General features: G+C 36.1%; 3 protein-coding genes across 3 annotated transcripts; 2 read left to right on the plus strand and 1 right to left on the minus strand.

The window, feature by feature from the left end:
* Positions 1-27,510: 27,510 nt before the first annotated feature.
* Positions 27,511-28,446, minus strand: LOC100031224 (olfactory receptor 6C2-like). The gene has a single exon (XM_001380502.3). The coding sequence runs from the start codon at positions 28,444-28,446 to the stop codon at positions 27,511-27,513; it is 936 nt and encodes a 311-aa protein (XP_001380539.2).
* Positions 28,447-36,851: 8,405 nt separating this feature from the next.
* LOC100015530 (olfactory receptor 6C2-like) lies at positions 36,852-40,363 on the plus strand. The gene has a single exon (XM_056800979.1). The coding sequence runs from the start codon at positions 37,575-37,577 to the stop codon at positions 38,511-38,513; it is 939 nt and encodes a 312-aa protein (XP_056656957.1). The 5' UTR covers positions 36,852-37,574; the 3' UTR covers positions 38,514-40,363.
* Positions 40,364-60,820: 20,457 nt separating this feature from the next.
* On the plus strand, positions 60,821-62,527 carry LOC100024667 (olfactory receptor 6C2-like). The gene has a single exon (XM_001375830.3). It carries the CDS (start codon positions 61,480-61,482, stop codon positions 62,416-62,418), a length of 939 nt encoding a protein of 312 aa, XP_001375867.3. The 5' UTR covers positions 60,821-61,479; the 3' UTR covers positions 62,419-62,527.
* Positions 62,528-72,089: the final 9,562 nt, after the last annotated feature.

Genomic DNA, 72,089 nt, shown 5'->3' on the forward strand with positions numbered 1-72,089 from the left:
TCCTCTTCATTGGAGCTGAGGTCCCCCTTTTCATCTTTGATGTTGTTAATTTGCTTTTCTTCTTTCCTTTTTTAAATTAGATTGACCAGTACTTTGTCTATTTTGTTTGTTTTTTCAAAGTACCAGCTTCTAGTCTTATTTATTCGTTCAATAGTTCTATTACTTTCAATTTTATTAATTTCTCCCTTAATTTTTAGGATCTCTAGTTTGGTTTTCTTCTGGAGGTTTTTAATTTGTTTGCTTTCAAGTTTTTTTTATTTGCATTTCCAATTCATTGACGTCTGCCCTCACTAATTTGTTAATGTATGCACTCAGGGATATGAATTTTCCTCTGAGTACTGCTTTGGCTGCATCCCATAAGGTTTGAAAAGATGCCACACTATTGTCATTTTCCTCAATGAAATTTTTAATTGTTTCTATGACTTCTTCTCTAACTAACCGATTTTGGAGTATCATATTATTTAATTTCCAATTAATTTTTGATTTGGTTCTCCATGTACCCTTACTGATTATTATTTTTATGGCCTTATGATCTGAAAGGTTGCATTTATTATTTATGGTTTTCTGCATTTGTATGCCATGTTTCTGTGACCTAATGTATGGTCAATCTTTGTGAATGTGCCATGTGGTGCTGAGAAGAAGATGTATTCCTTTCTGTTCCTATTTATTTTTCTCCATATGTGTATTAACTCTAATTTTTTAAAGATTTCATTCACATCTTTTACCTCTTTATTATTCATTTTTTGATTTGATTTATCTAAATTTGATAGTAGTTGGTTCAGGTCTCCCACTAATATGGTTTTACTGTCTATTTCCTCCTTCAATTCTCCTAGTTTCTCCATTAGAAATTTGGATGCTATACCGTTTGGGGCATACATGTTGATTAATGATATTTCCTCATTGTCTATACTCCCTTTTAACTGAATATATTTACCTTCCCTATCCCTTTTAATACGGTCTATTTTTGCTTTGGCTTTGTCAGATATCATGATTCCAACTCCTGCCTTCTTTCTATCAGTTAAGGCCTAAAGGTCTTACTCCATCCTTTAAGTCTGATCTTGTGAGTATCTACCTGCCTCATATGTGTTTCTTGAAGGCAACATATGGTAGGGTTTTGGATTCTAATCCATTCTGCTATTTGTCTATGTTTTATGGGTGAGTTCATCCCATTTACTTTCAAAGTTATGATTGTCACTTGTGGATTCCCTGGCATTTTGATATTCTCCCCTAATTCTGACCTTTCTTCTTTAGCTATAACCTTTTAAACCAGTGAATTACTTTAGATCAGTCCCCCTAGTCCCCTCCCTTGATATGATTCCCTTTCTAGCCCCTCCCTTTTTATTCCCTTTTTGTTTGTTTGTTTGTTTTGGGTTTCTTTTGTTTTGTTTTTTTTTTTTAGGGTCTGTTAACTTCCCTCTCCCCTTTCCTTCCCTCTCTTTTTATAGTCCCTCCCCCTTCCCCTCCTTAATTTCTCCCTCTCTCTTACCCTGTTGGATAAGCTAGAATTCAAGATCCCAATGGATCTAGATGTTCTTCCCTCTCAGAGTTGATGTCACTGGGAGTAAAGTTTAAGTAATGCCAATTTGCACTCTCTTCCTCTCCTTCTTATAGGTGAATTCTTCCCTTCCCCTTCCCATGTGTATCTTTGTGTGAGAAAGATTATTCTATTTAGTTTTTTTATTTCTTGAAATATATCTTAGTACCATCAATGATTCCCCCCTCCCTTTTTCTTTCCTTCCCCCAGTTCTCCATATCGTCCTGATGCCCCAATTTTCCCCTATGCGTGATCTTCTAACTACTCTGATGGATACAATTTTTGAGAGTTACACATTACATTTCCCCCACATATAAATATATATAATTTGATATAAATGCAGTCCTTATAGAAGAGAATTTGAATAAAAGAAATGGATAAAGATAAAAGAAAAAGATTTTTCTTCTTTTCCCTTTCCTTCATATTTACCGTTTCATGTTTCTTTTGCTCTTTGTGTTTGGATGTCAAACTTTCCACAGAGCTCTGGTCTTTTCTTTACAAATACTTGGAAATCTTCTATTTTGTTGAATGCCCATACTTTCTCCTGGAAGTATATAGTCAGTTTTGATGGATAGTTGATTCTTGGTTGAAGACCCAGTTCTCTTGCCTTTCTGAATATCATGTTCCAGGCCTTATGGTCATTCAGTGAGGAAATTGCTAGGTCTTGTGTGACCCTGATTGGCATTCCTTTATATATAAATTGTCTTTTTCTGCCTTCTTGTAAGATTTTTTCTTTTGCTTGGAAGCTTTGGAATTTGGCAATTACATTCCTGAGAATTGTCTTTTGGGGATTTAGTGTAGAGAGTGTTCTGTGAACTCTTTCAATGCCTATTTTTCCCCCTTGTTCTAGAATCTCCTGGCAGTTTTCTTGGATGATATCTTGTATTATGATGTCAAGATTACTGTTTATTTCTGGCTTTTCTGGTAGACCAATGATTCTCAGATTGTCTCTCCTTCCTCTGTTTTCCCGGACTGTCACCTTATCAGTGAGATATTTTATGTTATCTTCTAATTCCTTAGTCTTTTGACTTTGCTTTATTAATTCTTGCTCTTTTGCAAGATCATTTTCTTCCAGTTGTCTGATTCTGACCTTTAAAGACTGGTTTTCCTTTTCAGTTTGGTCTGTCTTGCTTTATGGGGCTTCAAGCTGTTTCTGCAATTGCATGTTTTTGTCCCTAAGATTGCTGAGTTCCTTTTGTATTATTTCCCATTTTTCCTGCCAGAAGGCTTCCATCTTTTTGATAACTTCCAATTTAAATTCTTCAAGAGAGTTTGGACAATTTCCATTTCTTTTGGAAGGTTTTGGAGCATTTGTTTGTATTTCCTCTTCTATTTCCTCTGTATTCTGTATTTTCCCTCCATAAAATGTATCCAAAGTCATCCCTTTCTTCTTGCTTTTCTAGTTGTTGGGAGGCTATTTCTGAGCACTATTTGCCATCTCTATGTTTTTTTCTCCCCTTTCCAGTCAGAAATCTGAATGAGGAGGGCTTGCTCTTGGTGTAAGTGTCTAATGATCAAAGCTTTAGCCTCGGGCAAATTCTCAGTTCTCTGTAGCTTTGCTGTCTTCCTGGGGGAGCCCAGGTTCTGTCCTCTGCTGCCTGCTGGTGTTTCAGGTGTTACTACTCTCAGGTGTAGTTCTTTGGTGTTCTTAGTTAACTCCCAAGATCTGTGGGTGCCCCTTGCTCACTTCAAGGGATCCTTTTGTGCACTCGTTGATTATAGTTCGCTAGTTCTGGTTGCCCAAGATCTGAGTTCCTGCTGGGTTTTTGGTATTACTACTCACAGGAGTAAGTCCTTGGTGGTCTTAGTCAGGTCCCCAGACCTGGGGTTGCCCATTGTTTAGTCCTGGTGTGCCCCTCCCTCTCTTGTTGATTCTGGCCAGTGCTGACTTTAACTCTGTCTCTGTTGGTGTGGTGGGTTGGGGAGGGTAGGTCAGCTTTTCGTTCCCTTAAATTGTGGAAATGCAGGAATCTCACCTACTTTCAGTGCTGCGCCTTAGTGTGGGGTCCTTCCATTCTTATGAGGATGGTTGTTTTTTTTTGGGGGGGGTGACTTTTGAGGTCATCTGTGTCATTGGGTCTGAGTCGAGGAAGCGAGCTACATCTCTACTCTGCAGCCACGCTTACCCGGAAGTCCATCATGTGAGATTCTAATTAAATAAGTCAATGGAAAAACTTCATTATATCAATTTTGACATATTCTCTGTAGGTGCAGTCAGAAAAGAATATGATGATAAATGGAAGCTTTGAAGATGCAAATAAAGGAAATGACAGAATCAACTTTTATCATTTATTCAAAGCAAATGAGAAATATAGTTTCATGCACCACTTGTTTATCTTTTATTATAATGCTTATTATAAGTATTTTTAAAAAGACTTCCAGGAAAATATTTGAAAACTTACCTGCCAGTACCTGATACAGAGATTAAAGAGATAGATAAACCACAAAAAGATAATAAGTAAAAACATATGTACAAAAATTTTTATAGCCGCACTCTTTGTAGTGGCAAAAAATTGGAAAATGAGGGAGTGTCCATTGATTGGGGAATGGCTATACAATTTGTGGTATCTGATGGTGATGGAATACTATTGTGCTCAACGGAATAATGAAATAATAATGAGGAATTCCATGTGAACTGGAAAGACCTCCAGGAATTGATGCAGAGTGAAAGGAGCAGAACCAGGAGAACATTGTATGCAGTAACTGATACATTATGGCACAATCAATTGTAATATGAGTATGCACAAAGATACTTGTGCATGAAGGAGATTTAATTCGAAAAGTTGTTGCACAGAGACAGTCCCATTCTCTCGGTGTTGGAAGCCTGGGTCCATTGGCACGAAAAATTGTTACATCTGGAGACTTCCTCAACTGCATTGGATGGCTGTGTTGTCTTTTGTGCTCCAACACGCCCTAAGCACTCCATGGTGCTTTGCTGTATCGCCATCTCAGCCGTTGAACCTTCTTATTGGTTTCTTCCACCTGTTCCGCCGAAGCAGTCTTCACATGCTGGGTGAGCAAAGCCCTGGTTCACCAGGGGTCGATGACCCAATGGCTACCCTCACAAGGTTTAGCTGGCCTGTCGAAGCCATTGCCCGGGGTGTGGCCACTGCCATATGCTAGCACCTACTGGGAGCCACAAGTGAGAGTTGGGTGTCAGGTGGGTGTCAGAGGCTGGAGAGCTGCCCTAGGAGGGCCTGACAAGCCCTCCATACCAGAGATCTAGGACAATCCTGAGGCACTTATGAGAAAGAATGCTATTCACATCCAGAGACAGAACTGTGGCAGTAGAAATGCAGAAGAAATACATATGATTGAGCATGTTTTGATGGGGATATGATTGGGATTTTGGCGTTAAAGATCACTCTATTAAGGGTTCTTTTAATAATTTCTTTGTTTATGATACTGGAAATTTTATTCTGTTGTTTACTTAATTCCTTGTCATTCTTATTTTCTGTTTGAGTAGTTAATCCTTTTGAGGCTCTATGTTTCCTCCTCTTCTTTTTTCTCCTTCCTCCTCTAAGTCTCTAATTCATTTTTTATACTTATTTCTAAATTTAAATATAAATCTTTACTCAAAGGGGACTGTGGAGCTAAGTTAACTCCTTATAACTCAGTCATCTTTATTTTTAATTCTGGGAATGCTTTATTTAATAGATAATTTTGGAATATTTGAAAGGGCAGTGGTGATGCCCAAGTACCGGTATGGCTTCATTAAAAACAGGCCATGCTTCATAAATAACATTGTCATTTCTAAGAAATTCTAAGAAAATATACAGAAAGTAATGATAGAATGAAAAAATCCTTTCCAAAATGAATAAAACTTTCTTAAACCCTTACCTTCCATCTTAAAATCAATAATGTGTATTAGTTCTAAGGCAGAAGGGTGGTAAGGGCTAGGCAATGAGGGGTCAAGTGACTTTCCCAGGGTCACACAGCTAAAAAGTGTCTCGATCCAGATTTGAACCCAGGACCCCCCTTCTCTGGGCCTGGCTCTCAGTCCAGTGAGCTACCCAGCTGCCCCCTGATTAAAGCTTTTAAGAGTAAACTTGCCAAAATATTATTCTTCCTGGTTGTTTGCAGAATTTTTTCTTTGAGTTGGATTTTGGCTACATTTCTTGTGAAATAAATAAGTATTTTAGTCAATTCACTATACCCAGGGATCCATTGCCTGCAGAAACCTGTTGTACTCCATATGTATGTAATTGTTTCTTAGTCTCTGGGGCACTTAACTTCTGTTTTGGGAAATGCTTCTAGAACATCCAGATAAAACAAATCCCAAATACTCAACTCTCAGTAAGCACCATTGAAGTTTAGCCTTAGATACCTTATGTCTCCTTTTACACAACTCATACAAAAGAAATTTGCTATCCCTTAAACATACTTTTGCACTAGAAGAAGCTAAAAGTATGTCATCTACAAAATGAACAGGTTTACTGTCTTTGAATCTAATTATCTTTAGATCTTTATTAAGGATTTGTGAAAATAGAGATGGGCTTTTGCAAAACACCTGAGGGAAATGACTTGAACAGAAGCTTCTTCCCTGCCAGGTGAAAGCAGGGATCTTTTGTGAGTCTTTGTGTATTGGTATAGAAAAGAAAGCAGAACATGTCTACCACCATGAAATATCTAGCACTGCTTGGTTTTGATGAGATAATTGTAACTGGACTTGAAACAATTGGGTGGTGATTTACCACATAGACATTAATAGCCCTTAAATCTTAAGTGGGTGTATTGAATTTCAAAATACATGGTACTATAATTCCTTGTTCCAATACTGATTCTATGATAGGGTTATACCAGCTACTGCCTCTTTGCTTAGAGGATATTGTGCTATGCAAGGCAGAGAACCTCCTTTGGTCTTAACTTTAACTGGAGTTGCAAATTTTAATAGACCAATATCTGTAGAATGAGTTGCCCATATCTGTTCTAGTATATCATCAGGTATAGTATAAACTCTCCCTCTTTCTGCTTCTGCCTTAGTTTCATCTATGAATAACATTGGGAAAAGATCCAGAGCTCTTTCAGGAAGTTCTAAATTTATGTGCCCTGTTGGTGTACATCTTAATTTACATAAAAGATCTCTTCCAAGTAAATTAATAGGTGAATTGGGCATTAGCAAGAAAGGGTGTTCTACAGATACAATACAGGCCCAATGACACCATTTTGGGTTGCAACTTCTTAATCCTTTGTGGTCTTCCAAGTACTCCTACCACCTCCATAGTTCCCATAGCCTTACGATATCCTGGGAATGTTTGCAGAACAGATTTAGAAGCCCCTGTGTCCACAAGACAATCATAAATCTGTTCCCCCACTTTCAGAGTAACATGAGGCTCTGTGCTACTCATTGCAGAATGAGTTTAAATAATAGTAGCCAGCACATCTGGATCAGGAAAATACAGTCCTAGTTCCTGTCCATCAACTTCCACCTCCTCATTTATTCTTGCATCCTTGTTTTCCTTTGGTACTCCAGTATTATAATTTTACCAGGATTTTTGTGACTCACTCTACTTTCCATTGGTTTCTACATTTCCATTGCTCACATTTGCAATTAAATCATTATGGTCTTCATTACTTTCTACATTATTTACATTAATTATTTCATCTACTTCACTATTTACATAATTTATTTGCTCATTAATTTCATTATTTACATCCATAATTTCATTAATTATCACATCACTTTTACATTTTAAATTCATCATCATCAATAACTTCTTTTCCACAATCAGTGTCTAAACTTAATTTAATCATACCATCCTTTCAACACCTTAATGCTGAGCAGCCTCCCTTTAGTAAATCAACCTTCTGGGTATTCCCTCCAGCCACCTGGGAATATTTAGGTCTCACTCCTGTCCAGATAAACTCTTGCATACTTTGTAAATCTGAAGCTTACTGGGAAATATTACTGTACACATGATTATAGCAACTATTATTATTACCATTACATAAATTGTTATTAAAGCCATTATTAAATCTATTCATACCATTAAAAATTTGCCTAAACCTATTATTATATCTAATATTATATCCATTTCCTCAGTTTCCTCTATTTTGAGCAGCAAATTGCCCTCTATATCTACACTCTCTGACCACATGCCCAACTTGATTACACAAAAAGAATCTAGGAGGACTTTGCCTGGTTTGCCTATAATTATATTCCTGCCTTGGAGTTCTGTAAGACTATAGGGCTGCAAGAGTCTTAACTTGCTGTATCTCACTTTCCTGGATCTTCTTATTGGATTCTTTCAATTGCTTTCTTATTTTTCTACAACCTCTGTCTTATCCTCTTGTTTGTCTATCTCATCCTGATAGATATAAGTTACTGTTCTCTTGAGCTCATTCAGTCCCATGGTAAACCAATTCAGGAATTTACTCCTGAAATAGGTGTTTATTACTGGGCAGGCATTTTTCACAACATGTCGGGATTGGTGAAGTTAGCCCTCATGGTCTCCAGTATAGACTCCCTTGCCATGCCTAGTTGCTGATAATTCTCTAAGGAATCTCCAGATTGTTATACTCTGGCAACCATGGAGTGTGATCAGTATTTGCATTAGTCTGCTCCACTATCTGTTGTTTCTCCCTTCTCGTTAAAATTTCATCCAGAAACAAGTCAAAATCCTGATAATTGGGATTTTTGATTCTAATTACTCATGCTAATTCTTTGACCACTTTTATAGGTGCATCCTCATACTTTGGAATCCTCTTTTTCAATGATTCCAATTCACTCTGGGTAAAATTTTTATGTTGTCTCAGATGTACCATCCGCTGGTCTGCTGTAACATGGGACACATTGCATAGAGGACAAAGGGTAACTGGCTTCTCCTCTAAAGCTGCAGCTTCTACCTCTAGCTTAGTAGGAGCTTGCTATTCTTCAGGTCCTTTAAGCTTCACCAGGCCCTGCACCTTTAAATCATCAGTCATACCATTTAATTTTCTCAGATGTTCATCCATATTCTCAATTTTATCCAACTTCTCTTGCAAAGCAATAACAACATTCTTTAAATCAGCAATCCCAAATTTTAAATAACCAAAAACATTATATCTCTTAATCAGATGCATCAAGATATTAGGAATAGTTAGGCAATTAGACAATTATCTGGAAACATGTAAAACCAGGATATGAATCCATTGTTTAATAAGGTTACTTCCGAAATAGTAGTCATTCTATATTAATAAGAGCTTTGTACCTATCTTACCTTAAAAGATGTTTTATTGTCTATTTTTGTTATCTCTGAGTGACATCTAATTCTACTTAAGACTTGTGGTTTGTTGTAAGACCAACACTTGTGTATAAGATATATTCTGTAATGCAATTGGACTATCCAAGGTTATAGAGAAGATCTGAAAGGATTACTCTATGTGAGCATACTTAATTTATTTGAGCATGGTTACTATAACTTATTTGATGCAATGTAGAATAATTTGCCTAGCCTTTTACAAATCTCATTCCAAGTCTATTGGTATAATGAACGGTTGGACAATCTTTTTATCAAATTCATTTATGTATTTGTCAATCTTAGACATAGAAGCCACATATTTGCAAAAAAAAAAAAAGAATTGCCATCTATGACTCTTATAAAGGATAAGATCCTTAGCAGAATCACATCCTCCTGAAGGGACATTGAGAAAATTAATGTTTGAGAAGATTAAAGTGAATAAATAACAATTACAAATAATGAACAATAACACATAATAGGAGAAAGATAATTAAAAGTGAAAAAATAATGGAAGTAACATAATAAATTTAAGTGAAAATTTTTTGAAAGAAGTAGATCAAATGATTTTATATGTCAAATATATACTTCTTATGGAATACCAAGATTTCAAGCATGTTCTAATACAAAGTTTTATATATCAAACTTTTTAACTATAGGCTAGGTCCTCATAGATTCTTTAGAATTTTCTTTCTGTCTATTATTGGCAGTTTCCCAAGCAACTATCTGGTTTAGATAGAAGTAAAGAACAGCAATATGCCAGAGAAGTTGTTCTAAGGACCAACGTGACTCCAGAAAACTGAAGAGGAGGATGACCACAATAGAAGATATCCCCAGAAATCAGACATCTGCAGCATAAGACTTTGAATCCTTAGACAGTTGGGGTTGTGTCATCTATCCTTTTTATATCTCCCCCTTGATTCATTATTTTATTTATAAGAAACTTGTGCCAGAAGGGAAGCATTATCTAATGACTTTCTGTTAATGCGTCTATCAGTCACATTATTCTAAGAGATGCCCAAGCATCATGGGTAGACCCTCCATGTAATATATAGTACCTTCAGGTAATTATGTATCTTGGTGAGTTGGTCCTGAAATTTATAAGTATCATATTTGAGATGATTCATTGGGGAAATTAATCAGAGGGGAGGGGTTGAGAGAATTTTAAAAAATATACTATGTTATTAGAATTTCTGTGCCAGGAAGTCAACAAGTCTTTTTGCTTTTGCATTTCCTTTGTTTTACTACTGTGCCATAAGAAGCAAAGAACAGATAATAATAAAAAACTTGGAAAGACCTATATGAAACAATGAAAGGCAAAATGAGTAGAACCAATAGAACATTATGTAAAGCTACAGACTTAATATTTGAAGAATATCTTGCAAATATTCACCTCCAGAAAAAGAACTGATAAATAGAAACATGAAAAACATAAACTGTACACATACATATCTTTTTGTTGGGTGGTACCTTCTATGGTGTGGTGAGGGGAGAGAGGGATGAGATAACAGACAATAAATTCTATTTAAAAACAATTTTTAAAAAAGTTTGGTAGGATCCCTTCTTTTCCTATTTTTGTAAATACTTTATGTTATATTAGAAGGATTTGTTCTTTAAGTGTATGATAAATCCATTTGTAAATATCCTGGGTTTTTGTGTGTTGGGAGTTCATTTACTGCTAATTTAAACATTTTCTGAATTTGGGTAACTTAGATTCTTTATTTCTTGTCCAATGAATCCAAAACTTTTATATTTTTGAAAAAAAATAATCTATTAATTTCATGGAAATTTGTTTTCCTCTCTTTCATTTAATCAGATCCAGTAGCTTTTTTTTTATTTTGTTCATTATGTCAGGTCCTAGTTCTTCTGTTTAAGCTATTATCATAATTCTTATTTTAAATTTCTTAGTGTCTTAATTGATTTTTCAGCATATTGAATTTGGTGTTTCCTTGGAGCTTTTTGACTTCTTGATTTTCTCATTATTTTACAGGCATGCATAAATTGTTATTCCATTTTTCAGTCCTTTTATTAAAAAAGATCTTAAAGATGTACATTCTCAATTGGGGTACAGTGATATTTTCCACTATTATAGTTTTACCATTTTTCTTATTAAAATAATAATTAATAATTAGTTTTTCTATAACTTTTTAACTTTGAAAAAGCTCTTTACAAATATTACTTCATTTTATCATCACAATAAAATTATCTCTTATTCAATTACTTGTTTCTTGACTTTAAAATTATTAGATTTAATTTAGTTTGCAATTGATTTTTAATCCTTTCTTCAAATTTTCTTTGTTGAATATGCATTTATTGCATTCTCTTCAGTATAGGGTGTGTTTAATATTTCAGATTTTTTGAACGTTAGTGAGGTTTGAAATACCCTAATATCTGGCCAACTTTTGTAAAGGTATTATGCCCAGCTAAGAAACATGAAATAATACTTATTTCATTTATCTAAGACTAAAAGTTGCAGAGAAAGTATTGGTCTAAATAGAGGAACAGAGTTCTTCAATGGATCTCCCAATACCAACAAAATGGCAGGTTTGGTCAATAAAATGAATAAAATAACAAATACATATACATTTACATGTTGTCTTCCTACCAAATTGTAAGCTCCTTGAGGGTAGGTAGGGACGCTTTCTGTACCCTCAGTGCTTAATATAGTGCATAGCATTGAAGAAATATTGATTGATTGATTATTGGCTTTTGAAGGCTTATTTTGTAGCTTTCATTTTTGCTGAAGGATATGAATGGTCCCAATTAGTATCTTTACTAATTCTATAGGATATGCCAAGTATACCATTAAAACATCATTAAATAGAAATAACATTATTTCCTCTTGACTTATTTTTACACTTTTCTTGTCTTTCTCTTGAAACATTACTATCATGAGCATTCCAAAACAATATGAAAGACTAGTGGGGAGAGTAAGCATCTCTGGTTTATTACTGTATTCGTTAACAAACATTTTAATTTATCCTAACAGCATTTTGTGAAGGGTTAAATTTTTTGGAGCAGGAGTTTGAACAAAAGCCAGTGGGCAATTTATTAAACTCAAAACACTCATTTTATTATTAGAAAATATGGATAGAAAATAGGAAGGAGGAAAGTAAAAGTAATCTTATGATAGATTATAATTACACCCCAAATCCCAATCCTAACTAAATTTTTCTAGAAAAACCTAAATCTACTTGATTCAGAGGGCAGTATCTTTTGCTAGGCCAAAGTCCTTGCCTACTCTTCCTACACTATCTCTCTAATAATATAACCACTATCTATCTACTTTATCTACCCAAGCTATTAATAATCAATAAGCTTATTACAGCCTTAAATCTGTTTCTCTGACTCCAGCAGTTCTAAAGTGAGCAAGCCACACACACTCCTCTCTCTAGGGGACCCAGAGACAAAATCCCTTTAAGTCTCCAACTTACCAAACCACACATAACCACACCGTTTTAACTATCATCAACTGCCAAGCTACACAGGTCCTACTGAAAATACTTATTACTCCTTTTCTTCTTAAATATAAAAAGAAGAAATTAATAAAAACTATCTTAATAATTATTTTAATTTTAGATAGTTTTATATTTTAAAAAGTCCCTGTGTGGCTAAATTTTACAGTTTTTTTTTTTTTTTAGTATAAAGGAGTATTGTACTTTGTCAAAGTATTTTTCTGCATTATCTGAGATAATCATGTGGTCTTGGATAGTTTTGATTTTAATATGATTACCTTTGTTAATTGTTTTCCTAATGTTGCACTGTCCTTCATTTCTGGTACCCATCCAAATTAGTCATGATTAATGATTCCTTGGATTGTGTAACTAGAAATCTTGTGCCTTTGAACTACATTAACCAGGAACCCACTGACTTCCTGTTTCTATGTGCTGACATAGACAGGAGGTAAATTAGGTGGTCTTCCATGGCTAGCTCTCTTTCCTTCTTAGTTTGGGATATTGGTGGAGTGGTCTTTTTGAGAAGGTAGAGTAGCCATGGGCACATGATTTTATTTTGTTACTTCTAATAAAATATAACACTTGAAGTTATTGTATATTAATTTTAATTTTTACATTTATGGTAACCACTGAAGTTGGAGAAAGAATTCTCAATGTTTTAAGATAGCCTAGATAAATTTTTCAAAGCCACTATTTCTCCTGCCATTGCTTTTCACCACCCTACTTCTCCCTTGTGAACTCTGAGAGAAGTCTGAACTCTCTTCAGAGCTGCTGCCCTGCTCCTGCTGTTTTCCCCCCCATTTTTTCCTGCTGCCCCTCCTGCCTGGCTGCTTTAGTTTGAGTGACTTAGCCCCCGGCTCTTGGTGGAGAAGGGATAAGCTGCTTCTCTCTCTCCCATCTGCTTGAGCCAGCATTCCTCCCTGCTGCCTCTGGTGTTGCTGCTGCTTATCCAGCCTCCTACTGTTAACTCCCTGGGTTGTTCCAGCTATCTGCTCCTCCTCCTCCTGCTGCTGCTGTTGTTACTGATTGCTGCCACCACATCTTTAGGACACACAATCTGGGATTCCTTGGAGCTATTCTCCAGGCAGCTGGTAAAGTACATTGTCAACAGTTGAGTGCTTGCTCACTGCTTGCCTTGGAAACCCAGGTGTGTTTCCCTTAGTCAATAATTAGCCTCCTAACTCTGTGCCATTTCTTCGGTCTGTGAGCTACTGCAGTCCATGCCTGATTGCCCAAGGGTTTGAGAGCCATGTAGAAGCACCTTTGGTTTTTTTTTTCCCTTTGGAGGGTGAAGTATAAATCTTCCCCCCCTTTCCCCCCCCAGCCCCACTACATGGGTTATCAAACCTGTACTAGCTGCTATTCAGCAGGGGAACACTCCTATCCATACCCCAGTTTCACTAATCCAGATAGGCTTTCATTCTCTGCCTGTGGGGAGAAGACTGAGGTGATCACTGTAGTCCATTGGCAAGACTTCATTAAAAGTTTTTGAATCAGTATTCACTGATAACTTGGTAAACATGATTATCTTGCTTTGTTATTAGTAGGTTTAAGTTTTAGGACTCTATCCAACAAGAGCTACCTGCCAATATGTTTCCTTTCTCAGTTGGTAAGAAGAATTTTTGTAGTATGGTTACCAATTTGTTTACAATTTTTTGATAAAATTCTTCTGTGAATCCATTAGGACCAACTCTTTATTTTTATTTTCTTTACTGTGAATTCTATTTCAATTTATTTTTGGATCATTTGATGCCATCATTTGGTTTTCTGTTAGGTTGAAAATTTTGTACATTTGAATATACTTCTATATTTCTTTAGTTTCCTAATTTTTGTTAGCATATAGATTAGGGTCTAATAATTATTTTCATATTTCTTGGGATTGTTGTGCTTTCACCTTGATCATTTGCTGGTATGTTGATTTAATTTTTTACCCTCCTTCAAATCAGATTTGCCAAAGTTTTATAAAAAAGTCATTCTTTTAAAAGAAGTAGCTTTTAGTTTTACTTTTCATTTTCTATATTTTCCAGTTGATTTTTTCTTCTCATTTTAATTTCCTTTACTTCTTGTCTTTTGAATAAAAAAGCATATTTACTTCATCAATATTCTTTTTCCAATTTGTTAAATATATTTTTAGTTCCATAATTTTTTCTTTTATAACTACTTTAGTTACAACCTAGAATTTTGGCATTTTTGTGTCATTTTCATAATTTTTTCTCAAAAATATCAATTATTTATATTGATATTAAAATTTCCAATTTTTCACATATAAATTTATTTCTAACAAATTATATTGACATTAATAGAACATCTTCCTCTGAAAAACTTAAAGTACTTTATATGTTATTTTGTCTTTCCATCATAAAGCAATTTATTGTAAGGTATAGATGACATCACTGTTTTACATGTGGAAAAACTAAGGTTAACACCCAAGGTAAACACAAATGGTGAGTGGTGGAATTGAGAGAAAAATCTATATACATTAAATACTAGTCAGTATGGACTGCCTCCTCCCGAATCACATGGTCTTTTTGTTTCATAATTTCTTTCTATTCATTCATAACCCTCACACCTGTTTTTCTTTCTGTTCATTCATTACCCTTATACCTGTTTTTCTTCTTATCCAACAGTTCCAATAAGTTGGTTGATGCCTTACCATTAGATGGGAATTGCCAAAGTAATAGCTCTAAAAGTTCTTTTTTTTTAATATAAAGTTCCATCATTTCTTTGCTGGGAACATTCTTTGCCAGCATTGATTCTCTGTTTCTTATTTTCTGTTGTGATTAATAGCTTTATCTCATTGTTCTGTACTAAGGAAATGTGTTCAGAATCAAACTAGTTTTAGATCTGCAATATTTTTCTAATAGGTACTTGTCCAGGTTATCAATATGAAGCTGAAATTATTTATGAACTGTAGGCCAAAGCTTTCCGAGGTACCATTGAAGATGTAAGTAGTTAACACATTTTCTGAATTCAACAAACACTTCTTAAATAATTACATGTTCAAGGCACTATTGTGAATACTAGGTGCTGGATACTGGCAGAATATATAAAACATGATTTTCTCTGTATAAAGATGTCTATTCCTCAAAACTTGATCTAGGAATGTTCAGGACTATGCCAATATTTGCCAGCAATAATAAAAAAGTAATATAGATAAGACATCCAGGGCCATAATTAAATTGATGCTTAAGAAGAACAATAACCAGTGGGGTTTGGAAGCATAAAGCCTAATAAATTTGAAATAATATATTTTGGGGAGGAGATTTTATTTTTAAATACAAATTGCTATTTTCAGTGCATTGTGACCTAAAATAACTTTAGGGCATATAAACCATTAAACAAAGTTAATTCTTCCTATTTTTAATGAAATATGAGAGAGATTTTTCACAAATTCATATTAGAAGGAGGTATAAAATAGCAGCAGCTGGCTGCTAATTCAATAGAGTTATTAAGCACCTAATGTGTGTGTAAGGCACTATTCTAGGCCTTAGAGATACAAGGACATAGACAGGATGGTCCCTGCCATCTATGGGTTAATATCCAATATAATAATGATACTCCTTGTAGCAAATTCCTAATATTTTTGCTCCTTATAGGTAAAATAGGAGTAATACTACTAGAGTCAATTTGTCTATCTTAATTTAGTGAGCTTTTTCAACATGATGTCCCTTTTTCATTATACTTTTTAAAAATTAATTTATTTAGTCAATTTAGAACATAATTCCTTGGTTACAATAATCACATTATTTCCCTCCTTCCCCTCCCCCACCTTTCCTGCAGCCGATACACAATTTAATTGGACATTACATGTGTCCTTGATCAGAACCTGTTTCCATGTTGTTGGTGTTTGCATTAGGATGTTCATTTAGAGTCTACATCCTCAGCCATATCCCCTCAACCCATGTATTCAAGCAATTGTTTTTCTTTGGTGTTTTTACTCCCACAGTTTTTCCTCTGAATGCGGATAGTGTTCTTCCTTGTACATCCCTCCAAGTTGTTCACGATCACAGGATTGCCACTAATGAAGAAGTCCATTACATTCGATTGTACCACAGTGTATCAGTCTCTGTGTACAATGTTTGACTGGTTCTGCTCCTTTCGCTCTGCATTACTTCGTGGAGGTTGTTCCAGTCTCCATGGAATTCCTCCACTTTATTATTCCTTTTAGCACAATAGTATTCCACCACCAACATATACCACAATTTGTTCAGCCATTCCCCAATTGAAGGACATCCCCTCATTTTCCAATTTTTTTCCACCACAAAGAGCGCAGCTATGAATATTCTAGTACAAGTCTTTTTCTTTATTATCTCTCTGGAGTACAAACTCAGCTGTGCTATGTCTGAATCAAAGGGAAGACAGTCTTCTAGCACCCTTTGGGCATAGTTCCAAATTGTCATCTAGAATGGTTGGATCAATTCACAACTCCACCAGCAATAGATTCATGTCCCAACATTGCCACATCCCCTCCAGCATTCATTACTTTCCTTTGCTAGCATGTTAGTCAATCTGCTAGGTGTGAGGTGATACCTCAGAGTTGTTTTGATTTGCATATTTTTGATTATAAGAGATTTAAAACACTTTTTCATGTGCTTATTAATAGTTTTAATTTCTTTAACTGAAAATTGCCTATTCATGTCCCCTGACAATTTATCAATTGGAGAATGGCTTGATTTTTTGTACAATTGGTTTAGCTCTTTATACATTTGAGTAATTAGACATTTGTCAGAGGTTTTTGTTATGAAGATTTTTTCCCAGTTTGTTGCTTCCCTTCTAATGTTGGTTGCATTAGTTTTGTTTGTTCAAAACCTTTTTAATTTGATGTAATCAAAATTATTGATTTTACATTTTGTGATTTTTTTCTAGCTCTTGCTTGGTTTTAAAATCTTTCCTTTCCAAAATATCTGATGTATACTATTTTGTGTTCACCTAATTTGCTTATAGTTTCCTTCTTTATATTCAAGGCATTCACCCATTCTGAGTTTATCTTGGTGTAGGGTGTGAGATGTTGATCCAAACCTAATCTCTCCCATATTGTCTTTAAATTTTCCCAGCAGTATTTTTTTTTATCAAATAGTAGGTTTTGGTCCCCAAAGCTGGGATCTTTGGACTTGTCATAGATTGTCTTGCTAAGATCCCTTACCTTAACTCTGTTCCACTGATCCTCCTTTTTGTCTCTTAGCCAGTACCAAATTATTTTGATGACCACTACTTTATAGTACAGTTTGAGATCTGGGACTGCAAGGCCTCCTTCCTTCGCTTTTTTTTTCATGATTTCCCTGTATATCCTTGATCTTTTGTTCTTCCAAATGAACTTTGTTATGTTTTTTTTCTAATTCAGTAAAAAAGTTTTTTGGTAGTTCAATGGGTATGTCACAAAATAAGTAAATTAATTTGGGTAGGATGGTCATTTTTATTATGTTAGCTCATCCTACCCATGAGCAGTCGATGTTTTTCCAATTGCTTAGATCTAGTTTTAATTGTATGGAGAGTGTTTTGTAGTTGTGTTCATATAGTTCCTGTGTTTCTCTCAGCAGATAGATTCCCAAGTATTTTTAATTTGTCTAGAGTGATTTTAAATGGAATTTCTCTTTCTAATTCTTGCTGTCAAGATGTGTTGGAGATATATAGAAATGCTGATGACTTATGTGGGTTTATTTTGTATCCTGCAACTTCTGCTAAAGTTATTGATTATTTCGAGTAGCTTTTTGGTTGATTCTCTGGGGTTCTTTAAGTAGACCATCATATCATCTGCAAAGAGTGATTGCTTGGTCTCCTCATTGCCTATTTTAATACTTTCAATTTCTATTTCTTTTCTAATTGCTACAGCTAGTGTTTCTAGTACAATGTTAAATAATAGAGGAGATAATGGGCATCCTTGTTTCATTCCTGATCTTATTGGGAAGGCTTCTAGTTTGTCCCCATTGCAGATGATGTTTGCTGATGGTTTTAGATATATGCTGTTAATTATTTTTAGGAAAGGCCTTCTTCTTCTTCTTCTTCTTCTTCTTCTTCTTCTTCTTCTTCTTCTTCTTCTTCTTCTTCTTCTTCTTCTTCTTCTTCTTCTTCTTCTTCTTCTTCTTCTTCTTCTTCTTCTTCTTCTTCTTCTTCTTCTTCTTCTTCTTTCTTCTTCTTCTTCTTCTTCTTCTTCTTCTTCTTCTTCTTCTTCTTCTTCTTCTTCTTCTTCTTCTTCTTCTTCTTCTTCTTCTTCTTTCTTCTTCTTCTTCTTCTTCTTCTTCTTCTTCTTTCTTCTTCTTCTTCTTCTTCTTCTTCTTCTTCTTCTTCTGCTTCTTCTGCTTCTTCTTCTTCTGCTTCTTCTGCTTCTTCTGCTTCTTCTTCTTCTGCTTCTTCTTCTTCTTCTTCTTCTGCTTCTTCTGCTTCTTCTTCTTCTGCTTCTTCTGCTTCTTCTTCTTCTGCTTCTTCTGCTTCTTCTTCTTTTTCTTCTTCTTCTTCTTCTTCTTCTTCTTCTTCTTCTTTCTTCTTCTTCTTCTTCTTCTTCTTCTTCTTCTTCTTCTTCTTCTTCTTCTTCTTCTTCTTCTTCTTCTTCTTCTTCTTCTTCTTCTTCTTCTTCTTCTTCTTCTTCTTCTTCTTCTTCTTCTTCTTCTTCTTCTTCTTCTTCTTCTTCTTCTTCTTCTTCTTCTTCTTCTTCTTCTTCTTCTTCTGCTTCTTCTTCTTCTGCTTCTGCTTCTTCTGCTTCTTCTGCTTCTTCTTCTTCTTGTCAAGTGACTTGCCCAGGGTCACACAGCTGGGAAGTGTCTGAGGCCAGATTTGAACCTAGGACCTCCCATCTCTAGGCCTGGTTCTCAATCCACTGGCCTACCCAGCTGCCCCCCAGGAAAGGTCCTTCTATTCCTATGCTTTCTAGTGTTTTCAATAGGAATGAGTGTCGTATTTTGTCAAAGGCTTTTCCTGCATCTATTGAAATAATCATGTGATTTTTGTCAGTTTGCTTGTTAATATGGTCAATTATGTGGATGATTTTCCTAATATTGAACCATCCTTGCATTCCTGGCATGAATCCTACCTGGTCATAGTGAATAACCCTCATGATCACTTGATGGAGTCTTTTTGCTAGTATCCTACTTAAGATTTTTGCATCTATGTTCATTAATGAGATTGGTCTATAGTTTTCTTTCTCTGTTTTTGACCTGCCTGGCTTTGGAATCAGTGCCATATTTGTGTCATAAAAGGAATTTGGTAGAACTCCTTCTTTGCTTATTCTGTCAAATAGTTTGTATAATATTGGGGTTAGTTGTTCTTTGAATGTTTGATAGAATTCATTTTTGAATCCATCTGAACCTGGGGATTTTTTCTTAGGGAGTTCATATGGCTTGTTCAATTTCTTTTTTCTGATATGGGGTTGTTTAGGTAGTCTATTTCTTCCTCTGTTAGATTAGACACTATATATATTTTTGTAAATATTCATCCTAGATTGTAATATTTATTGTGACACACACACGTATACACACATATGGGCATACTAATTTTTAATGATTGCCTTAATTTCTTCTTCATTAGGGGTGAGGTCTCCCTTTTTATCTTGGATACTATCAATTTGGTTTTCTTATTTCTTTTTTTAAAATTAGATTGACAAGTACTTTGTGTATTTTATTTGTTTTTTCAAAGTACTAGCTTCTAGTCTTATTTATTAAATCAATAGTTCTTTGACTTTCAATTTTATTAATTTCTCCTTTGATTTTTAGGATCTCTAATTTAGTCTTCATCTGAAGATTTTTAATTTGTTCACTTTCTAGTTTTTTAATTTGCATGCCCAATTCATTGACCTCTGCCCTCTCTGGTTTGTTAACTGCTTTGGCTGCATCCCATAGATTTTGAAAGAATGTCTCATCATTGTCATTTTCTTCAATGAAGTTATTAATTGTTTCAATGATCTGTTTTTTAACCAATTTTGGAGAATTGCATTGTTTAATTTCCAATTAATTTTTGTCTCTCCATGTACCCTTACTAATTATTATTTTCATTGCATTGTGATCTAAGAAGGTCACATTTATTATTTCTGCTATTTTGCACTTGTTTTCAAAATTTTTGTGCTCTAATACATGTTTAATATTTGTGAATGTAACATGTGCTGATGAAAAGAAGGTGTATTCCTTTTTGTCCCTGTTTATTTTTCTCCACATATCTATTAACTCTAATTTTTCTAAGATTTCATTCATTTCTCTTACCTCTTTCTTACTTATTTTTTGGTTTGCTTTATCTAGTTCTGATAGAGGAAGTTCAGGTCTGTCACTAGTATAGCTTTTCTATCTAATTCATCTTTGAGCTCCACTAGTTTCTCCTTTAGAAATTTGGATGCCATGCTATTTGGTTCATACATGTTGAGTACTGATATTTCCCCATTGCCTATACTTACTGCCTTTTATCAGGATGTAATTACCTTCCCAATCTCTTTTAAGTAGCTCTATTTTTACTTTGGCTTTGTCAGACATCATGATTGTGACTCCTGCTTTCTTTTTATCAGTTGATGTCCAAAAGATTTGGCTCCATCCTCTTACTTTGACCCTATGTGTATCTACCTTCCTCATGTATGTTTCTTGTAGGCAGCATGTAGTAGGGTTTTGGATTCTAATCCACTCTGCTATTCACTTGCGTTTTATGGGTGAGTAAACCACTCGCATTCAGAGTTATGGTTACCAGCTGTGTATTTCCCAGCATTTTGATTTTTACTCCTACTCCTGCCTTTTCTTCTTTCACTATTTCCTTCTACACCAATGTTTTGTTTTTAATTAGTCCCTCTAATTCCCACCCTTATTTTATTTCCCTTTCTACCCTCTCCCTTCTTATTCCCCCCTTATTTTTTTTGCAGTCTTTTTAAACTACCTCCACCCACCATCTCCCTCCCTTGTACTGCTTCCCTCCCTACCAGTCCATTTGTTACCCTTCTACTTCCATATAGGGCTCATATCAATTCTCTGTCCCAATGGATTGGATTGTTCTTCCTTCTTTGAGTCAATTTCAATGCGTGGAAGAGTTGAGTATTTCCTATCTCCAACTTCTTTACCCTTCCAGTGTATTGATGTTCTCCCCCCTACCACTTTGAGCTTTGTTGTGACATATAAATTTACCCATTTTTGTTTCTTTTCCCATTTCTTTTAGTAATCAACTCTTTTTATAGCTCTAGTTGTATATATATATATATATACATATACATATATATTTATCCATATATATATTGATATACATTTTTATGTCTTGGCATTTCATCATATACAGTTTGTCACTGTTCCCTCTAAGTGTAATTCTTCTAGCTCCCCAGGTGATAATAACAATTTTTCAGAGTTACCAATGACCTCTTTTCTTATAGGTATACATGTCATTTTAACTTAATGAGTCTCTTAAAAATTTTGTTTTGTTTTTTTATTTTCCCTCTTTTTAATTACCTTTTTATGATTCAGAATTCAGGTGGCATGTAATGTGTATAGTTTAGAAATCCAGTTCTCTTGCTAATCACTGTTCTATTCTATTCTTGCCCCAAAGAATTTTGCTAATTTTGGGGCAGTGATGTTGAAACTTTTAGAACCTTTTAGAAGCTGCAAGCCCTGCCCTGCTCCCCTTCCACTGGGTGCTATGCCTCAAACCCACCACTGTGTGTCATGCCCCCTTCCCCTTGACTGACCCCCCTCAACCACACCCAGCTACTTTAACCCAGACAGAGCTGGGATTAAGGGATGGAGTTGGCCATTTGCTCTGTGTAGAAGAGGTAATAAGCACTTTTATTGAGCTGCTGAGAAGAGGGGTGGAGAGGTGTGGTAGAAGGAAGAAGCTTTGCCTGAGTCCCTCTGCCTTTCTAGTAACTAACTCTGGTGGATGACATGAACATGCTCACACAGAGAACTCTGTGTGCCATCTGTAGTATGTGTGCCATGGATTCGCCATCATGTCCTTAAAGGATGTGTATGGATGTTAGGGATACTGACCCATTATTTATGTACTATCAAGTTATCTTTCAGGAATGATCCAAGAGAAGTCTGAACCACTATTTTGCAGGTGGACTAACACAATGGTCACTTCTTAGTCAGTCATAGAATCAGTCATTGTTAACCTCTCAGAGCCAAATTTTGAGCCAATCATTTTGTTCCCTGTGTCTTGGTTATGTAACCAATCACATTTTCCTCAGTCTCTTGATCTTACCTATAAGTTCTGTTCTTTTTTCTGTATGCACCAAACATATAAAAGAAAACTTTTACCTTCATTCAAGGAATTTACTGAGGAAGCAGAGATCTAAATTTCGGAAACATTTTTACTTTTTAAATAACTTTATCATGGTTATAACTTAGTGCCTGTATGATTTCATTGTTTAGTCTTTATTTTTGTTTTTCTGTTTTATTTGCTTCCTGGATGAACTGCTTATTATTTTTATTCTAGAATGCTATGAATATTGGCATATTGCTAGACTATAGAATACAGAAATGACTCCATGATTGATCACATAATGATCCACCCATATAACAGAAAGTTCCAATGTACTCAACAAACTTAGTAGCTTGGTCAACTGCCTCAAAATTTTTTCTTTGCTAATTAAAGGTTTTCTAAGAAAATAACTGTGTTATTGGCTGAATGGAATAATTATCTTTGCATTTGTGTCATCTTGATCAGTCTTTATCAAAATCTTGGTGTGAAGGGAGAATTTTTATTTGTTATATTAATTTGGAAAAATTATAGTATATCCCCTTCGCAAATATGTTTTTTTTACCATGTTAGAAAAAGATATTTTTTTTTCAGAAAAGGATAATTCTCAGTGTATGTTTTACTGATGATGGAGGGAGAAGGAAAAGTACACTTGCCATTCATTTTGTTATAATCAGTAGAAGAGTAAAGTAAGGAGAATGCTTACTACAAATGACCTAATGAGGCTAGTAAAAACTCTTGACTGATTGTAATCCTTCTGTAATTATTTTTTTAAATCTTAACTCCATAGCCCCTTACCTTCTGCTTTAGAATTAATACTAAACATTGGTTCCAAGGCAATAATGTCTAGGAAAATGAAGTTAAGTGATAACACATCTAGGAAGTATCTAATGGTCAGATATGAACTCAGGGCCTCCAATTTCCAGTCCTGGCTCTCTCTATATACACTTGGCCACCCCCCCCACCAATACTTTATTGCTCAACATTACTCTTTATATGAGGGAATAAAACTTATTCTGATACATTTTTTTATCATCTCTACAATTCTCCAGGCATTGTTGAGGAGGATTCATTGGATTAGAGCCTAACATAGAATTATTCATCAAGAATCTGAAGTAGGGGTACAATTGAAACACTAAGATCTTAATTTTCCTATGGAGGAGGCAGGAAACCACCATAGGTCCATCATGATGCAAGATTTAAATTTTGGTAGCATAGTTTGAGTTATTTTCCAGAAGAGTTGGACTATTTCATAGCCCCACCATTATATATTACTGTACCCATCTTCCCATAATTCTTCCTTCATTAACAATTTAATCAGGTTTTCATTTACATTTCATTCATTGTCTTTGAGTTTGAGATTTTTTCCCACTAGTGATTCTTGGTCAGTTACATTTCTTCTTATTTAAGGATTTCCATAGGCAACCTCAAAATTTGACTCTTATATTGGCAACCACAGAAAGGATAAACAATCTTCACTTCAACATATAAAAGGTAAGTATATATTTTAAAAAAGATAGCCTTTATTTTATCACACAGAAAATATAAAAGACATGACTTATATCTGAGTCAATAAAGAAGCAAGATAGCTGTTATGCCTATATGAGTACTCATAATTAAGGGGAATTCACTGGAGGTACAGTGATCAATTTATATTCTACAGATAGGCACAATTGTCTTCTAAGGCAGTTTTTGGATTATAGAATCATAGTTCCATAGTATTATAGAAGTAGAAGGAATCTTACTCATTAGTCACTCATATCCTCTTAGTCTCAGGCAATCACACAAGTAAAGCATTTTTGCAATAGTTAACAAGTAAACTCCCTTTCTATCGATATTACTCAACAAAAGTCCCTACATAGTCTACATCTATTCCCAATGAATGAATACATGAAAAGGCATTTATTAAGTATACATTATGAACCAGATACTGTGCTATGGGATGGGTTCACAAAAACAAAACCCATAAGCCAGGTAATAGTTGACCTCAAGGAACTTACATTGTAACAGGCAAACACAAAATGTAAAACTGAATGGTGGCCAGGAAGAGAGATGTTCATGTGTAAAGTTAAAGGAATGGTGAAGGGAATTGTAGGGGAATGAATAGACAACATTCTCCTGCTATGAGAGCAGAATTGACTTGATTCTGACTCTTGTGGAAGCAAATAAGAAGCAACCTGATCGAGAGGAAAAGAGCACTGGATTTTGAGGCCCAGGCCTGGGTCAAAATGCTCCCTACTAAATGTACTATGTTTTATGGTCTTGCCTAAGGTCTTAATGTGTTCCATGACATATTGTCCAAGATGTTCAATCTTTCCTCCCATCATTCTTTTTCTCTCACTTACCTTCTGTCTCTACTTGTCTACTTGCTCCTTCCTTGCTGCCTACAACCATGTCTATTTCTCTTGCCTACAAACATGTCTATTTCTCTCTCATCCTGAAAATCCCTCACTTGATTCTTCTGTCCCTGCTAACTACTTAATCTCCCCTGACTTTTGTGTTTGAGCTCTTTCAGAATGCCATCTACAACAAATGTACCCACTTAGACTCTTCTCTTTCTCTCTTCTTAGCACTCTCCAATGTAGCTTCTGACCTCATCTTTCCCTGAAATTACTCTTTCCAGAATTTATCAATAATTTCTTAATTGCTATATCCAATGGAGTTTTCTCATCCTCCTATTCTTCTTGACCTCTTTGCAGGTTTTGATCTTGATCACCCTCTTCTCTTTGATATTTTCTTATCTCTAGGTTTTCAAGTTATTGTTCCCTCCTGGTTGTCCTTCTACCTACCAGGCCACTCTTACTCATTGTCCTTTGCTAGATTCTCATACAAGTTATGCCCACTAACTGTAGGTATCTCTCAGGAAGTTGTCTTGGTTCCTCTTCTCTTTTCTCTGTATATTACTTCACTTGGTGTTCTCAACAACTCTCATGGATTTAATGAAAATCCGAGTGCTGATGGTTCTCAAACCTACCTATCCTGTTTGATGTTTTTGCTGACCTCCAGTTTCACATCTTCAACTGCCTTTTGGATATCTTAAGTTGGAATTCTAACACATAGCTTAACTAAGCTTAATATGTCTAAAATTGATCCAATTTTCTTTCCCTCTAAAGGTTCTCCCTTTCAAAATTGTCTTTTTCTGTCAAGCGTACAAGTATTCTTCCAAACTTTCAGGTTTGCAGAGTAGGCTCCATCTTTGAATTGTCCCTGTCTCTCATCCCATATACAATCAGTTGCTACATCTTGTGAATTTCACCTTTGCTATATCTCCTGAATATGATATGTCCCTTATAGCCTACCATCTTGGTACAGTGCCATATCACTTGACTATTGGAAGACTGTAATAAGACTGCTGAAGAATTTACCTGGCACAAGACTCTCTCTACTTCAATCCATCATCTGTTCAGCCATAATATTGATTTTCCTAAAATACATATCATAACTTCCAACCCCCTCCCCCATTGCTAACATAATCATCAGGAATATGAGGTAGAAAAAAAACCTGATACAGTACAAACCCGATTTTCCTATTTAATAGGCAGTCAACTGCCAAGGGTTTAAGATCATGAAGAGTTTAGTTTCTGTGGCAGAGTTTGAGTTATTGTCCAGACAAAGTGAACTAATTCATAACTCTAACAATATGTACCAATGTGTCTGTCTTTCCACATTTGTTTTCATATTTACTATTTTAGTAAGCTGTGCCAACACACTGGGGATGAAGTGAGCCTTCAGAGTCATAGAGAATTACATTGATTTCATTATTTTTGAATGGAAGATTTTTTCTCTTATGATTCTAGATCAGTTGTATTTCTCCTATTTTCCTAGGGTTTCCATAGATAGGCAAACTAAAAATTTGGCTTTGATATTGGTCAATACAAAAAACTTAAAGAAACTTTACTTAAACTATTTAAATACATGTAATCAAGATAATTTAAAAAAGAGAGCCATTATTTTATCATATAGAAAATACAAAAGAGAAATTAGTTATTTCTGAATCAATAAAGAAACCAAATACAGACACTATTTCTTCTAGGTAAGGGAAATAAATGCACAGGAGGTGCATACGGATGAATTTTTCATTCTATAGAGAGGCATGATTGCCTTCTAGGGCAGTTATTGGATCACATAATCATAGTATCATGGATTTGGAAGGAATCTTACCTATCAGTCCTCTCACCTACAATCTATTGTCTGTGCAGTCACTGAAATGATTTCCCAAAAGCACTTCTCTAGCTATGTCTACTTTCCCTACTCAATTATGTCTAGTGACTCTCTAATAAAAATACCCCTCATTTTGGCATTCTATGCCCTTTGTTGTATATCACTTGCCATAACCTAACCTCTTCCTGCATTTTACTCTCCACAACTTACTTTTTGATCTAGTGTCTCTGACCTCCTGGCTGTTCCATGAACAAGACATGCATTCCATCTCTCAGCTCTAGGCTATGTGACTGCTCCCTGTGCCTGGAATCCTTTCCATCCCCTTCATTGTTTCCTGGTTTCCTTAATTCTAATGTCTTCCCTCTGTTTACTATTTTTCCTCTATTACAGTTTATTTCTGTGTATTTGTTACTTATTGTCTCATTATAATGTGTGCTCCTTGAAGGCAAGGATTGTGATTTACTATTTTTCATATCATTGGAAGTAATTTAATAAATACTTATTGATTGACTTACAGATGGACAAGTTTAAGCTTTAGTTTCCTTATGAACAAAGTGAAAGAGTTGACTTATATAGTCTCCAAAATACCTGACCCCTCTAAGCATATAAATCTTTGACTTGAAAGTTTTTCAGAGTAAATGACTGATGATGAATTAGAATTCAGGGCTTCTTGACTCCAAATTAATTTCTTTCATGAATCTGTCTAAGAATGTGGGTGATCTTGAGTCAATGAGCTATAGAAATAGTTGACAGGGAAATGGTGTCTCTGGAATAGGTGGCTGTTGTCCAGAAAGTATGACAAAAAGGGAGGAAAAGAGACTTATATCGGGGGGGGGTCTATATATTTAGTTCTTCAGGAGAAAGAAGGCAAGAGAACCTTGAACTCCTTGAACTCCATATATGATAGAAGAGGTTAGCAAGAAACATAAGAGAGGCTTGCAAAATTATGGACAGCTTTTTCTTTACCATTTGGCATGTTGAGCTCCATAGTCTTTTACTGCTTTGTGAAAATTGCAATCCTTTTAACTAAATTCTTAAAGGCTTGTATAACTTGTTTGTTCCTCAGGGTGTAAATGAAGGGGTTCATCACAGGGGCAACAGAGGCCATGAGAACTGACACCACCTTGTTCATATCCACTTTTTCATTTCCAGACGGTTTGATGTACATGAAGATGCAGCTGCCATAAGATATGGAGACAACAACCATGTGGGAGGAACAAGTGGAAAAGGCCTTTTTCCTTTGCTGGGCAGAGGGGAATCTCAGAATAGTCTTGACAATGGCGGCATAAGACCAAATCACAAAGAGTAAAGTACTGATAAGTGTCAATATTGCATCAATTAAAACCACTCCCTCTATCAACTGTGTGTCTGTGCATGAAATCTTTAGCAAAGGAAATGTATCACAAGAAAAATGGTCAATAATGAAGTCACAGAATTCCAAATAGAGACCTAAGCTAAGAGGGGGAAGGATGATCAATAGCCCAGCCATCCAACAGCTCAACAGGAGCCAGTTACAGACTTTTCTGTTCATGATAGTTGTATAATGTAGAGGTTTACAGATGGCCACATAGCGATCATAGGACATGGTAGCCAGAAGGAAGAACTCTACTGCTCCAAGAAGGATGACAAAAAATATTTGAGTGTAACAAGCATTACGGGAAATGGTTTTGTCTCCAGTTGATATGCTATAGAGGTATCTGGGAATACAGGAAGTTGTTAGTGAGACTTCTAAGAAGGAAAAGTTTCGGAGAAAAAAATACATGGGAGTTTTCAGGTGGGGATCCACCAAGGTGAGGGTGATGATGGTCAGGTTCCCAGTTAGACTCAAGAAGTAGTTGAGAAACAGAAATATAAAAAGCCAAACCTGTAGCTGTGGATTATCTGTCAGTCCCTGCAAGATGAATACTGTTATCCCTGTGTGATTTGTCATTCTTTTCTTTTGAATTCTGATTAACCTGCACACAAAATAGAGGAGAATTAGTTTTTGTGGAGGACTATGTACAGAAAATTAGGAGATTCATAGGAACTGTGAGAAAAAATGACACATGTAACTCATGTATATTATATTTTTCTTCCTGAAAATTATTATTTCCAGCACTATATTGATCCCATCACCTCTCTTACAATTTCTTTTGAATAAGCAAGGAATTTTTCTTAGTGAATGAATCACCAAATTGTATTTCACTGTCTTCTCGAGTCCCTTCCTGGTTCAGCCAGTTATTTCTTTATCACTTGGTAATTAATACCTTTTGCTCTCCCAAATCTTTTGCTCTCCTTGTCACAATTTTCTATTTCATCCTTCTTCATATGGATCTTTTCACTTCTCCTTTCCTTAGCCATACTTAAGGGCAGAAATGTTAGAAACACAGTGGCCCCAAACACATCCAAGGTGGCTTTTATCGGATTCAAATATAATTGGGAAATATTAACAAAACATATAAAAATCATAAACATTAGATAATATTACATTTTAAAATAAGTAAATTTGAATCTTGAAAAGATTTTCACTCATTTATTAGTGGCTCCCATTTCTATTTGAGTTGGCATGACTGCTGTATTTCTCTGTTCAATTCCTTCCAACAAAAAAAAAATTTGGAACCTGAATATCATTTTACAGAAATCTCCCTACCCATTGACAGCTACTATGTTTGAAAACATCTTTATTAGAAATCAGAAAACCTGCTTTAAAAACCATTGTATGCTCCATAAAAAATCATGTTATCTTATACAAGTCTCTTTATCTTTCAGATCTGAGTTTCTTCATCTCTTAAATTGCTGCGTTGGTTATTCACTAGAAGATCCTTTCTAACATCATATCCTTATTCCTATGAGAAATGAATTCCCTGTAAATTTTGAGTTGCTGATAATGGCTACTTCTAAGGAGTATTTTTATTTTAACTGATAAATGAATTTGTGGAAAGTGCTTTATTCATTCTCTTTATGTGAGGGATATAATGAGATATTTGATGATATCCTTAAAAGTTTTTCAGAGTTTCTTGTCCTTGTGACTCAAGAAACCTGTCTTGTCAGATGCATTCTCTCTCTCTCTCTCTCTCTCTCTCTCTCTCTCTCTCTCTCTCTCTCTTATTATCTCCCCCTCTCCCTCTCTGTATCTGTCTTTGCCTCTCCTACCTTTTCCCTATCTCTGTTTCTTTCCCTGTCTTTCAGTTCTATGAGTTTTTTAAGACAGAAAGTTTATAATTAGTCCATATTGCTGTGCAATTGGTCATTTTTTAAAAGAAGAAACTATAAGCTTTTTATCTCATAGATGTCTTTCACATTATTGTGAAACCTATGGATCCATTCTCAGATTAATGCTTTTATATGTAGAAAATAAAATAAACAGGATTATAAAAGCAACCCATCATATCAGAATAACATTGTCAAAATAATGGAAAAGATGATTATGTCCTTATTAACTCTTGTCTGAAGTGTTACCTGTCTCAGAAGTGTTCTCTTTTTACATTAGAAATTTTTGTTGCAGAATGGAATTATCTTCAGTTTTAAAATTTCCAGAATTGGATATCATTGGGGTGTTTTGATTAAGGATTTTTCCAACATCCTACAGATCACAGAATGTTGCCCATAAACTGCTCTCACCCAAGTCAACACTATGACCATTTATTAAAATGAGTGTGTGAAGTTCAAATATCTTATTATACTAAAAGAGAAGTTACCCCTCAGAAATGATTGTTTATTTTCTCCATGGAGTAGTCAATGAAATCTCATAAATTTTGATTCTTAAGAGGACAAGTATGTCCATTAAATTCTTTAATAGAAAAAAAAAACATGCAAGTCTAATCTTCATGAATATACAATTAGAAAATATAGGTTGTATAAACTCTTTCATACTTATGTTTCTATCAGTACTTTATAGATATCATTGCCAGAATAACCCAAAAGTCACTAAAGTGACTCAAGTATGAATAGCAATGGAGGCAGGTGGCAGGAGTATAGTAAAGGATGAAGATTTAGACTTGAATTTCAGTTTTTACTTACTTTTGATCTTTTGGACTTTGACTTCCTTGAGTCTCAATTTCCTAACCTGTAAATATGGAAGTTCGTTCAGATGACCTCTAATATTATTTTGAGTTTTACTTCAGAAGGAATGAAACAAATATCAAGTACCTATTATGTGCCCTGCTGTAAGCACTTAACAAATAATCTCATTTTGTTCCTCACAACAACCCTAGGTCATAGTTGACATTATTTTTGCCATTTTATTTTTGAGGAAACTAAGATGAATAGAAATTAAATGATGTGCCCAGAGTCTCTAAGCTATTGAGTGTCTCCAGCTACTTTTGATCTCGAGTTTCCTGACTCCAGGCCCAGCAGTCTCTTAACTGTGCCATATGGCTAGTTGCCTCTAGGAAGATGGCACCACTGGAAAGGGAAGACAATATCTAGACCCAAATCTGTACTATAGAGGAAAAAGCCTTAAATATCTGGGAAGGGAGTTGTATTTTCCTCTCTAAATATTTTACTTGCTCAGACTCCTGAAGGTATTCAGGGAATCCAGTGAGAGCAAACAACAGATTCTTTGGGGATTCAGATTCTGAATAACTCATGAGTCTATCATATAATTGAAAAAAAAAACAGTTTTAAAGAGGTAGCTATGGGACCTCTGTCCACTGAGAAAGGAAGTCTCTGCCACAGCATTAGAAAATATGCTTAAATTGTAAGTCTTGCACTAGAGCAGACCCTTGGCATCTCCCTGTTTTTCTCCACACCCTTTAAAGGATCATTCTGATTTTTCACTCAGGAGAAATTCTCAGGAGGGTTCCCTGGGATAGATCAGATACCAGGGGAGTCCCAATCACCAAATATCCCAGGAGATCTTTAGTGTAAGGGGGAAAATGAAGGAAAGCAAAACTTTGCAAAATAGGATGTGCATAAGAAAAATGTGCATAAGAAACAGCAAAGTTGTGCAGGAGGGTCTGCTTACATGCACAGAACTTAAAGGGGAGTTCCAGAATTGGGGGAAGGAATAAAACTGGGAACCAGAAGGAGCTGGATATCTGTTGTTCCTGTACACTGAGTAGAGTGGAGAGGTTACTTCCTGTGGCCAATTTGTCTATGCCTAAAGGAGGTAACTGACCTTTCCCTACAGAAACCCAGAGGTTCCTGTATTTCCTGTCATTGAGATATTCCCAAGATAATTTCTATCCCTGTCTCCAGTTACCATCTCTTGAGATACTGTGAGCTTCTATATTTTTGTGAGATCCTTGCTGTGTGTGTTGTGTGAGGTGCCAAGACCCAGAAAAATGCCATTGACAACAGGCCAGCCATCTTGGCCCTTGGCCACTGGCCTACAAGGGGGAACTCATCACTGTTCTTGCTATCTCATTCTGATAAACTGTTTACTTGTCTAAAAATAATTTTGGACCAGTAGGTCAGGGTAATTAGTTATCTTATTTGATAGAGTTAGGCAGAGTAGGATAGTGTAGCCTACAGATCTATGAAGATGGTCCGTGAGGGCCTGTAGTGGGTTTTGGGTGGAGAAACAAGATTATTAGGTTATTATTATTATTATTATTATTATTATTAGGACACCTTTTCCCTTCCTCATCTTTTCTCTTTACCTTGGTATAAATAAACTTACAATACTGTTTAACAACAAGAAGTCAGATAATGTTTAACCTTGTAAGTTGCTTCTCAGGCCTTCACAGACCTGAAGCAATAATCACTCTTTGTAATCGGTTATAATCCAGCTTGTGCTATATTGCTATAGAATTACAAGATATATCAAAAATCAAACATATGGGCAAACTAAAGGGTAATGGAGGAAGAAAGAGAATAAAAAGCCAGGAGGATCCCTAACTCAGGGAACACTAAGCCATTTCTGGCCATGTGTAAAAAGGCTGAGATGTAAGGTATCTTTCACCTGTGCCCTAGCATGGGACAGAGCAATGGAACAATTGCTGCCTGGAGGGAATAGCTATTTTGCAGAAAGCTAGGCTTAGCCTTTTCTCAGGCCAAGGGTCATATTTCTTTGAAAGAATAGAAATTCTCACTGGTTTAGGGATGACTGACAAAACTATTCCAGAAAAAATAACAAATTAAGCATTCCAAATGCCAAGGAAGAAGAAAACTTTGTCTCCACTGCTGCAGATGAGAAATACAGAACTACTTTAATGAAAGCAAAGCTCAACCAACCTGCCAATAGATCAAGTCCTGGGTGGGAAGTGGGTGACCTCATTTTAAAATTGTGTCATTCTGTTTTCAGAATGAATTCCTTAATAAGTTCTGAAAGAGACCAAAATTCCAATTAATAGAGGTCTATAAGTGACTGATAGAAACTATTTTTATACCTGCATGATAATAAAGTGAAATAGACAGAAGGCTACAGTATCCTTATTATTGAATATCTACTATGTATGAAGTACTGTCCAAGGTGCTGGGGAATATAAACAAAGAATGTCACCAAAGAACACCTGTTCTCAAGAAGCTTTCAAATCTAGATGGATAGATAAGATGTGAATATTAAATAATAGGATGAGGTAACCATGAGATGCAATCTGGAGTGAAAGAAGTTTAATTTCTGTTTTTGAAGCTATTTCAGTACAGACAAATTATATCACTTCTCAGAAAGGTAAACAAATTACAACTGAGTTGTCAGTTTGCATCTGTGGATGGAATTCTTCTGCTGGGAGTTCTCTTTAATTGATAAAACTACAGCTTTCCCACCCCCCATTCCAGAAAGAAGCCAAGATATATGATTATGTAATAGCAACATAATGCTATTAAGAGGTTGAGAAGATGGAGACAAATATTAATGAAATTATTCGTTCATCAGGAAATAAGAGGGCAGGAGGAGTTTACCAATAACTACTTCTCAGTCAAAGACGGAGGAAATGAATGACCAGAAAAAGAGGTGGGATTGTCTTATAGTGATATCAAAAGATTATAGATGGACAGTCTGAATGTTGCACTGGTCCCCAGGAAATGATAAAAAGACATTGGAAAGGACCTGCAGTTTACTGGATACTTCATCCTTGGGTGATAGGTAAAATTTTTGCAGGATGAAAAGGTTTAGTGGAACCCTAGCATGTATTGGTGGAAGAAATGTACTATGAATGAGATTAAAGATTGATTGCAATGAAGGTGTGACATAATGGAAACTAACTTTGAGGAGAAAGAAAAAAGGAAGGGACAGAGTATGTCAGAATCTTTTGAGATATTTGTTGTCTGAGATTACTCTAACATCTGATCTGTCTCAGACAACCTTTCATAGATTTTCCTGATTTAAGTATCAGAACCATTCTTTAGTTGATATGGAGAGAAACAGAGAGATGCCAGGGACATGTTCTATTGTAGGACTCCCAGTGTCTGAACGCTATATCTGATGTCCTAATGATATCTACCTATCCCTGTGGACATAGACCCCATAGCTGTTCATTAAATTTTTTTATTTAATTCCGATTATGTTAGATTCATTAGTTATCTAGAACCTCACTCCCTAAGGAATTTATTATTTGTTTCCTCACTTAATTTCCCCAAACACCTTTAGCAGAGGGTGAATAAGATAAGTAGGTGGAAAAACCCATATTCTTACCCAGAATGGTTAGGCTTTTTCTTTGGAAATTCACAGACACAAGTCTGTACATTCCTTCTCATTTGCAGTATCCCAGCCTCATTTCAGCTCTAGTATAAGATTTCTGACTTTTAGCCAACAGTTAGTTGAGAGACAAAAGAGTGGCCAGCAGCACTGTCTTTGGAGATGGGAATCAGTCATAAAGATGCTTGTGAGGTGTGATGTTCTAGGACCAGATTTAGGTTATGCTCTAAAATGTCCATAAAATTGAAATCTTGAAGTAAACTGAGGAAGAATAGCAGAGATAAGACAATTCAATTTCCTTATTTATAGGAGAGGAAACTGAGTCTAAAGGAGGTCAAGGTCCCAGAGATCATGATCAATAACTGGAATTTTAAGTCTATCTGAACTTCCTGAAAGCTCAATGCAAATTTATTAATAGTCTCAACCCATAGGGTAACTATTCCATGACATAGATAACAGCTTCACAATGTTCCTCCCACCTGCCTGCACTATTCTTCATCTTTGAGTCCTACCAAGGGCTTTGGGGTTATTCTGACCACTGATGAACTCTATGAAGCACTATGAGAAAAGTAAGTATGAAAATAATTTTCACATGTTATATTTTATCATCTTGTATCTGTGAAGATTCTGATTGTTTCCCTATTTCCCCCATATAAGAACATAGTGTTCAGAGAAATCTACTTCAAGCATCAAAATTTGTAGAATATAAGAAAAAAGAAAACAGAAACTTATTAAATTACTTTAAATATTTCAGGGAAAAAGATAAATTATAGCTTTTAGTAAATGACAAGATGTTTGAATTTTACATTCCCATAATAGTTGAGGTGGAGGTAGATTTAGGAAGTGCATTATGTGTGCCCTTCTGTGATCTATAGCATATTTGGAAAATCTCCCTTAGGAAAGATATCATATACCAATGGTGCTAGAATCTCACAATTAAGGGGAAATTCCATTTGTTACAAATTGGTTTCCTTCAATTGATGTCCCTGACCTTTATTTTGTTCACTATTTTAATAAAATAAGTGTCAATTCAATTCTCTGGATTTTATGTTTTCAAAAGCATTAGTCAGAGAGGGCATCCATAGCTTTCACCAGACCTCAAAAGGTGTCCATGACACAAAAGTTTTAAGATCTCCTACTTAGAGATAAGTTGCACAGCAAATGAACAGATGATGAATTTTGGGTTTTGAAAGCAAAACACTCATGTGACAATGCTATGGAGAGAGACATAGAAAACTTATAGGGATATAAAATATTGAGTCATTTACCAGTCAACATAAAAATTCCTATTGGAAATAAGCTCTATTGGCTACTCAAACCTTATTGCTAATTCACTTATCAAAAGATTAAAAGGTTTAGAGATAGAAAGGACTTTAGCAATCACCTAGAGATCACTCCATTTAAGAGACAAAGAAACTGAGTCTGAGAGATGATGCGACTTGCATAAAATAACATTATATTTTAAGGGGCAGAGAGTGGTTCAAAAGTTTCTTTGAGATCTCTTCAGACATAGAAGATCTCAGGAAGCAGGCCTCTTCAGAATCAGGATCAGGGTCCAGGAATTTTTCAGAAGAAATTCAGCAAAGGTTCACATTCAGAATGTTCTTGAAGTCTGGAAGACAAGGAGAAAAGGTCAGGGGCCTCTGTGACCAGAAGAGTTGGAAGCATGGACAGCCAAGGGTGGTACAGGGAAAGGGAGCCAGAAGGGCCTCAGAAACAGTCAGCATCTTCTACACAGTATTTCTTATAGCCAGCCCTGCTTGCCCTCTGAATTCAGATGTGCCTAACTCTTCCTTCAGGACTTCTAGTAAAAGAAACTGGGGACAATAGTATGTATGGGAGAGCAGATGGATGAGCAAAGTCCTGGTGTGGGAAGAAGAAGATGGAATTTTAATCAGTAATGAATCTCAATTAAAATTAAAATTAGTATGATTCACTTTTAAAGTTCAGAAAGTGTGTTCTTCCCTTCAGGCCTATGCGATATGTGTTGCAAGAATTAGAATCCTCTTTAAATATGAGAGGAAAGTAGGTCCTCAGCTATGGAGTGACTTCCTCATGGCACATAGGCAGTAAGTGTAAGAATCAGGACATGAAATGAAATTTCCTGAAGGCCCAGGTAGTGCAGTGGAAAAAGTGCCAGCTGTTAAGTCAGGAAGACCTGAGTTAAATCTAATCTTAGCCATTTATTAGCTGGGTGATCCTGAGTGAGCTATTTGATCTCTATTTGCTTTCGTTTCCTCAATTGTAGAATTGGGAGAAAAATAGCACTTAGCTTCCAGGAATGTGAGATTCAAATGACATAATAATGCCTGGCACATAGTAAAGGCTATGTAAATGCTAGCTCTTTTTTTCCTCTCAAAGCTTTTAAAAAATGATTTCGGGGGCAGCTGGGTAGCTCAGTGTATTGAGAGCCAGTCCTAGAGATGGGAGGTCCTAGGTTCAAATCTGGCCTCAGCCACTTCCTAGCTGTGTGACACTGTGCAAGTCACTTGACCCTCATTGCCTAGCCCTTAACACTCTTCTGCCTTGGAGCCAATACACAATATTGACTCCAAGACAGAAGGTAAGGGTTTAAAAAAATGATTTCACGTGTTAACAAATTTCCAAGCAGATTTTCCTAAGGTACATCATTTAACTGATCTCCATCCCTCCCTTTTTTCCCCCTCCCAGTACTGGCATGGGATTTGATCTGGGTTATACATGTCTTATCATATAAAATATAATGACATATTGTTCATTTTTATGAGTAATCTTATAATACAAAACCCCCAAATCATAGGCCCAAACAAAACAATTGAAAACTCACATGCTTTCAACTGCATTCTAACTCCAACTTTTTCTTTTTTCTTTTTTTTTTTCAACTTTTCTTTTTCTGGAGGTGGATAGTATTCTTGTCATAAGTGCCTCAGAATTGTCCTGGATCATTGCTCTGGCAACAATTGCTGAATCGATCTTAGTTGATCATTCCATCATATTTCAGTTACTGTGTACAATGTTTTCCTGATTCTGATTATTTCACTCTGCAACAGTCCATGAAGGTTATTCCTACACTTTGTGAAATCATCCTGTTCATCACTCCTTACAGCACAATAGCATTCCTCCACCATCTATGCCACAATTTGTTCAGTCATTCCCCAAGTGATAGATATACTTTTAATTTCTAATTCTTTGACATCATAAAAGAGCTCTAGCTATTATTAATATAACAATTAGCTCTTCTCCTGACCCCATGTGTAGTGCTATATGCTGTGGCTGAGGAAAGAAGTGAAAGAAGGACTTTGTGTGAAGGAAGATAACAGAAGATTTTGACAAGAGATTGTATTTGGGAGGGCAAAAAGTTAGTTGCCAAGAAATCATAAAGTACAGGTAGAAACCTTGGAAGGGTCGAAGTTCCTTGTTTCTCTTTCCACCCACTCATCACGTAGTCTCATTTCCTTCTCAGATGCAGATTCTTTTTTTTCCCTTTAATTTGCAGATCCATTAGAATTCATAAATCAGGAATGAGAAATCACACTGGGATAACATTGTACTTCCTACGGGGACTAACAGATGATCCACAGCTAAAGGTCTTGCTTTTTATCTTTCTGTTTCTCAACTACTTCTTGAGTCTAACTGGGAATCTGACCATCATCATCCTTACATTGGTGGATCCCCACCTGAAAACTCCCATGTATTTTTTTCTCCGAAACTTCTCCTTCTTAGAAGTCTCATTCACAACATCCTGCATTCCCAGATACCTCTACAGCATATCCACTGGGGACAATAGTGTTACTTATAGTGCTTGTGCCATACAACTATTTTTAGTCATCTTTCTTGGGGCAGCAGAGTTCTTTCTTCTAGCCACCATGTCTTATGATCGCTATGTGGCCATCTGCAAACCTCTCCATTACACAACTATCATGAATAACAAAGTATGTAACTGGCTCCTGCTGAGTTCTTGGCTGTCTGGGCTGCTGATCATTCTCCCACCACTTCTCATGGGCCTCCAATTAGAATTCTGTGACTCCAATGTTATTGACCATTTTTCCTGTGATGTATTTCCCGTATTAGAGCTTTCATGCTCAGACACGACATTCATAGAAAAAATAGTTTTGACTGATGCTATACTGACACTCATCATCACCTTACTCTTTGTGTTTTGGTCTTATGCCTCCATCGTCAGGACAATTCTGAGATTCCCCTCTGCCCAGCAAAGACAAAAGGCCTTTTCTACTTGTTCATCTCACATGATTGTTGTTGCCATCTCTTATGGTAGTTGCATCTTCATGTATGTCAAATCTTCTGCAAATGAAATGGTAGCTTTGAACAAGGTGGTGTCAGTTCTCATAGCCTCTGTTGCACCAGTGATGAATCCTTTTATTTATACCCTGAGGAACAAACAAGTCATACAAGCTTTTAAGGACTTAGTTAAAAAGATTGCAATTCTCTTAAAACAATAAAAGACTACTGAGTTCCAGATGCCAAATGGAAAAAAAAGAGTTGTCCAAAATTCTGCAAACCTTTATCATTTGTCTTACAAATCATTCTTTTCTAAAATCTATAAAATATTACCTTATCCTTGATCATTTTTGTCATATAGGGAGTACCTCCCTCTTTCTGTACTGATAAATGTATCCCCTCCTTATATATTGTTGACATCTGTGGTTCTTTCTGCCCTCCCACTCACAGCTCCTCTAAGGCTCTACTGTTTAGTGTAGCTACTTCTCTAATCCACTGGCTCAAGCTCACCTATACTCTCAGTCAGATGGAGTTGATTGATAAAGAGCTGAACATGGAATCAGGAAGTCTTAGACTCAAATTCTATTTCAGAAAGCAACTCACAGGATCACAGATCTAGAAGAGCAACAGACTTTAGGTGTCATATATTGCCCTCACATTTTGTAAGTAAGTAAACAGACCAAGAATAATTAAGTAACTTGTCCAAAGTCATAACAGGGTTAAGATTTTAACCAAGGCCTTTTATCCCAAAGTCAATTATCTTTCACAGTAGTTTATTTCCTGAACTTTCCCGCTCTGTAACCAAAATCAAGTCAATTTTGCCTTGACTAAAGGAAAAACTGTGTTCTGTTCACCACCCCTTTAATTTTCTTCTCCAAAAATATATGTCATTTCTTTGCCTGTTAGAATATAAGTTATTTCAAGACAGAGAGTACTCTGGATTGTATTTTTTGTATTTGTGTCTCCACCTCTCAGTGCAGTATTTGTTGTATAGTAGGTCCTTAACAATCACTGATTCTCAAAGTGATTGTGGACTCATAGGGACTTTATAGGGTGTTACACAGACTATATACAGACGGATTGACATGGATCTCACTTGCTAACAATCCCAAATATATCTATCCTCTGGATTACCCTGAAAAATGGAGGAGATGGATGAATTGAATGATCTGTAATGTTTCTTCCACTTCTAAATCTATGATGCTAAGACTCAGTCATTTTATGACTGCATCTATAGGAATGTGGGATTTTCTGGAGAATGAGAGTCTACCCCTTTATACATCTTAAGTGCCTTTCCCTTACATGGAAAAATACAATGGACATAAGAGTTATCTTGACTCGATTGATATAGTTGTATTTTCTGTGTTAATTAACTATGGGATAAAATAAAGGCCCTTTTTGTTTTTGAAAAATTTTGAAAAAATATATATTTCACTTGTTTGTACTTTCATGATAGAACTGAGAGCTCTTAATGTTTTCTGTAGAGGCCAAGTCAAGAGCCCTATTCTGAGGTGGCCAGTAGGAAGAGTAGAAGAGAAGAAATGGAGCTGATTAAGAGCCACATGAAAATAACTTTCTAATTGATAAATAATGAAATAAATGTAATTTGTATGATGAAGTTTCATGGCACATCTAGGAAATTGCCAAAAAAAATCCCCAACATAAAAGTAGTGTGGAGAGAACTTTGTGAAGATAGGTACACTTATATGGTATATGGATAGAAATGTAAAATGGTTCGACATTTCTGGAAAACAATTCATTTTCTCAAAATCTAAACTGTTCTTGACCTTAGAGACATCGATACCTCTCTTATATTTATATGTATATGCTGAGGACATCAAAGGTATCTATTCTAAGAGTTTTATATTGTTTAGGCGTTTCCTGGTTCCACAAAGCCCCTTTGCTGGTAAGTGATAAACCTCTTATCATTTCTACATTGCAACATAGACATAGCTTATAATTTGAATTGTTTCTTTTCTATAGGTATACTATTAGGCCCCATACTTATCCTATGATCCTGACTCCTCCTTTTAATAATTATAGGAAGTCAAAACCATTGAAACAAACAATTCCAAGTAGGAAAAAAAAACATATCTTACCATATTAATTATATTACAACTCTTATGAATCATAGCTTTTACCTCAGAAGAACTAATTATATTTTTAGACTTCCTGTAAAAATGGTGGCTTAGAAGCAGCAAAAGTTCAGACCTCTGAAAACCCTTTTTTACCAATCACAAACTGAATGCTCCTAGGGGACTGAAATTCAAACTTAACTACAGGACAGAACTAGGGAACCCTTCTTCTGGACTCAAATCAAAAGGTATGCCCCCCAAAAGCCGGAATCCAAGGACACTCATGTCTAAGGGGAAGGCAGAAGGAAAGACCCAGGACCCATCTCCCCCAACCCAGAGTGCTGAGCCCATAGCAGCAGAGGGAAGCTCAGGGCCGGCAAAGGTGCTCTTCTGAAGGGCACACCTTGAAGGCAACCTGGGCCAGTCTTGGGGCATCCAAAACAAATGGCAGGGAATCAGCCTGAGAGTGATAGAGGGATCCTGTAGCCCAGTGGCTGGGTCCTTCCATCAGAGTCTCACAGGAGGTTTCTACCATGGGGCACATCCAGATCAACCCAGTTGAACATAATCCCATCAGGAGTCCTCAGAGCTCAGGGAGGCAAGGACCCCTAACCCCCCTAGAGTTCAGGGCCTTTGAAAGGACAGGAACCTCAGGGCCGACAAAGGCACTGGGGTACCTTGCGGACAGTGCTGTGCCAGACTCAGAGTATGGAAGTAAGGCAGCGGAGAAGCAACTGGAGAGAACTGAGAGCAGTAACACTGGAAACACTGGAAGGCAGGAGAGGGAAGACCCTGGGCTTCCCCGGGAAGACAGCGCAGCTGTGGAGAATGGACAACTTGCCTGGGGCTAAAGCCTAAGATCATCAGACAGACACACTGAGAGCAAGCCCTCCTCACTCAGATTTCTGACTGGAAAGGAGAAGAAAAACCATAGAGATAGCAAACAGTGCAGAAGTGCAATAGCCTCCAAACACCAAGAAAAGCTAGAAGAAGTGGGTGACTTTGGACACATTTTATGGAGCAAAAATACAAAATACAGAGGAGATAGAAGAGGAAACACAAACACATGCTCCATAACCTTCCAGAGGAAATGAAAATTCTCCACAAACTCTTGAAGAATTTAAAATGGAAATTATCAAAAAGATGAAAGCCTTCTGGCAGGAAAAATGGGAAATAATGTAAAAAGAACTCAGCAATGTGAGAGAACAAAATATGCAAATGCAGAAACAGCTCAAAGCCTCAAAAAACAGGTCAGACAAAACTGAAAAGGAAAACCAGTCTTTAAAGGTCAGAATCAGGCAACTGGAAGAAAATGATCTTGCAAAAGAGCAAGAATTAATGAAGCAAAGTCAAAAGGCTAAAGATTTAGAAGATAACATAAAATATCTCACTGACAAGTTGACAGTCTGGGAAAACAGAGGAAGGCGAGACAATCTGAGAATCATTGGTCTACCAGAAAAGCCAGAAATAAACAGTAATCTTGATACCATAATACATGTTATCATCAAAGAAAACTGCCCAATGATTCTAGAAAAAGGGGACAAAATACACATTGAAAGAGTTCACAGAACACCCTCTACACTAAATCCCCAAAAGACAACTCCCAGGAATGTAATTGCCGAATTCCAAAGCTTCCAAGGAAAAGAAAAAATCTTACAAGAAACCAGAAAAAGATAGTTTAGCTATAAAGGAACACCAATCAGGGTCACACAGGACCTAGCAATTTCCACTCTGAATGACCATAAGGCATGAAACAGGCTATTCAGAAAAGTAAGAGAGCTAGGTCTTCAACCGACAAACCCCTATTCATTAAAACTGACTATATACTTCCAGGGGAAAGTATGGGCATTCAACAAAATACAAGATTTCCAAGCTTTTGTAAAGAAAAGACCAGAGCTCAGTGGAAAGTTTGACATCCAAACACAAAGAACAAGAAAACATGAAAAGGTAAATATGAAGGAAAGGGAAAAGTAGAAAAAAGATACCTTTTTCTTTTATTCAAACTCTCATCTATAAGTACTACATTTATATAAAATCATATATATTAATATGTGGGGAAAATGTAATGTGTAACTCTCAAAAATTTTATGTATCATTAGAATAGTAAGAAGAACCACAGATAGGGAAAGTTTGAGGCATCAAGATGATTTGGAGAAAGGGGGGGGATAGAAAGAAAAAGGGAGAGGGGAAATCATTGATGGTACTAATATATACTCCAAGAAATGGAAAAAAAACTAAATAGAATAATTATTCTCACAAAAAAATACACACGGGAAGGGGAGGGGAAGAATTCTCCTATGAGAAGGAGAGGAAGACAGTTTTTACTTAAACCTTACTCTTAGTGAAGTCAACTCTGAGAGGGAAGAGCATCTAGATCCATTGGGATCTTGAATTTTATCTTATGCAACAGGGTAAGGGAGAAGGGAAAACGAAGGGGGCATACAGAAAAAGGGAGGGAAAGAGACAGGGAAGGGGAAGGGAACAATTAGGGAGGGGTTAAAAAGGGAAAGATATCAAGTGAGGGGACTAGGGGGACTGATTTAAAGTAAATAATTGACTTAAAAGGTTATAGCTAAAAAAGAAAGGTCAGAATTAGGGGAGGATATCAAAATGCCAGGGAGTCCAGAAGTGACAACCATAACTTTGAACGTTACTGGGATAAACTCACCAATAAAATGTAGACAAATAGCAGAATGGATTAGAATCCAAAATCCTGCCATATGTTGTCTTCAAGAAAGACACATGAGGCACGTAGATACTGACAAGGTCAGAATTAAAGCATGGAGTAAGACCTTCAGGGCCTCAACTGATAGAAAGAAGGCAGGAGTTGGAATCATGATATCTGATAAAGCCAAAGCAAAACTAGACCTGATTAAAAGGGATAGGGAAGTTGAATATAATTTGTTAAAAGGGACTATAGATAATTAGGAAATATCACTAATCAAAATGTATGCACCAAATGGTATAGCACCCAAATTTCTAATAGAAAAACTATGAGAATTGAAGGAGGAAATAGACAATAAAACCATATTAGTGGGATATTTGAACCAACCACTATCAAAATTAGATAAATCAAATAAAAAAATAAATAAAAAAGGTAAAAGTAGTGAAGGAAATCTTAGAAAAATTAGAGTTAATAGACATATGGAGAAAAATAAATAGGGACAAAAAGGAATACAACTTCTCAGCACCACAAGGCAGATTCACAAAGATTGACCATACACTAGGTCACAGAAACATGGCATGCAAATGCAGAAAATCAGAAATAATAAATGTAGCCTTTTCAGATCATAGGGCAATAAAAATAATGATCAGCAAGAGTACATGGAGAACCAAATCAAAAATTAATTGGAAATTAAATAATATGATACTCCAAAATTGGTTAGTTAGAGAAGAAATCATAGAAACAATTAAAAATTTCATTGAGGAAAATGACAATGGTGAGACATCCTTTAAAATCTTATGGGATGCAGCCAAAGCAGTACTCAGAGGAAAATTCATATCCCTGAGTGCATATATTTTTTTGTTCTCTTTTTTTAATTTTATTTTTTAATAGTATTTTATTTGATCATTTCCATGCATTATTCATTAAAGACAAAGATCATTTTCTTTTCCTCCCTCCCACCCCCTGTAGCTGACGTGTGATTCCACTGGGTATCACATGTGTTCTTGATTCAAACCCATTGCCATGTTGTTAGTATTTGCATTAGAGTGTTCATTTAGAGTCTCTCCTCTGTCATGTCCCCTCAGCCATTGTAGTCAGGCAGTTGCTTTTCCTCGGTGTTTCTACTCCCTCAGTTTGTCCTCTGCTTATGGATAGTGTTTTTTCTCCTAGATCCCTGCAGATTGTTCAGGGACATTACACTGCCACTAATGGAGAAATCCATTACGTTCGATTATACCACAGTGCATTAGTCTCTGTGTACAATGTTCTCCTGGTTCTGCTCCTCTCGCTCTGCATCACTTCCTGGAGGTTGTTCCAGTCTCCATGGAATTCCTTCACTTTATTATTCCTTTTTGCACAATAATTTTCCATCACCAACATATTTTTAGAGGTTTATTAAAGGTTAAAGATTAAAGAAAATACAGAATAAGAAAAAACACGTGCCTAAGCCAGAGGCCAAGGCCAGATAACCTCAGATCACAGAAGAGATGCATCTGCTCCAAAATGGAAGACCAAAAGAGGACCCAAAAACCTTTGCCACCAGCTTAAATCCTTCCTCGATCTCGGCCCACCTCAGAAGTCCCATGAGATTACAAAGCATTTTGGGGAAGTGGAGCAAAGGCTTGTGGGGATTGTAGTCCTGTATTCGAGTCTATTTTTTACAGAAGGGGGCTTTGCAGTCCCAGATCTCAGACTATATTATAAAGCAGTGGTCATCAAAACAATTTGGTACTGGGTAAGAGACAGAAAGGAGGATCAGTAGAATAGACTTGGGGTAAGTGACCTCAGCAAGACAGTATATGACAAACCCAAAGATCCCAGCTTTTGGGACAAAAACCCACTATTTCATAAAAACTGCTGGGAAAATTGGAGGACAGTGTGGGAAAGATTAGGTTTAGATGAACACCTCACACCCTTCACCAAGATAAATTCAAAATGGGTGAATGACTTGAACATAAAGAGGGAATCTATAAGAAAATTAGGTGAGGTGGTAGGAAGGGGGTGGGGGGAGGAAAAGAAAATGATCTTTATTTCCAATGAATAATGTTTGGAAATGACCAAATAAAATAATGTTTAAAGTGAAAAAAAAAGAAAAGAAAAGATGCTTAAATAGTAAGTCTTGCACTACAGCAGACCCTTGGCATCTCCCTGTTTTTCTCCACACCATTTAAAGGATCATTCTGTTTCTTCAATCAGGAGAAATTCTCAGGAGGGTTCCCTGGGATAGATCAGATACCAGGGGAGTCCCAATCACCAAATATTCCAGGAGATCTTTAGTGTAAGGGGTGAAATGAAGGAAAGCAAAACTTTGCAAAATAGGATGTGCATAAGAAAAATGTGTATAAGAAAAAGCAAAGTTTTGCAGGAGGGTCTGCTCACATGCACAGAACTGAAAGAGGAGTTCCAGAATTGGGGGAAGGAATAAAACAGGGAACTAGAAGGAGCTAGATGTCTATTGTTCCTGTACACTGGGGAGAGTGGAGAGGTTATTTCCTGTGGCCAATTTGTCCTTTAGGAGGTAACTGACCTTTCCCTACAGAAACCCAAAGGTTCCTGTATTTCCTGTCATCAAGATATTCCCAAGCTAATTTCTATCCCTGTCTTCAGTTACCATCTCCTGAGATCCTGTGAGCTTCTATATTTTTGTGAGATCCTTGCTGTGTGTGTTGTGTGAGGTGCCAAGATCCAGAAAAATGCCATTGACAACAGGCCAGCCATCTTGGCCTTTGGTCACTGGGCTACAAGGGGGAACTCATCGCCGTTCTAGCTATCTCATTCTGATAAACTGTTTACTAGTCTATAAATATTTTTGGACCAGTAGATCAGGGTAATTAGTTAGCTTATTTGGTATAGTTAGGCAGAGTAGGATAGTGTAGCCTACAGATCTATGAAAATGGTCTGTGAGGGCCTGTAGTGGGTTTTGGGTGGAGAAACAAGATTATTAGGTTTAGGGACACCTTTTCCCTTCCTCATCTTTTCTCTTTACCTTAGTATAAATAAACTTATATTACTATTTAACAACAAGAAGTCAGATAATGTTTTACTTTGTAAATTCCTTCTCAGGCCTTCACAGGCCTGAAGCCTAGTGGTTGAGTAATATACTAAACTGTGAAACCATCAAGACTGAAAAACCATCTACCCATCATGCTCATGTATTTTATTAGCCATTTTATTCCTTATTTCCCTCTTTATTGTCTGCATTTAATTCTATGGGTCCACATTTATATTTTAATATAATTTTAATTTCATTCCTTCTACCACCACAACTTAGATTCCTTTATACATTTCCAATTTGTGATATTCTTGGCCATTGAATCCCATAGATCCACAATAGATAAAGAACCCAGAACATTGGAGATCATTTCCTATGCTTTTTAATGTTAAATGGAGAACAATAACTCTCAGGCTATTTGCCTGTCTTGATGTGTCTTGATATCACTATCCTACATTTTTTTCCTGGTCATTTATTTCTTTAGTCCTATCTTAAACAGTACTCCTTATTTAGAAGTAGTAGTTGATAAACTCCTACCACTTTCTTCATTCCCCTCTTTGTTCCTCCATTCCTCTTTGGCTTGCTCACATCTTTGTTTTATATATATATATATATATAATTTAATTCTATACTAATGCACATAACCTAGATTAGGATTGTTTACAAAGACTGATCTTTGCATCAAAGAGAATTTCAAAGCAGTGAAGTGCACAACTAAATGAGCCATCTCTCTTGAGTTGATTCATTTCTTGGTCCAGCTGATTGTTGATCTGGTAAACATGACCAAGGAAAATACACTGATGGTCCATTCAGTGGGTGTTATGAACTGGATAATTTATAGTCAAACAGTCCTTGGTTATTTTGTCAGTGTGGATGGTTAGGCCCATCCATGGAGGAGCTTTTATATTTTTTTGGTTCCATCTACTAAGACTAATGTTCTTTACTAACACAAACTCAAATTCTTTCAATGAATAAATGCTTATGAAGCACCTATTATGTGTCATTTATCTTTTAGGCCCTGGGTAATGTAAAAGAGAGAATCTACAGGGCAAGCAGTAAAGATGATGTATATAGTTAAACAAAAAATTTCAAAATTTGCAAAATAAATGTACATAATTATGGGTAGGGTGCACTAGTTGATGGTAAGTATCTGGGATGTCCTCAACAGAGATTCTAAGTGGGGGAAATGAGGATGATATATATTCAAGATATGGGACAAAATCTTTGGAAAAGATCAAATGTTCTTTCAAAGGTTCTTAATGGAATTCTCCACTTAAAAAGTAGCAAGACACAACTAGAAGTCCAATTTGGTTAAACCTTCAAGTACATGAAGGGGGTCAAAGTACAACAACCCTGGAAAAGTCCTTTGAAACAGCTTGCAAAAAGGTTTTATATATCAAAAAGGGATTTTTGTTTTCTGTCCTAGTGAAAAGTTGTCCCTGGAATTGAACAAGTAGGACAGTGATATGATCAGTATTGTGCTTATGCAATATCATTTTTAAAGGTATTTAAGTGTGAAGTAGAGAGAGGCCAAGATTAAACAGAGAGAATAATTGGACAGACTTTTTCATAAGGTAGATAGAGGCGATGAGGGCATGAAAATGTGTGTTAATCATATTAGTTAATGGAAAGACACAGATGTCAGCGATTTTGTGGAAGTGGATTCAATAAGACTTGATACCTAGTTAAATATGTGGGTTTTGGGATATCAAGAAGTTGAGTGTAGTTTTTGTAGTTTTTATCTGGTTAAACAGAAAGGTGAAGATTACTTTTGATAGTAGGAAGTATTGAAGATGGATGCTTTTAAGATAAATATAATGAGTTATATATTTTTCACATGTTTAGTTTCATATGACATCTGGTTAACAATATTCAGTAGGCAATTGGAGGTGTGATTGTTACTTACAGAAGAGTGACAAACACCTTCAAAATAGAAAATATCTCCCTTTTTGGATATATCAATTAATATTCATAATTGGAGAATATCTTAAAATTATCTATTGAGGAACATTTCATCCTCATTTCCCCCACTTAGAAACTCTTCAGGATATCTGCTAAACATCTTCCTTTTATTTTAATGACATAAAGGACCCTTTTGTCTATATTGTTTCTTGACTAAGGAAAGTTTTTGATTTAACAGACCAAAACACCCTCTTAGAGGAAGCTAACTGCTCATAGTGTATAATCTTTGTGATGTATTGCTAGAATATCCTTTCTAGTATTGTCTTTAAACTTCTTGCATCAATATTTGTTAGGGAGATTCTTCCATAGTTTCCTTTCTCTATTATTTTCTCTCCTTGTTTTAGGTATCAGCACCATATTTATGTTATAAAAGTAAATTGGAAGAATTCCTTCTTCATTTATTTTTCCAAATAGTTTGTATGGTATTAAAGTTTATTGTTCCTTGAACATTTGGTGAAATTCGCATATGAATCTTGTAGACAGAATATTATGGGTTTTTGGTTTTTAATCCATTCTCTTAACCTCTTCCATTTTATGGAAGAGTTCATCCCACTTACAATCACAATTATGATCACTAACTGTGTTACTTTCCTTATTCTACCCTTATTTATTCTTCTCTCCTTTCAGCCTTTCACTGTTCACAGATGTTTTGCTTTTGACCACCACCTCTCCCAATTCAGCCTCTCTTCTAAATAATTATTGATTTGAGAAATGCAAATTAAAAAACTTTGAGATAACATCCCACTCTTAACAGACTGCCTAAAATAATAGAAATTGGAAATTAGAAATGTTGAAGTAGATCTAGAAAATTTCAAATACTAATATACACTTGGTGGAACTGTGAACTCCATACATTTTGTAGAGCAGTCTGGAATTCTTCCCAAAGAATTATAAAACTTTATATACCCTTTGACCAAGCAATGCAACTAGTGGATCTGTTTCCCTAGGTGATCAGAGATAAAGGAAAAGAATATATGTGTGTGTGTTTCTCTCTCTCTCTCTCACTCTGTGAATTGCTCTTAGAATCAAAATATAATAGAATCTATATAAATATTTCAAGTGCTTTGGAAGCTTTATTTCCCTTATTTTGTAAACTTTGTAGTATTTTGGAATAAAAACACTTATATTATTGCCTCCAAGATTTTGTCATTACTATAGAGAAATGCTGTTAATTTTTGAGGATTTATTTTGTAGCCCCAACTATGTTCAAGATATTAATTGCCCCAATTCGCATCTTTTATGATTCCCTGGGGTTTTTCAAGTAAACCATATATCATAAGCAAGTAGGGATGATTTTCTTTTCTTTTGACTTTTATTTTATATCTCCAATTTCTTTTTCTTTTGTCATATTACTATTGCTAGCATTATACCAAATAACAGTGAGGAGAAAGAGAGCATCCTTGCATTACTATTAGATTTACTTATAAAGGTTCCAGTGTATCTGAATGATACATGTTGCTGGTTTTCAGTTTTAGATAGATATATACAGATATTAAAATATCTATTTTTGCCTTTATTTTGTAGGGATTTATAAAAAAATAAGTGTAATACTTTGTCAAAGGTTTTTCTTATACCTATTGAGATAATCATGTAATTTGTGATTTAAAATTTTTATTAGTTTGTTGATTGTTTTCCTAATGTAGAGTCATCTTACATCTATGGTAAAAATTCAACTTGGTCATGATGAATGATTTTTGGATCAACTGATATTGACTATTCATTTTTTATTCATATTCATATTCAAATTTCATTTATTTTAAAATAAATATTCATTATAATATTGGTTTCATATTCCTCATGCTTTGCTCTTCCTTGGTTAGGTGTTAAGATTATATTTAATCAATAGATTTTGTCTAATCAATAGGAATTTTTATTTAGAAGGGAAAAACCAAAATAGTGACCTGAGAAGTTTTAATTCCATGAGGAGTGCAGCGAATAAGGGATTAAATAATGACAAAATCAATGAAGTAAAGAATAAATGTCTAGAATAGATAGAAAGAGAAAATAAAAATTAAGGGAAAATAGACAATAGATTCTATGATTAGAAGAGCATGACATGTATTTCCCTCCATTTGTCCTGAATATTTTGCCCCTGAAAAATAGAACTCCTTTCCACTCTTCTATCTGTGAAGATGGAATTACATCAGTTCAAATATTACAATTTGATATATTTTTGGAAATGTTGTTTCCATTGCTCTCTTTAACTCACTCTTAAGTCTTTCCTGCTCCTACTTTTTTTTATCCCTTTTACTTTTAGTTTCTTGTTCTTTCTTGCTTTATCTAATTATTTGACTGCTCTCCTCTATTTTTTCTCTGAGATAAATGGTCAAGTAATATCCCCCTTCTTCTCCATGTAAATTTGATTTTTTTCATTAGTTTTATAAATTTAATTTTATGTGCCTTTTCTCAAAAAGGATTTATTCCCCTTATTCTTTTCATTATTAGTTTCCTCACTCTTTCTCTTTATACTCATATTTTGATCATGACCCTCAGACTTATTTAGTTCTTTGGTTTCTGTATCCCTTATAAAACTGAATCTTCAAAGGAGTTCTTTCATCTAAACCATTTATCTGTTAATTCTATGTAGATCTTGCCTCTTTGACTTTGTGTGTGTGTGTGTATGTGTGTGTATGTGTGTGTATGATGAGAAGGAAGATATTGCCTCATAGTAGGAATTTTCTTTTTTTTTTAATTTTAGAGTATTTTATTTGATCATTTCCATGCATTATTCATTAAAGACAAAGATAATTTTCTTTTCCTCCCTCCCACCCCCCCGTAGCTGACGTGTGATTCCACTGGGTATCACATGTGTTCTTGATTCAAACCCATTGCCATGTTGTTAGTATTAGCATTAGTGTGTTCGTTTAGAGTTTCTCCTCTGTCATGTCCCCTCAGCCATTGTAGTCAGGCAGTTGCTTTTCCTCGGTGTTTCTACTCCCTCAGTTTGTCCTCTGCTTATGGATAGTGTTTTTTCTCCTAGATCCCTGCAGATTGTTCAGGGACATTACACTGACACTAATGGAGAAGTCCATTATGTTCGATTATACCACAGTGTGTTTGTCTCTGTGTACAATGTTCTCCTGGTTCTGCTCCTCTCGCTCTGCATCACTTCCTGGAGGTTGTTCCAGTCTCCATGGAATTCCTCCACTTTATTATTCCTTTTTGCATAATAATATTCAATCACCAACATATACCACAATTTGTTCAGCCATTCCCCAATTGATGGGCATCCCCTCATTTTCCAGTTTTTGGCCACCACAAAGAGCTCAGCTATGAATATTTTTGTACAAGCCTTTTGGTCCATTATCTCTTTGGGGTACAGACCCAGCAGTGCTATGGCTGGATCAAAGGGTAGACATTCTTTTATCGCCTGTTGCGCATAGTTCCAAATTGCCCTCCAGAATGGCTGGATCAGTTCACAACTCCACCAGCAATGGATTAATGTCCCTACTTTGCCACATCCCCTCCAGCATTCATTACTTTCCATAACTGTCATGTTAGCCAATCTGCTAGGTGTGAGGTGATACCTCAGAGTTGTTTTGATTTGCATCTCTCTGATTATAAGAGATTTAGAACACTTCTTCATGTGCTTATTAATAGTTTTGATTTCTTTATCTGAAAACTGCCTATCCATGTCTCTTGCCCATTTATCAATTGGGGAATGGCTTTATTTTTTTGTACAATTGATTTAGCTCTTTATAAATTTGAGTAATTAAACCTTTGTCAGAGGTTTTTGTGAAGATTTTTTCCCAATTTGTTGTTTTCCTTCTGATTTTAGTTACATTGGTTTTGTTTGTACAAAAGCCTTTTAGTTTGATGTAGTCGAAATTATTTATTTTACATTTTGTGATTCTTTCTATGTCTTGCTTGGTTTTAAAGTCTTTCCCCTCCCAAAGGTCTGACATGTATACTATTCTGTGTTTACCCAGTTTACTTATGGTTTCCTTCTTTATGTTTAAGTCTTTCACCCATTTTGAATTTATCTTGGTGTAGGGTGTCAGGTGTTGATCAATTCCTAATCTCTCCCACACTGTCTTCCAATTTTCCCAGCAGTTCTTATTGAATAGTGGATTTTTGTTCCAAGACCTGGGATCTTTGGGTTTATCGTATACTGTCTGGCTGAGGTCACTTGCCCCCAGTCTATTCCACTGATCCTCCTTTCTGTCTCTTAGCCAGTACCAAATTGTTTTGATGACTGCTGCTTTGTAATATAGTTTGAGGTCTGGGACTGCAAGGCCCCTCTCATTTGTGTTTTTTTTTTGTTATAGCAAATGAACTTTGTTATGGTTTTTTCCAAATCAGTAAAGAAATTTTTTGGGAGTTCCATGGGTATGGCACTAAATAGATAAATAAGTTTGGGTAGGATGGTCATTTTTATTATATTGGCTCATCCTACCCATGAGCAGTTAATGTTTTTCCAATTGCTCAAGTCTACTTTTAGTTGTGTGGCGAGTGTTTTGTAGTTATGTTCATATAGTTCCTGTGTTTGTCTCGGGAGGTAGATTCCTAGGTATTTTATTTTGTCTGAGGTGATTTTGAATGGGATTTCTCTTTCTAGTTTTTGCTGCTGAGCTTTGTTGGAGATATATAGAAAAGCTGATGACTTATGTAGGTTTATTTTGTATCCTGCAACTTTGCTAAAGTTGTTGATTATTTCAATTAGCTTTTTGGTGGAATCTCTAGGATTCTTTAAGTAGACAATCATGTCATCTGCAAAGAGTGATAACTTGGTCTCTTCCTTGCCTATTTTGATGCCTTCAATTTCTTTTTCTTTTCTAATTGCTACTGCTAGTGTTTCTAGTGCAATGTCAAATAGTAGAGGTGATAATGGGCATCCTTGTTTCACTCCTGATCTTATTGGGAATGCATCTAGTTTATCTCCATTGCAAATGATATTAGTTGATGGTTTTAGATATATACTGTTTATTATTTTTAGGAATGACCCTTCTATTCCTATGCTTTCTAGTGTTTTTAATAGGAATGGGTGTTGTATTTTATCAAAGGCTTTTTCTGCGTCTATTGAGATAATCATGTGGTTCTTGTTGGTTTGCTTGTTGATGTGGTCAATTATGTGGATGGTTTTCCTAATATTGAACCAGCCCTGCATCCCTGGTATAAATCCTACTTGATCATGGTGAATGACCCTTCTGATCACTTGCTGGAGTCTTTTTGCTAGTATCTTATTTAAGATTTTTGCATCTATATTCATTAGGGAGATTGGTCTATAGTTTTCTTTCTCTGTTTTTGACCTGCCTGGTTTTGGAATCAGTACCATGTTTGTGTCATAAAAGGAGTTTGGTAGAACTCCCTCTTTGCTTATTATGTCAAATAGTTTGTATAGTATTGGGATTAACTGTTCTCTGAATGTTTGATAGAATTCACTGGTGAATCCATCAGGCCCTGGGGATTTTTTCTTAGGAAGTTCTTTGATGGCCTGTTGGATTTCATTTTCTGATATGGGATTATTTAAGAATTCTATTTCCTCTTCTGTTAGTCTAGGCAGTTTGTATTTTTGTATATATTCATACATATCACTTAAATTGGTATGTTTATTGCCATATAATTGGGCAAAGTAATTTTTAATGATTGCCTTAATTTCCTCTTCCTCAGAGGTGATGTCCCCCTTTTCATCTTTGATGCTGTTAATTTGCTTTTCTTCCTTCCTTTTTTAAATTAGATTGACCAGTACTTTGTCTATTTTGTTTGTTTTTTCAAAGTACCAGCTTCTTGTCTTATTTATTAAATCAATAGTTCTATCACTTTTGATTTTATTAATTTCTCCCTTAATTTTTAGGATTTCTAGTTTGGTTTTCTGCTGGGGGTTTTTAATTTGGTCACTTTCGAGTTTTTTTATTTGCATTTCCAATTGATTGATCTCTGCTCTCCCTAATTTGTTAATATATGCACTCAGGGATATGAATTTACCTCTGATTACCGCTTTAGCTGCATCCCAAAAGGTTTGAAAGGATGTCTCATCATTGTCATTTTCCTCGATGAAATTATTAATTGTTTCTATGATTTCTTCTCTAACTAAATGATTTTGGAGTGTCATATTGTTTAGTTTCCAATTAGTTTTTGATTTGGTTTTCCATGTACCATTACTGATCATTATTTTTATTGCCTTGTGGTCTGAAAAGGCCACAAATGTTTTATAAACATTTTTTATAAACATTATTCCTTGTTTATTTCTAGGTCTTCATGATGAGGTGTATATTCATTTCCCTTTATTTTGCTATACTTATTCACATCGGAGAGGATGGTTTTAGCTGGTCTGGAGCCCATATTTTCTCTGTTTTTAATATCTTACCTGCTAGATTATATGCTTATGCTCAAATTCTCTTATTAATTTTTTTTTCCTTCTGGGATTTTTGTATTTGTCATTTGTTTAAAAACTATTTCTCTATTTTTCACTTCTGGATTCCTTCCAGAATGCTAGTGTTGTTTCCCAGGGGACAAGACTTTACAGTGGTTTCAGCTTCCTCACAGGTTGTGGATTTCTTATTATCTATCCAAGTCATTATCCCAAATGTCTTGTTGGGAAACAAAATCACCTCTGGCTTGGTGCTATAGGGAAGATGTAAGGAAATAGTGAATCCTCTATCCTGTCATTCACATGACTCAGAAGCACACTAAACGCATTTAATATTAGGGAATTATTGCTTTTTCTAGCCACTACCCCAGAAAGGTATTCTGTTTGTGAGAAGAGTGTGTAACCCCTATTATCTGAGTCTTATCTCATAGCCTTCTATTGACTCTATTAATATGGTTTCTTGGTGTAAGTTCTTCTCTACTCTTTTTCTGTTCTGGGAAGTTGTATACATAGATGTATAATTCTTTTTTGTTTATTTCTCAGCTCCCTGTGGCAAACTGGTGCAACTCCTTACCATTATGTGAGGGCTGGTGCAGATTGAATTAATCAGTTGTCACAGACCACTTAAAGTAAATAAAAGTCTGCTAGTCCAGATATCTCTGTCAAGTTTGAGTCTACTGACTCAAACAATGAAAGTTACGAACTAGGAATAGTATTAAAACTAGATTTTATTCTAGTACCCACTCTTAGTTATTATAATAAGTTTATAGATAGCCAATATTAAAAGGCAAAGGCAGCTAAGTGGCATAGCAGGTAGAGCACTGAACCTGGGAAGACCTGAGTTCAAATATGGACTCAGATAGTAACTAGCTATGGGAATCTACTATACTAACTGACTATGGGCATCACTTTACCCTGTTTACCTCAGTTTTCTTATTTGTAAAATGAATTGAAGAAGGAAATGGTAAACTACTCAAGGATTTTTGCTAAGATAATCCCATGAATGACCAGTTCTTTACAGAATAATAAGTGGTAATCAATGTTTATGATTTAGATCAAGTTTTCAGGAGAAGGTATGACAAGGGCTGCAACATTTTTATATAGTAGTTATGCCAGGATAATGATATCAAGAAAACAGTAGAATTGCTATAGCACTTAATGGATATATTAAAAAGGGAATGTATTACATCAGTAGTAGTCTCTCGGTAACTGAGGATGATGATTTTCGTTGTATGTTTTTGGGCACAAAGACACTTGAGTGTGAAGATTGAAGTGGAAAAGTCGATGCACAGAGACAATCCCACTCTCTCAGCATTGGAAACCTGGGTCCATTGGCACAGAAAGTCATTACACCTGGAGACTTCCTCAGCTGCATTCGATGGCCATGTTGTTCGTTGTGCTCTAACATTCCCTAAGCAGTCCACAGTGCTTTGCTGTATCGCCATCTCAGCCATTGAACCTTCTTGTTGGTTTCTTCCGCCTGTTCCGCCGAAACAGTCTTCACATGCTGGGTGAGCAAAGCCCTAGTATTATGTATTTATGTGTTACATAAATAAGGAATAATGAGTATATTATATAAGGATCTCCAGTTTCAAAATTCACTCTCTTCATAACTTTCAAAGGGATGTTCTTAGAATATAGATCTGACTATGTCATTGTCCTGTTTGATTGAGGCTGAGATTGTGCTAGTAGAAAATATTAGGAGAGTAGGTCGAAACTTTAGAATGTCACAGTAGTTCTGACATGAGATCTATGGTGATGGAAATGATATGAACTTAATAATACATCTGGGAAAGAACCAAGGATTCCTTGACCATGTGCCATCCAGACATGACTTCCTTTGGAGTCACCACTCCATGCAAGCCCATGCATTAAGTCCATCAGTGAATTTACATAGTTTAAGTTTTGCAGATTTACAATGAGTTGTGTCAAGAATTGAATGGAATGAAAAATGAAAGGCAAGCACGTATTTGAAAGGTTTCTCAGTGTTTTTATTTAACTGCTTCAAGGTGAAACAATAATCACTTTTTGTAATTGGTTATAATCCAGCTTGTGCTACATTGCTACAGAATTACATGATATATCAAAAATCAAACATATGGGCAAGCTAAAGGGTAATGGAGGAAGAAAGAGGAGAATATAAAGCCAGGAGGATCCCTAACTCAGGGAATACTAAGCCATTTCTGGCCATGTGTAAGAAGTCTGAGATTTAAGGTATCTTTCACCTGTGCCCTAGCATGGGACAGAGCAATGGAACAATTGCTGCCTGGAGGGAATAGCTGTTTTTTCAGAAAGCTATGTTTAGTCTTTTCTCAGGCCAAGGGTAAAATTTCTTTGAAAGAATAGAAATTCTCACTGGTTTAGGGATGACTGACAAAACTATTCCAGAAAAAAATAACAAATTAAGCATTCCAAATGCCAAGGAAGAAGAAAACTTTGTCTCCACTGCTGCAGATGAGAAATACAGAACTACTTTAATGAAAGCAAAGTTCAACCAACCTGCCAATAGATCAAGTCCTGGGTGGGAAGTGGGTGAACTCATTTTAAAATTGTGTCATTCTGTTTTCAGAATAAATTCCTTAATAAGTTATGAAAGACACCAAAATTCCAATTAACAGAGGTCTATAAGTGACTGATAGAAACTATTTTTGTTACCTGCATGATAATATAGTGAAATAGACAGAAGGCTACAGTATCCTTATTATTGAATATCTACTATGTATAAAGTTCTGTCCATGGTACTGGGGAACATAAACAAAGAATGCCACCAAAGAACACCTGCTCTCAAGAAGCTTTCAAATCTAGATGGATAGATAAGATGTGAATATTAAATAATAGGATGAGCTAACCATGATATAAAGTCTGGTGTGCAAGAAGTTTAATTTCTATTTTTGAAGCTATTTCAGTACAGACAAATTACATCACTTCTCAGCAAGGTAAACAAATTACAACTGAGTTGTCAGTCTGCATCTGTGGATGGAATTCTTCTGCTGGGAGTTCTCTTTAATTGATAAAACTAGTTTTCTCAACCCCCCCACCCCTGAAAGAAGCCAAGACATATGATTATGTAGTAGCAAAATAATGACATTAAGAGGTGGAGAAGATGGAGACAAATATTAATGAAATTACTCATTCATCAGGAAATAAAAGGGCAGGAGGAGTTTACCAACAACTACTTCTCAGTCAAAGACTGAGGAAATGAATGACCAGAAAAAGAGGTGGGATTGTCTTATAGTGATATCAAAAGATTATAGATGGACAGTCTGAATGTTGCACTGGTCCCCAGGAAATGATAAAAAGGCATTGGAAAGGACCTGTAGTTTACTGGATACTTCATCCTTGGGTGATAGATAAATTTTTTGCAGGATGAAAAGGTTTAGTGGAACCCTTGCATGTATTGGTGGAAGAAATGTACTATGAATGAGATTAAAGATTGATTGCAATGAAGGTGTGACATAATGGAAACTAACTTGGAGGAGAAAGAAAAAAGGAAGGGACAGAGTATGTCAGAATCTTTTGAGATATTTGTTGTCTGAGATTACTCTAACATCTGATCTGTCTCAGAGAACCTTTCATAGATTTTCCTGATTTAAGCATCAGAACCATTCTTTATTTGATATGGAGAGAAACAGGGAGATGCCAGGGACATGTTCTATTGTAGCACTCTCAGTGTCTGAACACTATGTCTGATGTCCTAATGATATCTACCTATCCCTGTGGATATAGGCCCCATAGCTTTTCATTAAAATTTTTTTTATTTAATGCCGATTATGTTAAATTCATTAGTTATCCAGAACCTCACTCCCCAAGGAGTCTATTATTTGTTCTCACTTAATTTCCCCAGACACCTTTAGCAGACTGAGTGAATAAGATAAGTAGGTAGAAAAACCCATATTCTTACCCAGAATGGTTAGACTTTTTCTTTGGAAATTCACAGACACAAGTCTGTACATTCCTTCTCATTTGCAGTATCCCAGCTTCCTTTCAGCTCTAGTATAAGATTTCTGACTTTTAGCCAACAGTTAGTTGAGAGACAAAAGAGTGGCCAGCAGCACTAAGTCTTTGGAGATGGGAATCAGTCATAAAGATGCTTGTGAGGTGTAATGTTGTAGGGACCAGATTTAGGCTATGCTCTAAAATGTCCATAAAATTGAAATCTTGAAGTAAACTGAGGAAGAATAGCAGAGATAAGACAATTCAATTTCCTTATTTATAGGAGAGGAAACTGAGTCTAAAGGAGGTCAAGGTCCCAGAGATCATGATCAATAACTGGAATTTTAAGTCTAGGTGAACTTCCTCAAAGCTCAATGCAAATTTATTAATAGTCTCAACCCATAGGGTAACTATTCCATGACATAGATAACAGCTTCACAATGTTCCTCCCACCTGCCTGCACTATTCTTCATCTTTGAATCCTACCAAGGGCTTTGGGGTTATTCTGACCACTGATGAACTCTATGAAGCACTATGAGAAAAGTAAGTATGAAAATAATTTTCACATGTTATATTTTATCATCTTGTATCTGTGAAGATTCTGATTGCTTCCCTATTTCCCCCATATAAGAACATAGTGTTCAGAGAAATCTACTTCAAGTATCAAAATTTGTAGAATATAAGAAAAAAGAAAACAGAAACTTATTAAATTACTTTAAATATTTCAGGGAAAAAGATAAATTATAGCTTTTAGTAAATGACAAGATGTTTGAATTTTACATTCCCATAATAGTTGAGGTGGAGGTAGGTTTAGGAAGTGCATTATGTGTGCCCTTCTGTGATCTATAGCATATTTGGAAAATCTCCCTCAGGAAAGATATCATATACCAATGGTGCTAGAATCCCACAATTGAGGGGAAATTCCATTCGTTACAAATTGATTTTCTTCAATTGATGTCCCTGACCTTTATTTTGTTTACTATTTTAATAAAATAAGTGTCAATTCAATTCTCTGGATTTTATGTTTTCAAAAGCATTAATCAGAGAGGGCATCCATAGCTTTCACCAGACTTCAAAAGGTGTCCATGACACAAAAGTTTTAAGAACTCCTACTTAGAGATAAGTTGCACAGCAAATGAACAGATGATGAAGTTTGGGTTTTGAAAGCAAAACACTCATGTGACAATGCTATGGAGAGAGACATAGAAAACTTATAGGGATATAAAATATTGAGTCATTTACCAGTCAACATAAAAATTCCTATTGGAAATAAGCTCTATTGGCTACTCAAACCTTATTGCTAATTCACTTATCAAAAGATTAAAAGGTTTAGAGATAGAAAGGACTTTGGCAATCACCTAGAGATCACCCCATTTAAGAGACAAAGAAACTGAGTCTGAGAGATGATGCGACTTGCATAAAATAACATTATATTTTAAGGGGCAGAGAGTGGTTCAAAAGTTTCTTTGAGATCTCTTCAGACATAGAAGATCTCAGGAAGCAGGCCTCTTCAGAATCAGGATCAGGGTCCAGGAATTTTTCACAAAAAATTCAGCAAAGGTTCACATTCAGAATGTTCTTGAAGTCTGGAAGACAAGGAGCAAAGGTCAGGGGCCTCTGTGACCAGAAGAGTTGGAAGCATGGACAGCCGAGGGTGGTACAGGGAAAGGGAGCCAGAAGGGCCTCAGAAACAGTCAGCATCTTCTACACAGTATTTCTCATAGCCAGCCCTGCTTGCCCTCTGAATTCAGATGTGCCTAACTCTTCCTTCAGGACATCTAGTAAAAGAAACTGGGGACAATAGTATGTATGGGAGAGCAGATGGATGAGCAAAGTCCTGGTGTGGGAAGCAGAAGATGGAATTTTAATAAATAATGATTCAATTAAAATTAAAGTTACTATGATTAACTTTTAAAGTTCAGAAAGTGTGTTCTTCCCTTCAGGCCTATGCGACATGTGTTGCAAGAATTAGAATCCTCTTTAAATATGAGAGGAAAGTAGGTCCTCAGCTATGGAGTGACTTCCTCATGGCCACAGAGCCAGTAAGTGTAAGAATCAGGACATGAAACGAAATTTCCTGAAGGCCCAGGTAGTGCAGTGGAAAAAGTGCCAGCTGTTAAGGCAGGAAGACCTGAGTTCAAATCTAATCTTAGCCATTTGTTAGCTGTGAGATCCTGGGTGAGCTATTTGATCTCTTTTTGCTATAGTTTCTTCAATTGTAGAACTGGGAGAAAAATAACACTTTGCTTCCAGGAAAATGAGATTCAAATGAGATAACAGTGCCTGGCACATATTAAAGGCTATGTAAATGCTAGCTCTTTTTTTTCTCTCAAAGCTTTTAAAAAATGATTTCATGTGTTAACAAATTTCCATGCAGATTTTCCTAAGGTACATCATTTAACTTATCTCTATCCCTCCCTTATTTTTCCCCTCCCAGTCCTGGCAGGGGATTTGATCTGGGTTATACATGTTTTATCATAATGAAATATAATTCCATGTTGTTCATTTTTGTGAGTAATCTTATAATACAAAACCCCCAAATCATAGACCCAAACAAAACAATTGAAAAATCATATGCTTTCAACTGCATTCTAACTACAACATTTCTTTTTCTTTTTCTTTTTGTTTTTCAACTTTTATTTTTCTAGAGGTGGATAGTATTCTTGTCATATGTGCCTCAGAATTGTCCTGGATCATTGCTCTGGCAACAATTGTTGAATCGATCTTAGTTGATCATTCCATCATATTTCAGTTACTGTGTACAATGTTTTCCTGATTCTGATTATTTCACTCTGCAACAGTCCATGAAGGTTATTCCCACAGTTTGTGAAATCATCCTGTTCATCACTCCTTACAGCACAATAGCATTCCTCCACCATCTATGCCACAATTTGTTCAGTCATTCCCCAAGTGATAGGTATCCTTATAAAAGAGCTCTAGCTATTATTAATATAACAATTAGCTCTTCTCCTGACCCCATGTGTAGTGCTATATGCTGTGGCTGAGGAAAGAAGTGAAAGAAGGACTTTGTGTGAAGGAAGATAACAGAAGATTTTGACAAGAGATTGTATTTGGGAGGGCAAAAATATTAATTGCCAAGAAATCATAAAGTACAGGTAGAAACCATGTAAGGGTGGAAGTTCCTTGTTTCCCTTTTCTCACCCACTCATTACTTAATCTCATTACCTTCTCAGATGCAGATTCTTTTTTTCCTTTAATTTGCAGATCCATTAGAATTCATAAATCAGGAATGAGAAATCACACTGGGATAACATTGTACTTCCTACGGGGACTAACAGATGATCCACAGCTAAATGTCTTGCTTTTTATCTTTCTGTTTCTCAACTATTTCTTGAGTCTAACTGGGAATCTGACCATCATCATCCTTACATTGGTGGATCCCCATCTGAAAACTCCCATGTATTTTTTTCTCCGCAACTTTTCTTTCTTAGAAGTCTCATTCACAACTTCCTGCATTCCCAGATACCTCTACAGCATATCCACTGGGGACAATATCATTACTTATAGTGCCTGTGCTATACAACTATTTTTAGTCATCTTTCTTGGGGCAGCAGAGTTCTTTCTTCTAGCCACCATGTCCTATGATCGCTATGTGGCCATCTGCAAACCTCTCCATTACACAACTATCATGAATAACAAAGTATGTAACCGGCTCCTGCTGAGTTCTTGGCTGTCTGGGCTGCTGATCATTCTCCCACCACTTCTCATGGGCCTCCAATTAGAATTCTGTGACTCCAATGTTATTGACCATTTTACCTGTGATGCATTTCCTGTGTTAGAGATTTCATGCTCAGACACGACATTCATAGAAAAAATAGTTTTGACTGATGCTATACTGACACTCATCATCACCTTACTCTTTGTGATTTGGTCTTATGCCTCCATCGTCAGGACAATTCTGAGATTCCCCTCTGCCCAGCAAAGACAAAAGGCCTTTTCTACTTGTTCATCTCACATGATTGTTGTTGCCATCTCTTATGGTAGTTGCATCTTCATGTATGTCAAATCTTCTGCAAATGAAATGGTAGCTTTGAACAAGGTAATGTCAGTTCTCATGACCTCTGTTGCACCAGTGATGAATCCTTTTATTTATACCCTGAGGAACAAACAAGTCATACAAGCTTTTAAGGACTTAGTTAAAAAGATTGCAATTCTCTTAAAACAGTAAAAGACTACTGAGCTCCAGATGCCAAATGGTAAAAAAAAAAAGTTGTCCAAAATTCTGCAAACCTTTATCATTTGTCTTACAAATCATTCTTTTCTAAAATCTACAACTATTACCTTATCCTTGCTCATTTTTGTCATATAGGGAGTACCGCCCTCTTTCTGTACTGATAAATGTATCCCCTCCTTATATGTTGTTGACATCTGTGGTTCTTTCTACCCTCCCACTCACAGCGCCTCTAAGGCTCTACTGTTTAGTGTAGCTACTTCTCTAATCCACTGGTTCAAGCTCACCTATACTCTCAGAAAGATGGAGGTGATTGATAAAGAGCTGAACATGGAATCAGGAAGTCTTAGACTCAAATTCTATTTCAGAAAGCAACTCACAGGATCACAGATCTAGAAGAGCAACGGACTTTAGGTGTCATATATTACCCTCACATTTTGTAAGTAAGTAAACAGACCAAGAATGATTAAGTAACTTGTTCAAAGTCATAACAGGCTTAAGATTTTAACCAAGGCCTTTTATCCCAAAGTCAATTATCTTTCACAGTAGTTTATTTCCTGAACTTTCCTGCTCTGTAACCAAAATCAAGTCAATTTTGCCATGACTAAAGGAAAAATTGTGTTCCGTTTACCACCCCTTTAATTTTCTCCTCCAAAAATATATGTCATTTCTTTGCCTGTTACAATATAAGGTATTTCAAAACAGAGAGTAATCTGGTTTGTATTTTTTGTATTTGGATCTCCATCTCTCAGCACAGTATTTGTTGCATAGTAGGTCCTTAACAATCATTGATTCTCAAAGTGAATGTGATCTTTATAGGGAGTTATACAGACTATATACAGACTGATTGACATGGATCTCACTTGCTATCAATCCCAAATATATCTATCCTCTGGATTACCCTGAAAAATGGTGGAGGTGGATGAATTGAATGATCTGTAATGTTTCTTCCACTTCTAAATCTATGATGCTAAGACTCAGTCATTTTATGACTGCATCTATAGGAATGTGGGATTTTCTGGAGAATGAGAGTCTACCCCTTTATACATCTTAAGTGCCTTTCCCTTACCTGGGAAAATACAATGGACATAAGAGTTATCTTGCCTCTTTATTGACATAGTTGTATTTTCTGTGTTAATTAACTATGGGATAAAATAAAGGCCCTTTTTGTTTTTGAAAAAATTTGAAAATTTTTGAAAAAAATTATATTTCACTTGTTTGTACTTGCATGATAGAACTGAGAGCTCTTAATGTTTTCTGTAGAGGCCAAGTCGAGAGCCCTATTCTGAGGTGGCCAGTAGGAAGAGTAGAAGAGAAGAAATGGAGCTGATCAAGAGCCATATGAAAATAACTTTCTAGTTGATAAATAATGAAATAAATGTAATTTGTATGATGAAGTTTCATGGCACATCTAGGAAATTGCCAAAAAAACATAAAAGTAGTGTGGAAAGAACTTTGTGAAGATAAGTACACTTATATGGCATATTGATAGAAATGTAAAATGGTTCAACATTTCTGGAAAATAATTCAATGCCTCAAAATCTAAACTGCTCTTGACCTTAGAGACATAGATACCTCTGTAATATTTCTACATATGTGCTGAGGACATCAAAGGCATCTATTCTAAGGGTTTTATATTGTTTAGGGGTTTCCTGGTTCTACAAAGCCCGTTTGCTGGTAAGTGATAAACCTTTTATCATTTATACATTGCAACACAGACACAGGTTATAATTTGAATGGTTCCTTCTCTTTAGATATACTATAAGGCCCCATACTAATCCTATCATCCTTATTCCTCACTTTAATAATTATAGGAAGTCAAAACCATTGAAACAAAGAATTCCTAGTAGGAAAAAAAAAACATATCTTACCATATTAATCATCTTGCAACTCTCATTAATCATAGCCTTTACCTCATCAAAATTAATTATATTTTATATTGTATTTGAAACTACATTAATTCCAACTCTCATTATTATCACCCAGTAGGGTAACCAAAATGAAAGTTTAAACACCAGACTCATCCTCTTATCCCCTAAATTATGTTTGCTAAATCAAATTCAAACCTTACAAATCTGATTAATCTGCCTAATTATTAAACAATAATGACAATACATAACAAACAAGGCTGAACTTGAACCTTAATATTAATATCTTTAATTCTATTTATTGCTTGTACTAACCTTTTAGATTTACTTCCTTCACACCAACTGCACAATTATCTATAAATATTGTTTTATAGGTATTCCACTTTTAGGGGGGAGAGTTACTATAGATTTTCAAAATAAACCAAAAATATCATTAGCCCACTTTTTAATCACAGGGTACTTCAACTCCCTCAATCCCAATACTTATTATTATTGAAATAATTAACTGATTCATTCAACCTTTAGCATTAGTAGTACAACTAACAGCCAACATCACTGCTGAACATCAACTAATTCACCTTATTGGATCTGCAACCATAGCTCTTTCTTCAATTAGCATGACACTTTCAACCATCACATTCACACTTCCATTTCTTCTCACTATTCTTGAACTAGCCATAGCCATGTTTCAATCTTACATCTTCACACTTCTAGTAAACCTTTACCTACATGATAATTGTTAGTGACCCACCAAACCCATGCATACTTTATAGTCAATCCAAGCCCATAACCATTAACAGGAGCTCTCTCAGCACTACTTTTAACCTCAGGACTTATAATATGATTCCATTTCAACTCCACATCATGACTAACTGTAGGATTAATCTCCATGCTTTTAACAATATATCAATGATGACATGATATTGTTCGAGAAGAAACATTTCAAGGACATTACATACCCATAGTTCAAAAAGGATTACAGTATTTTGAAAGGGAACTTAAAACTCCCTTTGTTTATTTTAACTTAATCAATAAAGAACTTGGAGAGCACCTCCTTTCACCCTTAGTCAGATACTTGAAAATCCTTTAAAAAGAAATAGGAAGTGGAACCCAGAGGTACTGCCAAGGCAAATGAAGAAACTATGATTGGTTCCTGAGATATAATAGAGTAGCCCACAGTGAAAGGAACTAGAAATCAGAGTGATAGGAAGTGATGTGGGAAACAGCTAAAAACTCAAAATTCTCTGTTTCCTTTACACCACATTCTAATAAGGTCAAAGTAAATAAGCTATTGGGCCCTTAACCTGAAAAGGTTGGTTTACATCTTTCCCATAATAATGTGTCTATATGTACTAATAATTATCCCAGGTTACTAACATAATCAACAATCAAATTAATTTAATTAGTAACCGCTGACTAACCACCCAAATAGGCTAGTAAATGAACACACTAGCTTGCTCATACACAAAGTTTCCAGTGCTTCAATTCTAGCCCTACCTCATATTTCTGATGAACAATTCTATGTTGGGCTCTTGTCCTAAGAACCCTCCACATCAGGAACCCAAGGAGCTTATGGGTGAGAAATAAAAAGGTACCCAGAATAAAGATGTGAATCAAGCTTTAAAGAGGTAGTTTCATTTCTTCACATAATGGACACTGCTAAGGAATAAACAATTATACAATGATTACTATCAATGAGAGGCTAGTATAAAAGACTCACTGAGTCATTTATAGCTGGAATTCTTAAGTAATTTACACTTCATCCCCAATAAATAGAGTCTAATCAATGCTAAGAAGGTTCTTCATTTTCCTTTGATCTTTCTGAAAACGATTTTTAATTGTGGCTGCTCTGTAATGCCTTCACAATAGAGCTAATGTCCTACCGCTGATATATTCAGGAAAGGGATCGTTTCCTTCCACTGGCAATGTTTGGAGATCTTGCCCATACAGGTGGCATTGACCCTGTCTCTAGAGGAAATGATCGAGCAGATGCCACTGCAAAGCTAGCAGCTATAGAAGGACCTGAATTAATTTTAACATTAACAACTACTAATGATTTAAATTTACCATTTTCCTATAATGAAAAGGAAGTGGAAAAATGGAAACAAAAATTTAAAGCAAAACAGATTAATGGAGTATGGGTGTCATCTGAAGGAAAACCCCTGTTCCCTAGAAGTTTCTATAACCAAATTTGCCAACCTTCACAAAAATGGTCATTTTGGCACCCAGGGCATCGTGGACTCTGTCAAGAGAGTATGGATAGCCCCTGGTATAACTACTATAGCCTCTAAAGTATGTTCAGCCTGCTCTATTTGCCAGGCATATAACCAACATGCATATTGTGGAAAAGCCTTTGGGGGATGTCCTCTGGCTTACACACCTATTGAACATCTACAGATAGATTTCATAACAATGCCAAAGGCTGGACGTTATAAATTTTGTCTGGTCATAGTAGATCAAATAACCAGATGGCCAGAAGCATTTCCTATGACCTGAGCCATAGCAGATTTTGTTGCAAAGATACTTTTAAAGAAAATTATTCCTCATTTTGGCCTGCCAGCACATATTGACTCCGATAGAGGGATTCATTTTACCAATTCTGTCTTAAACCAAATATATTCTTGCTTGGGGATAACTCCAAAATTCCATGTTCCATATCACCCCCAGAGCTCAGGCCAAGTGGAGAGGATGAATAAAGAACTTAAGACTATGATTGGCAAATTATGCACTGAGACCCATTTAAAATGGCCTGAAATTCTCCCTCTGGCCCTATTTTATCTTAGAAGCAGGCCTAGAGGAGACTTACATATTTCACCATTTGAGATGCTTTTTGGACATCCGTCTATACAGGCTAAGCCTTTCTCCCCGGTTTATACATCGCTATTAGGGGGAGATATTACTATTGCTTCCTATATACAGGAGTTACAGCACAAACTACGTGAACTTCATGAATCCGGAGCTGCAGTACAAGCTGGACCATTAGACTTTTCTCTGCATGACCTGAACCCAGGAGATAAAGTTTATATCAAGAATTTCAAGTGAACTGGAGCAACTCAACCTTCATGGGAAGGACCATTCTAAATATTACTAACTACTCCAACATCTATAAAGATTGGAGAAAGAGACTCTTGGATTCACTGCTCACATGTGAAGAAAGCATCTTCTGCTGAGACTTATTGACTCTATCCTATTATATGAATTGTGACTATATCTTATCATATGAATTGGAGATAATAATCCATAGACAAATGGATGCTATTTTTTCAAGAACACATTGAATTACTGATTTTTTCCTTATTTTCCTTATTTCTTTTCTTTTATTTTTTGATCAGAATATTTGAATTTTTTCTCATTTTTTGTACTGAAGGTACACATAATTAATATTAATATTATTTTTTCCTGCAGTAATACAAGTTAATATATATACTCTTGCTATAATATCAATATATGCCTAAAAGCTTTAAACTATGGGAACCTGCCATTTATTGATAAAATATTATAGGACTGTGATTAATGTTCCCCTTAGTTTTCCCTTCTTCCTTACCCTGTAGGATAATATAGACCTCAAGATTCCAATGGATCTAAATGCTCTTCTTCTCAGGATTGATTTCACTGAGAGTAATATTTATGTATTACTTATTACCACTCTCTCCCTCTCCCTCTTATAAGAGTATTCTTCCTCTCTCCTTCCCATGTGTATCTTTGTGTGACAAAGATTATTCTATTTATTTTATTTCTTCAAGTATCTCTTAGTACCATCATTGATTCCCCCCACCCTTTTTTTCCATATCATTTTATAGCCTTTAATGCCCTAATCTTTTCCTATGAATGATTCATCTATTTTCTATAATAAAAAAAACATCTTTGAGAGTTACTAATAACATTTTCTCCATATATTAACATATATAATTTGACCTAATTGTAGCCCTTAAAGAAGAGAGTTTGAATAAAAAAAACAAACAAATATTTTTCTTTTTCCCTCTCTTTCATGTTTCTCTTGCTCTTTGTGTTTGCATATCAAACTTTCCCCTTAGTTCTGGTCTTTTCCTTACAAATACTTGGAAATCTTCTATTTTGTTGAATGCCCATACTTTCCCCTGGAAGTATATAGTCAGTTTTGATGGATAGGCGATTCTTAGTTGAAGAGCCAGTTCTCTTGCCTTTCTGAATATCATGTTCCAGGCCTTGCGGTCCTTTAGTGTTGAGGCTGCCAGGTCTTGTGTGATCCTGATTGGTGCTCCTTTGAATTTGAATCATTTCTTTTTGGCTTTTTGAAGGATTTTCTCCTTAGGTTGAAAGCTCTGGAATTTGGCAATTACATTTCTGGGAGTTGGGTTTTTGGGGTTTAGTGTAGAGGGTGTTTTATGAACTCTTTCAATGTCTATTTTGCCCTCTTGTTCAAGAAATTTAGTGCAGTGTTCTTGGATGATCTCTTGTAGTATGGTTTCAAGGTTTCTGTTTATTTCTGGCAAATTTTCCCTCCTTCCTCTATTTTCCTCATCTGTCACCTTGTCAGTGAGATATTTTATGTTTTCTTCTATTTTGTCAGTTTTTTGACTTTGCTTTATTAATTCTTGTGGTTTTGCAAGATCATTGGTTTCCAGTTGCTCAATTCTGGTTTTTAAGGCCTGGTTTTCTGTTATAATCTTTTGGTTTTCTGCTTTTAGCCTTTTGTCACTTTTTTTTGAACCATTCCCTACTTCTCTTTCCAGAAGGCTTCTGTCTTTTTGATAAGCTCCAATTAAGATTCTTCCAGGGCTTCTGGATAATTTACATTTTGTTTTTTAGATTTTTTCCTTTGTTTGAATTTCATCCAGTATTTCCTCTGTAGCCTTGGTTTTTCTTCGGTAAAAATTCTCAAGTGTCACAGCCTTCTTTTTTGTTTTTTTTTGGAAGGATTTTGAGGCTCCTGTGCACAATTAGCCATTTTACTGGATGTTTTCCCTCCCTCTTTAGTCAGAAGTCTGAGTCATCTGGGCAGGTTCTCTGTGTATGGAGTTAAGGAGCAAAGATTTTGTCTGAGGCAAACTCTCAATTCTCCGCAGTCCTTTGCAGCTCTTCTCCATGCTACCTACCCAGGGGCGATCAAGGTCTAAGCTCTCCTGCCCGCCTAGGTTTCTGGTCTAGCTGCTTTCAGGGTTGCTTCTCCAGCTGTCCTAGTCAGCTCCCAAGGACCTAGAAGTGCCCCTTGCTCACTCCAGAGGTATTCCTTGCTCACTCTCTGGTTCTGGAGGGTGTACTGGCTCCGGGCACCTAAGGTCTGTGCTCCCTTGTGTGCTGGGGTTTCTTGCCTAGCAGCTTTCAGGGGTTGGTCTCCTACAGTTCTAGTCAGCTCCAAAGGACCCAGAGGTGCCCCTTGCTCTCTCTAGAGGTGTCCCTTGCTTGCTCGTCTTGGTGTGCTCTGGCTCTGGCTCCGGCTCTAGCTATGTGAATGGGGGAGGGTGAGGGTGGATCGTCTCATGTTTGTGTGGAAGCCCTTTCACCCTCATAGACTGGAAAAGCCCCAATCCCATGCACCTTCAATGTTGTGCCCTACTATACAGCTCCTCTGCTCCTCTGAAAATGATTCTTAAGATCTTTTGGGGGTAATCCTTGTTGGTGTATACTGGGGAGAGGAAGTGACCTGTGTTTAGACTGTCGCCATGCTTACCCAGAAACAAAGCCTGGTTTTCTGCTATAATCTGTTGATTTTCTGGTAATATCTTTTGATTTTCTGCTTTAATCTTTTGATTCTCCTTTTTGGTTTGGTCTATACTGCTTTTCGTGGCTTCCAGCTGTTTCTTCAATTGGGAGTTCTTGGCCTTTAAACTTTTATTTTCTTTTTGAACAATTTCCCACTTTTCTTTACAGAAGGCTTCCATCTTTTTGGTAAGCTCCAGTTCAAATTCTCCAAGAGCTTGTGGCCAATTTCCATTTTCTTGGAGAAGGTTTTGGTGCTTTTATTTGTATTTCCTCTTCTATTTCATCTTTAGTTTGGGTTTTTCCTCCATAAAAATTATCCATGGTCAACACCTTCTTCTTGTTTTTCTTAGTTTTGGGAAGTTGTTCCTGGGCACTGTTTGCCATCACTATGGTTGTTTTTCCTTCCCTTTCCAATTCAAAATCTGAGTGAGGAGGCCAGCTCTCGAGTCTCTGCAGGTTCCACTGTTTGCTGCCCCTCTCTGTGCTATGTCTCTGTTGGCACCCACTGTTTGTACTTCTCAGCCTGTTGGGGGCCTCAGGTCTAGCTGCTCTCAGAGATAGGTTCTCAGCTGTCTTAGTCAGCTTCCAAGGACCTAGAGGTGCTCCTTACTCGCTCCAGAGGTGCCCCTCGCTTACTCACTGATTCTAGCACATTCTGGCTCTGACTCTGACTCCGTAGGTGGGGTGGGGGATGGTGGATCAGCTCACATTTTGGTGGAAGTTTTTTTTATCCCCTTATGGTGTGGAAATGCCCAAATCCCATGTACCTTCAATGCTGCACCCTACTGTAGTGTCCCTTTGTTCATATGAATTTTTTTTTTGGCTTTTTGAGGTAGTCTGTATCAGTAGATGGTGAGTGGAGGAAGAGTCCTGTGTTTAGACTGCTGCCTTATTTACCCGAAAGTCCCCAGGTGTTTGCTGATTTGCAAATGTGACTGAGAGATGGTTGGAATTCTGACAGAGTATTCTGGAGTGATTAACTGTCAGCCTTGAGGGATGAGTGAGAAAACAGTAAGGAGAAGTCATAGCTTCTCCCTCTGATCCAGCTTGTGGCTCGCTAAACTTTTACTATGCTTTCTGGTCATCCTTGTGAACTCCCAAACATCAATTTCCTCAGTCTAGTGAACTCCTATGAAGAGAGAATGCCATCACGACTGATTTGATCTATGAAGTGACCTCTGTAGGCACAACCTGTATTACTAGATCATTCCTATCACCAGATTCCTGATCTCCTCAAAGACTAAATTGGATGGACTCAGACTAGGCAGCTAGACAGAAATTTGGGAACTTTTGTTTAGAGGGAGATAAAGTATGTCTGACTGTTGGAGGCTGAAGATACCCTTGTAGGTCTGTGGGCCGAGGAAATATAGATTTTATTATCTTAGGTAAAATCCTTAGTCCTCCATTCCTTACCCAATCCTACTTATTAACTTTAATAAAACTGAAGTTGTGTTAAGATAAAGAAAGTCAGATTCACATTTCTCAGAGCTCCAGGCCTGAGGGTAGGCATCTTGCCCTTAGGCCAGGGAGAAGCAGCTACAACAATCTACTACATTTACCAACCTTATTTAAGGGTCAAAATACCATCTTTCAGTGTTTACTATATCATGACTAGGAGAAATAAGCCATTTTCACTCTGAATGGAATTGGAGATAATTCTCAAAGCTTTTAAAATTAGATCCACATTCCACAAGATTTCAGGACTTGCATCTTATTTGGCTGTTGTTGGGGAATAGAAAGTGGCAAGACAGGATAACTTTGAATATGATGATCTCACAGTCACAGAAACATAATAGCAGATAACTTAATTTTAAAAAGTCAAATGTACTCATTAAAGGAAATGTCCTTATGACACTACAAATGTACCCTAGAAATTTCTTTATGCTTGTGAAAAATGTTGGGCTTGTTCTAAGCACAAGTTTGAACATTGTGGAAATTTTATATTTTTGTAGTACCCCAAGACAACCCTTTTAATTTTAGAGGAAAAAATTCTTACTTCTAAACCTCTGTATCATATCTCTCTGAGGCAAGGAGTGGATACCTCCCTTTTCTTGTCTACCATGCTAGGAGACTCTGCACCAGAGCTGTGTAGCCAAAGAATGTGTGGTGACTCATGGT

This window comes from Monodelphis domestica, chromosome 5 (assembly GCF_027887165.1).
Source record: "Monodelphis domestica isolate mMonDom1 chromosome 5, mMonDom1.pri, whole genome shotgun sequence".
Taxonomy (NCBI): domain Eukaryota; kingdom Metazoa; phylum Chordata; class Mammalia; order Didelphimorphia; family Didelphidae; genus Monodelphis; species Monodelphis domestica.

What these genes read in the sequence shown, in the direction of transcription:
- LOC100031224 (XM_001380502.3), bottom strand. Translation starts at nt 28,446, where the DNA reads ATGACAAATCACACAGGGATAACAGTATTCATCTTGCAGGGACTGACA.
- LOC100015530 (XM_056800979.1), top strand. Translation starts at nt 37,575, where the DNA reads ATGAGAAATCACACTGGGATAACATTGTACTTCCTACGGGGACTAACA.
- LOC100024667 (XM_001375830.3), top strand. Translation starts at nt 61,480, where the DNA reads ATGAGAAATCACACTGGGATAACATTGTACTTCCTACGGGGACTAACA.